The 60,948-nt window shown below is 43.9% G+C and overlaps 1 protein-coding gene across 1 annotated transcript; it reads left to right on the top strand.

The window, feature by feature from the left end:
- The first annotated feature begins 13,262 nt into the window (after positions 1-13,262).
- SPRED1 (sprouty related EVH1 domain containing 1) lies at positions 13,263-60,391 on the top strand. The gene is made up of 6 exons (XM_069949258.1): positions 13,263-13,512; positions 36,616-36,790; positions 46,907-47,075; positions 48,339-48,391; positions 55,513-55,662; positions 58,769-60,391. Exons 1-6 carry the CDS (start codon positions 13,490-13,492, stop codon positions 59,411-59,413), a joined length of 1,215 nt encoding a protein of 404 aa, XP_069805359.1. The 5' UTR covers positions 13,263-13,489; the 3' UTR covers positions 59,414-60,391.
- The last annotated feature ends 557 nt before the right edge of the window (positions 60,392-60,948 follow it).

Here is a 60,948-nt window from a genome sequence, read left to right on the forward strand (position 1 = left end):
CATGTACAGTGCAGGTCCAATGATTTGAAGCCATTTTGCTTCTCATATTTCAACCGTACATCAATAACCAGTAACCCTGTATCTACAATGAATTATTACAATGGGAAATCCAGGTTTTTGTTGGAGTGTCCCTTTATTTTAGTTGTAATTTCACAGACGACCATTGTGGAATTGCCAGATAGATTACATAGGGGTACCCTGTAGTAGGCTTGATCGAACATCGGGAAAAGCTTGGTTCAATCGAACTCGAACCTGGCCGGACCTTCCGCATTTGATTGCTAAAGCCTTCATGGTCCGTGTGGAAGGAGGAGACATCCTATTACTTAGGCTGAATCCCGGAATTCCAGGCGGTCCCCGGGATGTCTCCTCCTTCTGCACGGACCTTGAAGACATCAGCAATCAAATGGGGGAAGGTCCGACTAGGTTAGAGTCAATCCTACCCTGTAGTTCATTCCGCCTCTCTTGTGCTTCTCTCTGACCACTAGTGAAGTGCTTCTCAATTCCAGTCCTCAGGCCTCACCAACAGGTCATGATTTGAGGATTTCCTTAGTATTTCACAGGTGATATAATTATACTTAGTGCATCAGGTGTAATCACAGGTGTTCTTTGTATGGGATAGCCTCAAAACATGACCTGTTGGTGAGGCCTGAGGACTGGAATTGAGAAGCACTGCACTAGTGGTTATAATTCTCCCCAGTCCTGCATTGGAAAGCCTAATGCTGCATTTACTCATAACGATTATCGTGCGAATTTGCGCAATAACGATTGCGACGAATTCGACCGATAATCGTACGTGTAAACGCAGTGGACGATCAAATAACGAGCGAGAAATCGTTTATTTTGATCTTTGAACATGTTCTCAAATCGTCGTTAATCGTTCGCAAAAAATTCGCAGATCGTTCCGTGTGAACAGTCGTTCGCCGATTTAACCAATGTGTGAGATAGGCTTAAGTAATCGCAAAACGCATTTTCCGTACGATATATCGTACCGTCTAAACGCTGACCGTTATGAAAAAAAAATCGTTACTCCGACATCCTTAATCGTACGATCGGGCCAATTATCGTTTCGTGTAAACACAGCATAAGACCAGAAGCGTTCCATTCCCATCTCGCACACAAGCCTTGTACATTGCCTGCACATTAATCTCTGCTCTCAGTCAACCTTGTATGCTGAAATTTCCATCCTCACAGCTACAAATCTAGTCCAGCATAACAGTGAAAGCTATTTATTGCTCTATGTACAAGTGCTGGTGTAAGGGAGTGACGGAGCGCAGACTTCTAGACACACTGACACTGTATAGATGAGTTGTCATTCGTACAATAATTCATATAGTAACCTGGCTGTAAGCTTCTATTGCTATGTACATTGCTGGAATGGGTGATGCGAAGCAGAGTGACGGATTCATGTGGTGTCCATTCATGGAACAAGAGTAATAACAAAGGTGAAGTATAAAGGGATACTTGTATGAGTGTAGATGAGTCTCTTGGATATGGACTATTACTATAGGTTGCTTATGGACAGACCTGCAGCTCCCAAAATGAACACTGGTGGCAGCAGTGAGGCCTGTGTCGCCCCTTATTGCTGCCACTCAATCTAAAATTATACGTTTATATTTTATACATGTATATATTTATGTATTTTAATTAGGTTATATTACAAAAAAAAGTATAACTTTATTAAGGCAATAAATGATTTTGTTTTTAATTTTTTTAAGTAACTTTTTTAATACCAAATCAGAGAATCTTGTTTTTCACAGATTGACCGCCTTGAAAGTCAAACTGCAGGAGGCTTTCATGCGTATTTTACGGAAAAAAACATCTTTCTGTTCACTGATAAAGCCAAGATTGGTGGAGGCTGCAGTGATGTTGTCCCATCTTCCATCTGCCGAGGATCTTCGGGGGTGTCGATCGGAGCGGCGGGGGTGGCGATCGGATCGGCGGCGCTGGGGGGGGGGGCGATCAGAGCGGTGGCGGAGGGGGGGGGGGGCGATCAGAGCGGCGGCGGGGAGGGGCGATCGGAGCGGCGGGGGTGGCGATCGGAGCGGTGGGGGTGGCGATTGGAGCGGCGGAGGTGGCGATCGGGGCGGCGCAGGGGGCTGCGGTTGAGCGGGGGGGTGCAGGCGGGCCGGGCTGCGGGCGCGCAATCGCAAAACGATTTTTCCATACGATATATCGTACCGTCTAAACGCTGATCATTCTAAAAAAAAAATCGTTACTTTGAAACCGTTAATCGTACGATCGGGCCAATAATCGCCTCGTGTAAACTTAGCATCAGGGTCCATTTACACAGGAAGATTATCTGACAGATTATCTGCCAAAGATTTGAAGCCAAAACCAGAAATGGATTTGAAAAAAGGAGAAATCTCAGTCTTTCTTTTATGACCCGTTCTCTGTTTATGGTCTGTTCCTGGCTTTGGCTTCAAAAAAATCTGTCAGATAAATCTGCCTGTGTAAACGCACCATTAGAAAGGCTCTTCCTCAAATACTTAGGATCATATTACACGGGACGATGATGTTCTGATCAATATTGTAGACGAGTGCCAATCTGCTTGATCGGCAGGGCTGTATTTACCACTAGGCACCCGTGATCCGGTGCCTAAGGCAGCACCTTGCAGGGGGGCAGCACCAGGGAGCAGGGGGAAGGTAACAACTTTTTGTTTTGTTTTTATTTTTTTAGTGTCCCACTCCCAAGTTCACACTTGCCAGTAAATCTGGCGGTTTTTTGAGGGGGGGGGGGGGGGGGGGGTTAATGGCGGCATTGGTCAGGTCTGGTGTGGTGGTGTTATCCAGTCAAAGTATGGTGGTATTGTTCGGGTCTGGTATGGCGGTGTTATCCAGTCTCCAGTCACAGTATGGCGGTACTGTTCAGGTGTGTTATGGTGATCTTATCTAGTCACAGTATGGTGGTATTGGTCAGGTGTGTTATGTTGATGTTATCCAGTCACAGTATGGCGGTATTGGTCAGGTCTGGTGGTGTTATCCTGTCAAAGTATGGTAGTATTGTTTGGGTCTGGTATGGAAGTGTTATCCAGTCACAGTATGGCGGTATTGGTCAGGTGTGTTATGGCGGTGTTATCCAGTCACAGTATGGCGATATTGGTCAGGTATGTTATGGTGATGTTATCCAGTCACAGTATGGCGGTATTGGTCAGGTCTGGTGTGGCGGTGTTATCCAGTCACAGTATGGCAGTATTGGTCAGGTCTGGTATGTTGGTGTTATCCAGTCACAGTATGGCGGTATTGGTCAGGTCTGCTGTGCCAGTGTTATCCAGTCACAGTATGGCGGTATTGGTCAGCTCTGGTGTGGTGGTATTATCCAGTCACAGTATGGCGGTATTGGTCAGCTCTGGTATGGCAGTGTTATCTAGTCACAGTATGTCGGTATTGGTCAGCTCTGGTGTGCAGTGTTATCCAGTCACAGTATGGCGGTATCGGTCAGGTCTTGTATGGCAGTGTTATCCAGTCACAGTATGGCGGTATTGGTCAGGTCTGGTATGGCTGTGTAAATGTGACTCCTGGAGCTATTACCTACCAATCTACCAATCCTACAGGCCACTCTGCAGCTGTAGCCACGGGACCAGGGAGGAAGCAGAGCACAGAAATGTGGACAGGTAATGTAAACTGTTTGTTCAATCGTTGGCCGTGCATCACTATCACACACAGCGATGCACGGTCAGTGGCCGATGATTTTATCACTGTAATTGGGCCCTTAGTGTCAGCAGTCAGCTCTAGGAAGAGTCCTGGTTGTTTTAAACCTCTTACATGTAAGAATGATGGAGGCCGCTGTGCTCTTGGGAACTAAGTCTAAGTTACTATCTGTATGTGGAACAACCAAGTTATCTACCTATACTCTGAGTCATAAAAGAGGACTGTGGGCCCTTCAAATGGACATTGTTTCATTTGTGTAACCATAGGATTCAGGATGTTTTGTAGATGATAAGGACTTTTTATTGATGTAGTACAGATAAGAGTTTACTTACATTCAACCTTATTATCCTGCTTTATACCTTATGACAAAATAGTTTGACAAATATTCCAATGTCTAGAACAGGGATGGGGAAACCTTCGGCCCTCCGGCTGTTGCAAAACTACAATTCCCATCATGCCTGGACAGCCGTTGGCTGTCCAGGCATGATGGGAATTGTAGTTTTGCAACAGCTGGAGAGCCAGAGGTCCCCCATCCCTGGTCTAGAATGAGCAGCACCTTTTATATTTTACTGCTCTTGTTTTATCAATATATTTTGTAGGTGAGGTCTCCAGAACTAGACGCAGTGTTCCAGATGTGATGTCACTAGTAGACTGCTCGAATGCTCAATACTCGAGTGTTTGATTTGAATAACATGGGAATTAATATGAAAGTGACAGTCTGGCCCCTAGGGGGTTAGGTTGGTGGGGAGGTATGCTCTGTTGTTCGGGAGGGGAGTGGGGAAATTATACTTACCACTCCAGGCTTCCATCTCTCTTCACTAATGACCCTTAGCCAATCAGTGGCTGCAGTCCTGCCTCAGCCAGTAACTGGTTGAGCTGCGATAGTGAAGACTGCTCCGGTAAGTATACTTTCCCCGTTCCCCCCACCCCATGTGGTTTAAAGTATACTTGTCACAATCAGAATTTCCGGATCAGCAGAGAGATCCTCTGCTAATACTGGAAGGTCAGGTCTCCATGGACACAGAGACACAGTCAGGCGATAATACATTGGTGCAGCATGCAGTACTTGCTCTTTGTATATTACTATAATCTAATCCTCCACACTCCATGAAAACTTCTGTTTAGCCTACTATGACCTATTACATTGTAGTAAACGAACACTGATCTGCTAGATCGGCACTCGTTTACTGGGCCTATTGCATAGCCCAATAATTGGGCAGTAAGGGCTGCATGGACATCGTTAGCAATGTCCATGCAGCCCTCCCCAAACACCTGACACCTTACCTCTCCCTGCTTTCAAGGGGGAGAGGTAAGGTGTCAGGTGTTTGGGCAATTGTTAGCTGTCGGCCACGCATTGCTATTACACGTAGCGATGCGTGGTCATCGCCTATCAATTTTAGGTCCAAACCTAAACCAACAATGAGCTGATGATAGTTGTCATCAGCTGATCGTTGTCTCTATAATGCTGCGTTTACACAGAACGATTATCGTGCGAATTCACACGATAACGATTCAATTCGAACGATAATCGTTCCGTGTAAACGCAGCGAACGATCAAACGACGAACGAGCCTGGCCCCCCGCTCATCCGAAGCCCCATGCGCCGGCTCGATCACCACCCCCGCCGCCCCGAACACCACCCCCGCCGCCCCAAACGCCACCCCCGCCGCTCCGAACGCCACCCCCGTCGCCACCACCCCAATCGCCCCCCCGCCACCGCCGCTCCGATCGCCCCCGCCGCGAGCATACCTTTCCTGCTCGTTGTAGAGGGTGTTCGAAATTCCCGGATCCCCTCTTCAGTGCATTGATTGGCTAAAGAGGGGAGTCGGGAATTTCAAACAGCACCTCTTCAGCCAATCAGTGCTCCTCTTCAGTGGCGGTCGGAGCGGCGGGGGTGGCGATCGGGGCGGCGGGGGTGGCGATCGGGGCGGCGCAGGGGGCTGCAGATGAGTGGGGGGCCGGGCTGCGGGCGGGCCGGGCTGCGGGCGGACGATCTTAAAAGGATCGCTAAACAATTTTTCCGTACAATATATTGTACCGTCTAAACGCTGATCGTTATGAAAAAAAAATCGTTACTCCGGCATCGTTAATCGTACGATCGGCCGAATTATCTTTCTGTGTAAACGCAGCATTACACAGAGCGATAATTGGCTGAATTGGCCTGATTCGGACAATTTGCGTTCTGTGTAATAGAGCCCTAAGGGTGTATTCACACCAATGTATCTGTGCACGGACCCCATTTACTCCTATGGCAGACACATTGCTTTGAGTTTTCTCTCCTGGTTCTTTAATGACTTCCTTGCTTTACTCATATTCTTTATGTTTTCCTTTTATAACTTTCCTATTTTTTTTTTTCATTTGAATTACATTTTTCTCACAGCTGATTGGGAACAACCAACATCTTTTCTCACACTCTTATCTTGAAGTAGTTTTATATATCATTCTATTGTATTAATTGACAACTTTGTTGCGCAATGTTGTCAATAACTCGGCTATCGATGGAGAAATTGGGGCGTGGCTTCCACTGCGTTCAGGGGAATCTCACAGTTTGTGTAACACTGGCACAAAGTTTTAAACCATCAGGAGTAAGAATGGGATCTCAGAATCTGCGGGGGGAGAAATAGAGGACTTGGGACCTACCATTGTAGCCGCCGGGGTACCAGTGGATCCTGTGGACAGATGATAATGCATTTTGGGATAAGCCTTTTAACAGACTAAGCATTGTAGTTTTTATTTTGTCTATAGATGTATCTGCACGTGTTGCTTCCTTGTCATCCACACATATATTGATATTTAAGCAATTAAATAAAGTCAATCAGATTGAATGTTTAGGCTACAGCATATGAGGCCAATTTAAGAGGAAAGGAGAAAAAAGTTCAAGGCCAAGTAATATGATCTCAGCGAGAAGGAAGTGGTTGGTTAAATATTTCCAGAGGATACAAAAGAGCGACTATAAAAGTATAAGTAAATGGTGTTTGCTTATATTGGTAAGAATGAGCATTGCATTGTTACTACAACTCTACATATTGATTCACTGAACATACACACGTCTCATATATATATATATATATATATATATATATATATATACTGTATATATTTATATATATATATATATATATATATATATATATATATAGACACACACAAATGTATACATATATATATATATATATATATATATATATCTGATTAAAAAGTTTCAATTAGTTTGTGAGATGATAAGTCAAAGACAGTGGTTGCACTGCCAATAGCTTTACATATAAACTGGAGTGTCAGAAACGTACCTGACCCCGTGCCTGCCCTGTCCCCGTCTTCTGTGCCGCTACCATTTCCATCCATTTACTGAGCCTGGGGATGCTTTGCCTGGTTGTCAGAACAATCAGCATACAGCAACATCACATCACTCTTTTGCATACAGTGCAGTGTTGGCGACCAATCAGAAGGCAGATCAGACCAATCACTACCGGCCTCAGCGTTCTATGCCTCCTTAGCCTTAGTGTATTTAAAGTGGTACTCCGGTGAAAATCCTTTTCTTTTAAATCAACAGGTTCCAGAAAGTTATACAGATTTGTAATTTACTTCTATTGAAAAATCTCAAATCTTCCAGTACTTATCAGCTGCTATATGTACTGCATGAAGCTGTGTATTCTTTCCAGTCTGACACAGTGCTCTCTGCTGCCACCTCTGTCCATGTCAGGAACTGTGCAGAGCAATAGGAAATCCCCAGAGAAAACCTTTCCTGCTCTCCAGACTGAATACCACTTCTTGCAGGATATACAGCAGCTGATACGTACTGGAAGACTTGAGATTTTTAAATAGAAGTAAATTACAAATCTATAAAACTTTCTGAAACCAGTTGAAATGAAAGAAAAAGATTTTCACCGGAGTACCCCTCAATCAGAGCATCTTTGGCTACAAGTGCCTGTGATTGTTCCTTGAGCCTTCATTTCCTTTCCTTACCTCTTTCCTGCCATAGGTGCCTGTATTTACCTGGTCTGTCTGACCTTGCTGCTGACCATCTCCCAGTAGGAGGCCGCCATTTAGATAGCACTGATCCATATCTAACATAACAGTATGAGCCCAGTTGCTAAAGGGGTTAAAAAAATGCACCTTTGTAACAGGGAGCCCACAAGCCACATGACTGGTCACACTAGCAAGGCTGTACTGGGTCTGTAGAATAATTTACTGAGAGGGAAAGTGCAGGAGAGGCAGCTGCTATTTTGGGGAGCAGCAGGAGCTGGACTCCTAAACTCAAAGTGGTTATCCAGCGCTACAAAAACATGGCCTCTTTCTTCCAGAGACAGCCCCACTCTTGTCTCCAGTTTGGGTGCAGGTTCTGTAACTCGGTTCCATTGAAGCGTATGGAGCTTAATTGCAAACCACGTCTGAACTAAAGACAAGAGTAGTGCTGTCTCTGGGAGAAAGTGACCATGTTTTTTTTAGCACTGGATAACCCCTTTAAAGGATAGGATGAGCAGGCCTGCTTTGCCTCAATCTAGCATGGACTGTGAGGAGGATAAGCCTGATGACGTGCAGACTGTTCCATTTAATAGTATCCATATGCCCTTGCTTATAGATTCAGCAGAGTATCCCAATAATATAAGACGTAGCATGCTCCCCTCTGATTCAGTAAGGTGCCCTCATTATGATAGTATTCGTAGACAGTGGCGTAGCTATAGGGGTCGCACGGCCCCCCTTGCCACTTCCTCCTGTGCTCCCCCAATCCGGCCGCCGGACCTCTTTAAGTTCAGCGAGCTTCCGGGATGCCGGCCCTGGCCGGAAGCTCACTGATGCTGGACCGCGGCGCCCGGACTTCTCCTCGCTCCTCCTCGGCAGCTGACATGTGACGTCATCACGTCACATGTCAGCCGCCGTGCAGTAAAGAGGAGAAATCCGGGAGCCGCGGCTCTGCATCAGTGAGCTTCCGGCCAGGGCCGGCATCCCGGAAGCTCACTGAACTGAAGAGAAGCTGCCAGGCCTGAGGGAGATCAAGGATCCAGGCGAGGTGAGTTTATTTCGTTTTTTTTTTTTTTTTTTTTTCATTTTTTACATAAATGTTGCGATGTGGGGGGCTGCACAAGGGGTCTATACTGGGGGGTTGCACAAGGGGTCTATACTGGGGGGGCTGCACAAGGGGTCTATACTGGGGGGGCTGCACAAGGGGTCTATAATGAGGGGGGCTGCACAAGGGGTTTTTACTATGAGGGGGGCTGCACAAGGGGTTTTTACTATGAGGGGGGGTCTGCACAGGGGGTCTATACAATGGGGGGGTCTGCACAGGGGGTCTATACTATGAGTGGTGGGCTGCACAGGGGGTGTATACTATGAGGGGGGGCTGCACAGGGGGTGTATACTATGAGGGGGGCTGCACAGGGGGTTTATACTATGAGGGGGGCTGCACAGGGGGTCTATACTAAAAGGGGGGCTGCACAGGGGGTCTATACTATTGGAGGCGGCTACACAGGAGGTCTATACTATGAGGGGGGCTGCGCAGGGGGTCTATACTATGGGGGTACACAGGGGGTCTATACTATGAGAGGGGCTGCAAAGGGTGTCTATACTATGAGGGGGGGCTGAACAGGGGGTCTATACTATGAGGGGGGCTGCACAGGAGGTCTATACTATGAGGGGAGCTGCACAGGGGGTCTATACTATGAGGGGGGCTGCACAAGGGGTATATACTATGAGAGGGGGGCTACACAGGGAGTCTATACTATGAGAGGGTTACACAGGGGGTCTGTACTGTGGGGGATCTACACAGGGGGTCTATACTGTGGGGGGCTACACAGGGGGTCTATACTGGGGGGGGCTACACAGGGGGTCTATACTATGGGGGGGCTACACAGGGGTCTATATCTACATTATCTGTACTCAGAGATATCACTGTGTTGTCTGTGGCGTTACATAGGACTGCAGGTGACTACTACATTATCTGTACTCAGAGATATCACTGTGTTATCTGTGGTGTTACATGGGACTGCAGGTGACTACTACATTATCTGTACTCAGAGATATCACTTTGTTATCTGTGGTGTCAAACTTCATCGTGCCTGCTGATAGTTTATTATGGGAGTTTTGCAGCATGTGGCTCTTCAGGTTGCAGCACTACAACCCCCATCATATCCAACTGGCAGTTCATGATGAGAGTTGTAGTTTTTCAGCTGGAGAGTCAAAGATTGGAATACAATGATTAGACAATGACACAGTACAGTCCATTAATTATAGGGGGCAGTAGTGCAGTACATGTGGTGGAGGCAGTGACAGGGCATTAGAACATGGTGGCACATTAGAGTAATTGGATATAACGTTAGATATGACTTTGTCTGATCGGGTGAGATGGGGGGGCCCCAAGCTAAAATTTTGCACCAGGGCCCATCAGCCTTTAGCTACGCCCCTGGTCGTAGAGTTTGCTCTCACTTTACTGCCTTCTGCCTGGTTGCTAAACCATATATGCAAGAACACTGGCAGCGATTTGTATCGGCACAGTATATGGGGTAGATTTTCTCTCCAGAGTACCCCTTTAATTTAGCACTCTAGGGTAGGGGTATGAATTTAGTCTGTTTTATTAGTCTGATCTGAAGTCAGATTGATCTAGAGGTCGGTGATTTAGTCACCTTCTTCCATTGCCCCCGGTCCTGTTCTGGTGCTTGGGGGAGATTTATCAAACATGGTGTAAAGTGAAACAGGCCCAGTTGCCCCTAGCAACCAACCAGATTCCACCTTTCATTTTCCAAAGTGTCTGTGAGGAATGAAAGGTGCAATCTGATTGGTTGCTAGGGGCAACTGAGCCAGTTTCACCATGTTTGATAAATCTCCCCCTTTGTCTTTTTCCTGGAGTATATTCTGCACGCCTGATGGGTGGGGGGGGGCAAATCATGGCAGAAATCTCCAGAGAAAACATAGATTCCTGTGACGGCCATGTGGTCTCCACCAGATTTACTAAAAAGCATGCGCCTCTAAGTAAATCCGGCAAGAGGCATGGGGCCAGAGATCTATGTAAGACTGAGCTACAGGTGCATGTGTATTGTACTGGGTAAGGGCCCTTGCACACTACGGAAATCACGTGGATAACTTGCAGCAAATTTTGTGCGCACTCCCACCTGACTCTCCGCCCGTTCCATAGACTCCAGTCTATACTCGGGCGGATTCAGTCGTCCACCCCAAAAAAATGGCTTCACTTCTTTGGGCGGACGATGGAATCCGCCTGACCTTAGAATGGAGCCTATAGGTCAGGCGGAACTTCAAGTAGGAGCGTGGGGTGGGGGGGTGTTGGAGAGAGACGGAATCCGCAGCGGGTCGCATTGTTGCATTTCTTTGTTTACATAATTAGGCTAGGTTCACACTATGTAAAAAAATGGCCATATTTCATAACAACGGCTGTTGTTATGAAATACAGCTGTTGTTTTTACATATTGTGAACCAGGCCTTAGAGACTGTGGGGGAGATTCATCAACCAATCAGATTTCACCTTTCATTTTCCAAAGAGTCTGTGAGGAATGAACGGTGGAATCTGATTGGTTGCTAGGGGCAACTGAGCCAGTTTCACTTTACACCATGTTTGATAAATCTCCCCCTAAGGGTCCTATAAGATTAAGCGATTTTTCTTTCCACCGATTAATGACAACTGACTGCAAACGAGTGCTTTTGGGAACAACCTAATACACAAAACCATAGTTGTTAGTTACGATCGCAATAATGATCATTGTATACTCTAGTATACAATCATAATTACAAACTATGTGTACATACACCGAAAGATTAGCGGACGATAAACAATGATTTTATGGTGAGCTTCAAAGATGCGATCAGCGACATATGAACAAATTTTCCTTAGCCGTTGGATCGTTGCCGACATACACACAAGATTATCACTTTAAAGGGGTTGGCCACTTTATAGTAAAATAGGTCAGTATACAGTATTAGTAGGTGTACTCACTGTATATACTGACAGCAGCTCCCTGTGTACCTCATAGAGCTAAAATCAGACTCCCCTCCTCCAGGCTGAGCTGTCCTGCTCTGTGGTGAGCCTGTCTACAAGATGGTCGACATGGAGGAGCATGTGACAGGCTCAGTGGTGGACATGTCGGCCATCTTGTAGACAGGCTCACCACAGAGCAGGACAGCACAGCCTGGAGGAGGGAAGTCTGATATTAGCTCTATGAGGTACACAGGGAGCTGCTGTCAGTATATACAGTGAGTACACTTAAAGGGGTAGTGCGGCGGTAAACAATTATTGACAGAATAACACACATTACAAAGTTATACAACTTTGTAATGTATGTTATGTCTGTGAATGGCCCCCTTCCCCGTATCCCACCATCCCCACCCGTGTACCCGGAAGTGTGGTGCGCTATACATACTTGTCACGTGCCGACTCGTCTCCGATCTTCAGTCAGCGAAGTCATCTTCGGACGGCCGGGCCGAATCCCTCCGAGCGTCCTGAGTGCCGGCCGCCCTCTTCAGCGTCATCAGATACTCAGCCGCAATTGGCTGAGCACAGTTTGGCTCAGCCAATCGCGGCTGAGCAGCTGATGACGCGGCCGCGTGATGTATAGCGCACCACACTTCCGGGTACACGGGTGGGGGTGGTGGGACACGGGGAAGGGGGTCATTCACAGACATAACATACATTACAAAGTTGTATAACTTTGTAATGTGTGTTATTCTGTCAATAATTGTTTACCGCCGCACTACCCCTTTAATAATACTGTACACTGAGCAATTTTACTATAAAGTGGCCAACCCCTTTAAATTCCAGCAATAAGGACTGATAGTTGTTTTGTGTAATACGGTACTTACTGATCGCCTGGGTCTACCTTGACTGTTTAGGCTTTGCCCATGTGATCAGGATTACCAGGCTTCATCAGATTGTTTATGACAAGAAAACACAGAGATGAAGCCTGGTAAAGCTGATGACACGGCAACACACATTGGTCATTTTAGACACAAACTGCAGAGCTTACCAAACGAAAGAAACACTGGGGGAGATTTATCAAACTGGGGTAAAGTAGAACTGGCTCAGTTGCCACTAGCAACCAACCAGATTCCACTTTTCTTTCCTCACAGACTCTTTGGAAAATGATTGGTTGCTAGGGGCAACTGAGCCAGTTTCACTTTACACCATGTTTGATAAATCTCCCCCACAGTGTTAGAACGCATTCCGAATGCCGCCAAATCTACACCCCCATTTCTCCTTCCATTTCTTTACTTTAACGCACATTTTTCTCCTCAATAAACATCTAAAAATGTATGCATTAACGTCGAAAATGTGTGTGTACATATATATTTTTTTGATTATTATTTTTATTATTTTTTTTTTGCATTATGTATTTCAATGGAAAACATATAATATGCACAAAAATGTACAACCAAAGTGTGAACCCAGACTGAGACAGATAGAAAAAACGCTGCATAACATCTCTGGGATATGCACATCTTCCTCTTGTCCTGCGGTATTTGTGCATGCAGTGCGGTACCGCTCCATGTGCTCGCAGGGCACAGGGATGGCGTGTACTGCGCCGAGCACTCGGCCGGAGCTCCCACCCCCGGCGGCGGCGGCGGGCGGAAGGAGGAGAATGGAGGAGGGGGAGTGCCCGGGCGGCGCACGGAGGAGGGGGCTCTGGATGCGCACTCACACGGATGCTTGCTGCAGGATTGGCCCGGCGGCTCCGGATCGCTTCCCCGCTGTGTGCTCCGCGATACTTGGGCTGCTTCCTCGGATCATTCTTCCATCTGGATCTGGAACCGTACGCGGCTCACCATGCGGCTCTCCCGGGAGACTCCCCGCGCCCCGGCCGTGCCCAGGCAGCTTGTGATCGGTGCCCGGTGAGAGGAGGACAATGAGCAGCGAGCAGGAACCAGAGTGAGTGGAGTGCCACCTGTGTACTAGGGCTGCTGGGGGGAGATAGATATATAGTGTGTAATTAATATATATATATATATATATATATATATATATATATACACACACATTTTGTTGCTATGTGTTGATTATGTATACATCTGTTTAGTTGTCCATGATATAGGACTAAGCCACAGATCCATCATATACATTGGGACCCCCTAATAAAGTGTCACCCCCTAAGCGTAAGTCGTTGGCGGATTGTAGAATATTTGTGGCTTTGGGGCAGTTTCCCACCTGTCGTGACATCACATGGCTATAGGTGGCCTGGGACATAACAATGTCACCGCTAACATTCCCCTACTCAAAAACGTAACAATGAACTTATAAATATAAAGCCTAATGTAAACATAAAGGCATAAAATAAATAAAAATTAAAAAAAAAAGTGTCATTCCAGTTTCCTATTCACTTTGCTCTAATTGTAATGGAAACCACCCAAAAATAAATTTTTAAGGGGTATAAAGAAATAAAGTATTTTCGTTATTTGGGATTGAGCGTGGTCACATGGATCAGTGGTACGAATGAGCCGCCATATTTTTTTTTATGATTATTATTATAAACTGGATCTTGCATTCCTATAAATTGCTTAGACCCCAAAAAACTTATTTTTTTAGGCCATGTTTGTTTGTTGGTTAAAAATTCATTCCCATTTATGTATAGGTACAAGGACGGAGATATATATATATGTGTGTGTGTGTACATATATATATATATATATATATATATATATATATATGATATTGAAGTGACTGGTGGTCACGGTCCCTGACTGTGACATTGATTTTGGATGGGGCACTGTTGTCTTGGGGTTGACATTTGTGTTGAATTCTTGGGCCATATAGCTAAAACCTCAAATACAAAATAAAAATATTAACAAATCTATTTCAGCTATAGTTTTGCGTCCATAATTTTATTTTTTATTTATTTTTTTTAATCTGGTTATACACGTCAGTATTATCCATCAGTATTTAGTAGCCAAAACCAGGGCTAGAACCTGCATAGAAGAAAACTAGACTAGAAAGGTGTGTACTACTTCTGTGTTTTACACTTTAGTTTTGGCTACTATATACTGATGAAAGTTTCTATTATGGGATGAGACCCCCCCCCATCCTTCCTGTATAGGTGTCACATTGACTGTATTGTCAGGACATGGCCCGCCTGCTATCCACATGAATGTGTGTGTATATATTTATTACATATACACAACATTCCCAGCTTTACACTTGTGAATCATGTGTATCATGGTGTGTGATTCTATGTATACAGAATGTTACATATTATATAAGTGTTATTATTTACGACGTCCTCTATAATAGAGACTTGAGGCCATTAGTTTGAACAATGTATGTGTCTATGATGAAATTTCCCATGTCTGGTGTGTTCATTCATGTACACGGCTCCATACATGTTCTGGGTGGCGTGTTGCTGGGTGACTCATCCAGTCCTATTCCATTGCTTTCTCAGCCAGTAACATGCGGAGTAGTGATTGGTCCTTGCTAATGCCGGGGGCCCATCTGCTTCACGTCTGTTTCGGTGAATATTCTTTTGCCATTGAAGTGTACAGTTATTTGGCGTTCCATGTTGTATGGTATCAAGTCCTGTTATATAATCATATGAGTGATATCACGTCAGGTGTGTTGTGGGGCGCACGTCTATATATTAGTGTATATTCTCCCCAGTGGTGACTTTTCCCCCTAGATGGTGTGCTATGGCGGCTTCCTTGTGTGTATGTACACCCAGGCCCCTTCGTTCTCTATGTGCTCTCCCTTCTCAGTGCTCTGTGTATTCAGTTGTTTCAGCCGCCATGTTGTGCTACTGTTTTGTGAATTGCCCTCATTTGCATAGCAGGATCCCATTCATAAAATGCTCGGTGGCAGTGTTACCTTTGCACGCTGTGCCAGGGTGAGGGGGCGCAGTGACTGACAATTGTATGCAAAAAAAAAAAGACCTATTTAAAAGTAAAAAAAAAAAAACAGGGAAGCGTGCAAGAAAAGGGGAGGAGGGGGGCACGAGGGGGAAGTGTGAGCTGTGAATAGACGTGGGAAGGACTGGCGGACTGGACTGCTGCTTCACCATCGCACAACACGTACACTACACTCCTAGTCAATGGTGACTTCCCAGGGGTCATTCTCTATGGCTTTAAGGATTGGAGGAAAATTGCTTCATTTATTTATATATATATTTTTTTTCTCAATCACTCCTTCCCTCTCCTTGCTCCTTTCTTTTGACTTTTCTTCCCTACCTCCTCCTTCCTCTTGTCTCACCCCCTCCCTCCCTCCTTGTCTTCTCCTTTCTGGCCTCTCCCTCCGCACTCCCCTCCCTTTCTTGTTGACACAGCTATGTGGGAAATATCAGAGCAGGGAGGCTCTGGCGTCACGTGACCTCCCCCCCCCCCTCCTCCTCCTCCTCCTCCTCCATTCATAAAATACCTGTGTCCATTCACACTGCAGTAACAGTGTCACATAGGTTGTGCCATAATGAGCCACCTGCAGGGGGGGTTGTCTTCTTCCCTTTCCTGGGTGTGTAGGACTCCTTGGTGATCCCGTAGTGTATTTCTATTCACTTGTATTTGAAGGAGGCGGAGGAAGCTGTGACAAACACATGGGTTGTTCTCCATTTTCCTATTGAGGACGGAGCGTGTAAACACAGGCCGTGCACTCGGGCTGAGCAGTATTCGGTGCAGTGTATGCTAAACATATTGTAACACTTGCAACAACAAATTCTTTGGAAACTTCCTACAATTATTTTCACTTCATTGAAAAAAGAAGTATATAAGCCAGAGATAGGGAACCTGGGCTCTCCGGCTGTTGCAAAACTACAACTCCCATCATGCCTGGACAGCCAAAGCTTTAGCTTTGGCTGTCCAGGCATGATGGGAGTTGTAGTTTTGCAACAGCCGGAGAGCCCAGGTTCCCTACCCCTGTTTTAAGATTACAACAGGATATATGTAGAATAAGTCCCAGATTTAGAGCCAGAATTATTCTTTAACATTATTCACATACAATACACACTGTCATATCAATGAAGGGTGTTTACCAAGACCAGCGTATCAATCAATGTAAAAGAAGACACCAGGCTCGGAACCGATAATATCCAATGATTACAGATTCTACGCGTTTTGAGGACTAAATTGCCTTCTTCATCAGGCATAAAATTATTTCATAAAAGCATGTATTTATAATAAAAACATGCTTGATATCCCTTGATATCAGTCAATGTTAAAAGAAAAAGCCACGGGCTTGGAAAAAAATTCACATAATTTTGTATTATGTATTATTATAAATACATGCTTTTATGAAATGATTTTATGCCTGATGAAAAGGGCAGTTTAGTCCTCAAAACGCGTAGCATCTGTAGTTATTGGATATTATTATTTCCAAGCCCGGTGTCGTCTTTTACATTGACTGATACACTGGTCTTGGTAAATACCCTTGATATCCGTCAATGTGAAAGAAGACATCGGGCTTGGAACCAATAATATCCAATGTTTACAGATGCTACACGTTTCTAGGACTAAACTGCCCTCTTCATCTGGTCTCCATATAAAAAAAAAATTCACATAAGCAAGTAGTTATGCTTTTATGAAATAATTTTATGCCTGATGATGAGGGCAGTTTAGTCCTGGAAACGCGTAGAAACCTGTAATAAAAGAACCTTTAAATATTATTGTTTTGATGCCCAGGTCTTCCTCTACATTGCCTGAGTCCGGCCCAGAGGGATTTATGCCATTCATATCCACCATCTTTCTCCATGTTGGTTCCTGCATTCTGTTCTCTGCAGTATACAGTATAATATTAGGTGGTATATGTTGGCCATAATCTCCCTGTAGAAGTCAGTGGAGTTTTGCATATTTCCAGACTCAAAATTTGAGATACACTAAACCACATTCACCTCCTCTTCATACCCCATCGATTGTGGAAGGAGGGGTCCAAAATGTAGATGAGCGATTCTCGAGCACACTTGGGTCTGTTAAAATCCAAGCATGCGGCATTTGATTACCAGTGGCTGAAAAAGTTGGATGCAGCCCTAGGAAGTCCTGGAAAACATAGATACAGCTATAGGCCATGGGCTGTATCCATGTTTTTCAGGCAGCATTATGGCACTTTTACAGGGAGCCATAATTCGCACGATTAACGATTTTGAATGAACCATGTGTTTTTTTATAACGATCAGTGTTTAGACGGAACGATACATCGTACGGAAAAATCGGTTTGCGATCGCTTAAGCCTTTCTCACACATAGGTTAAATCGGTGAACGACTGTTTAGACGGAACGATCTGCGAATTTTTTGCGAATGACAATTTAAGAACATGTTGAAAGATCAAAATGAAAGATTTATCGCTCGTCGATTGATCGTTCACAGCGTTTACACGTACGATTATCGTACGAATCCGATCGTTATCGCGCAAATTCAAACGATAATCGTTCTGTCTAAAAGCACCATTAGGGTTGCATCCAACTTCTTCAGCCACCGGTAGTCAAATGCTGCACGCTCTAGTTCAGACGGACCCAAGTGTGCTCAAGTTTTCTCCATGTTTCCCGCTCCTGGTTTCGGGTAGAAGTACTGTCCAGAATACCATGGGGGAGAATTATCAAACTGGTGTAAAATAGAATTGGCCTAGTTGCCCCTAGCAACCAATCAGATTCCACCTTTCATTTTCGAAAGAATCTGTGAAGAATTAAATGTGGAATCTGATTGGTTGCTAGGGATAACCGAGCCAGTTCTATTTTACACCCCTTTAAAAAATCTCCCCCTATGTGAGAACCAAGCCTTAGGGTGCTGACAGATTTTTGAAACCAAAGCCAGGAATGGATTTGAAAAGTGGAGAAATCTCAATCTTACCTTTATCACCTGTTCTCTGTGTATAGTCTGTTCCTGGCTTTTGCTTCAAAAATCTGTCAGATAAATCTCTCTGTGTAAAGGCACCCTTAAATTCACTAGACTGAGAAGGATTGTTGATCCGTGGATTTCTTCTGACTTCTGGATTTGAAGCCAGAAAGGAATCTCTTTTTCTTTAAGGTTAGGAAATTTGCTTTCGCCTTATGGGTATGTTCACACGGCTAATGGTCTTTGATGCTGTGACCACACAGATTTGGGTGTTAAAAACCTTGCAGTGTCACCATCAAAACCCAGCTCCCATTAACTACAATGGGGGACGGAGAAATGCATGGAGAAGTGGTATGGCTCTTCTTTTCTGCTTAGTTACACTCTGAAACTTTCATTGAATTTAAAAGTTTTAGGGGTTCCCTCCTAAGGGTATGTCCACACTACGGAGTTCTTGCCGCGGATTCCGCCGCTTGTCCCCGCGTGCTCCTGCTTCACACTCCGCCCATCCCACAGACTTCATTCTATGGTCAGACGGATTCCACCATCCACCCTACCATAGAATGGAGTATGGGATTGGCGGAAATTCAGGTGGGAGCACGGTGGGGTGGCCTGTTCTGCTGCCGCCGCTCCTATTCCATGGGGTGACAGCAGCAGATCGCTGCTATCTAAGTCGCTTGTTCAACATCTTTGAAAAACAGACTACTGCATCGATCAGCCAACATGAACGATGTCGGCTGATCGTTGCCTTCTATTCCACGGGACGGTTATCGGCCGTAATAGGGCCTTAAAGGGATATGACCAGTTGACAATCCAGCCTAGGATGACTTCAGACTAATATTTAGAGGCTGGTGGCCTTCTCATTTATAGTAATTGATGGGGAGGGTTGGACTCCAGCCTGTAACTTTGGACGCAGATGCCTGGGCCGTTGATGCCAACTGGCAAGACACGTGTTCCCCGTTTTCCTAGGCCAAACATGAAATCCTTTTGTTTGACTTGTTTTAATACCACTCAGCCGCTCAAACGCGTAATTACACCTTTTATGAGGAAGAGTCATTCAACTTTTAAGAGCAATGAACTCCCAAGCTATGACAGAGACACTGGCTGGAGGCGCTGGTTCTGTCGCCAGGATCAGATCCCTGTAACTAGTAACCTAATCTCCTTGTGTCCCAGGCATCAAAAACGTAAAAATTGTCTTGAACACATGGGAAATGGAGCTTGAAAAATTCCAGGAACTGAGGAGAGGGGGGCCGTCCAAATCCTAACCTTTAAAATTACAAAGTGGCTTTTGAATTTGTTTGACTGACTCCTAACTGGAACATAATTGTTTCCACCCTGTTGTAAAAATGGCCGCCTCTAATCACCAGTGACCCCGTAATGAGGAGGGGTGAGGCAGCTGTCTGAAGCCGTGTGATCTGGAGGACAAGCGAAACATTTCCCCCACCAGAGTCTTGGGCTTTGTTCACACTCATTTGTGTCAGGGTTTTTACCAGTACCAGAAGGATGGCTATCTTCATCAGGGATATCTATCTACAGTAGGAACGCAGTACTACAAATCCAATCATGTTTGGAAAGCCAGGGGGTATCCAGGCGTTAAAGGAGTTGTAGTTTTGCAATGGCTGGAGGGCCGCAGGTTGTGCAGTCCTGATCTATAGGATATGTGGTGTTCGTGGGAAAACCCAATAGTTGATGAGATCACACATGTATTTCTTACAAGTTTGGCTATCTTAAAGAATTAAAGGGGTTATCCAGCACTACAAAAACATGGCCACTTTCTTCTAGCGACAGCACCACTCTTGTCTCCAGTTTGGGTGCAGTTTTTGTAACTCAATTCTAGTGTCTGTAGCCTAATTGCAAACCACACCTGACCTGGAGACAAGAGCGGTGCTGTCTCTGGGAGAAAGGGACCATATTTTTGTAGCGCTGGACAACCCCTTTAACTTTTGACATGTTAGAAGCTTAGATCAGGTTGGGACCCAAACTGGACGCCCGATCTGACAGGCTGTGTAGATTTACAATAGAGATCACCCCCTGTAATCCGTTGGACTAAGTGGCGAACTGGAGGGAAAAGCAAAAGGTTGAGTGCTTTAAACAGGTATGGATTGAGACCCAATTGATCCGGTCTTTATTTAAAGGGGATATCCAGTGAGACAGCACCACTCTTGTCTCCAGTTTCGGTGCAGGTTCTGTAACTCTAAGGGTAGCTTCACACACACCGTATTGCAGCGGATTTTCTGCTGTGGATCCACAGCAGATCCGCAGCTGACTTGATCTAAATAACTGAACACAGCATCAAATCTGCACCATCAAATTTGCTGCAGATCGGGTGTGTGTGAAGGCACCCTAATGGTACTTTAACACGGAGCGATCGATTAATGATTTTGAATGAACAATGTTTTTTTTATAACGATCAGCGTTTAGACGGAACGATACATCGTACGGAAAAATCGTTTTGCGATCGCTCAAGCCTATCTCACACATTGGTGAAATCGTTGAATGACTGTTTACACTGAACGATCTGCAAAGTTTTTGCGAACGATCAACAATGATTTGAGAACATGTTGAAAGATCAAAATGAACGATTTCTCGCGCGTCGCTTGATCGTTCGCTGTGTTTACACGGAACGATTATCGCTGAAATGCGATCGTTATTGCGCAAATTCGAGCGATAATCGTTCCGTGTAAAAGGACCATAAGAGCTTAAGTACAAACCACACCTGAACTAGAGACAAGAGTGCTGCTGTCTCTGGAAGAAAGTGACCATGTTGTAGTGCTGGATTACCCCTTTAAATGACACAAATGCTCTAGCTCAGCCATGCATACCTGTTTTTCACTGGAGTAAGAAGAATGAGCAGCTGTCACCTCCACCCATGGATAATCTCTCATGAGATCAGGCATTTTAAGATACATGTCCAATCCTTTTCTCCCCTTTACATTAGTACCAGTTAAGAGGCCTCCGTAATAGAGATGGACGAACTTCGAGCGCGCTCAGCTCTGTCTGAATCTGAACACTCTGCATTTGATTACCGGTGGCTGAAGAAGTTGGATGCAGTCCTAGGGAGTCCTGGAAAACATGGATACAGCCTATGGGTGTAGCCGTGTTATCCAGGCTGCATTTAATTTTTCAGCCATCAAAATGAAATGCAGAGCGCTTAGATTCGGACATACCTGTGCGTGCTCGAAGTTCGCTCAACTCTACTCCGTACACAGCAAGAAGTACATTGATGCCGTCATGTGGACTTGGCTATATGGTTGCCCACGACTGCCTGGCAATAGCCAATACCTAATAACCAGTATGCAGCAGTGACTATAGATCTATAATAGGGTCATGTGCATGGTATCTAGACTATGTATAGTTCTATGTATATTAGTCCCAGACCGCTGCTTATTGTTCTTTACCATCCACAGTGCTTTAATCATAAGTAACTCTCCTTTTCGTCTCGCTCTTGTTTGCGAACCAGACTGGTTTCCCAAAACCCTAGGGAAATGGAGTATGCTTTTTAGCATTGTTTAGCAGGAAATAAGTTTGTCTCCATATTTGGTGATCATTTCAGCTTTGGTTTGAACGTCTTACACATCGTGGCTTGTAGACCCCGCTGACGTTATCCCTCAGAGGAACGTTCCTGTCACCTAGTCACAGTCCCTGCATCCGTTGTGTCGGACGGACTTGTACAAGACGCTGGTTCTTAGCGCTCTGTATATCATTCTCGTAGATCAAAGGTGTCAAACTCAGGCCCTCCAGCTGTTGCAAAACTACAATTCCCATCATGCCTGGACAGCCAAAGCTAAAGCTTTGGCTGTCCAGGCATGATGAGTATTGTAGTTTTGCAACAGCTGGGAGGCCTAGGTTTGACACCCCCGTCGTAGATGAATATGCAGCAGTATACAGACCATTCTGAAGCCTGGGAAAGCTGATTGCTACCACAATGGAGGCCAATGGTTAATGATTGGATAATATGTTTACTAAAACTAGTAACATGGCGTCATATTATGGCCCTTTTCGAGTGTATGGGGCACTTTCTTAAAGGGGTTATCCAGTGATACAAAAACATGGCCACTTTCTTCCAGAGACAGCATGACTCTTGTCTCCAGTTCAGGTGCGGTTTGCAATTAAGCTCCATTCACTTCAATGGAAATGAGTTACAAAACCCCACCCAAACTGGAGACAAGAGGGGGGCTGTCTCTGGAAGAAAATGGCAATTTTTGTGTAGCGCTGGATAACCTCTTTAAAACAGAGGTGACTGAAAGGGCCCCTTTCTTCCCAGCTCATGGACCCCGCATGTCTCTGGGCATACACCCCAGTATTCAACAACTTTAATGCTGATTATCCAGGCTCGGTGGAGAAGCCCTTTTAGTGTGTAGGTTGAACCCATTGTGAGAATTTAGGCCTAGGCTGAAGTCGAAAGAGATCTCACTTCCTGTTTTCTTTCCCGTGGGTTTGCTGGTTACATGAATTCCAGCTTTGGGAAGTGCTGAGGGCTGGCTGAATGATGGAGACTCGATGATGGCAGAAAGAGGAGGCAGTGAGCGCTGTGAGTCAGTCTTCTTAGCCTGTGATACATACAGTTCCTGAAAACATAGCAGCTGCTGTGAGCGCTGAGCACGGCATGGCTGCACGTGTGGGTGGATGTTCTCCCCATCTCATTACTGCTTCATATGTTTCTGCTTGTGGGTCAGTCTTGATTCATCTCTCTGTGCTCGGTTAACTCTGCCGTTTCCGGATTGCTGTTTCTATTGCGGAGCCTTACAGCAATAGTGATACACTTGAGCCAATGGCGAGTGGTCCTGTTCCCCATTGTTGTGCACATTTGGCTCGGCATGACGTATGTATTGGAATATTTCAATATAGATGGTGTCTCTGATGCGATTTATCTCTAGCAGATTTAAAGGGGAAGTCCAGAGATTTGTTTTTGTTTTTAAACCTGGCAGGAGGGGGTGGGGATGAAAAGGAACAACTACTTACCTCTCCCCGTGCCTGCCTATTGCCATGCCAGAAGGTCCGGGGCCCCCGCCGGAAGTCATTTCCTCCCAAGATGTGATGGCGTCATGGCTCAGGGGAGCTCTCAATTGCTTTCACCCTTCTCATAGAGTTTTCGTCTGTATGAAACCAGCCACAATATTCTTGTGCTTGGTGCAGGAAACACCCAATAAAAATGTGTGAATTTTCAGTGGCGTGTGAATATACCCTAACAAGAATCCTAGCCACCTTGGCATTTTCTTTGAAATTTTTTTTGTGCGTACCTCATATGCAGGATTGTATTTGCTGTCTTTGATGGTAATTTAAGTGATCTCTAACTCCTCTCCCACAGGCTGTAAGACCTGGGGAATAGATCTCCCTTAGGGACCTGACTAAAACGTCACTTTTTTACCAAAAATACTAAAAACATACTCCAGTGCTCATGCGCAGGTCCATGCTTCTTGAAGATGCTGCCTTTTGCAGTGAAACATGTTGGGGCTATGTTTTTTCCTTTAAATTGCTACCCTTGGTGCTTTAGATGTATTATATACATAATTAGTGATGAGAATAACTGATATAACATTTTGATGCACCATGTGTTTTTAATATTTTTGGCAAAATTTCTTAGCAAACTTTTTAAGTAATTGAAGAAAAGTGAAGTTTTAGTCAGGTCCCTAAGGGGTTGTATTCCCCCTGAGCCTCACAACCTATGGGACAGGTCTTAATGGTCATATTGGACCCCCGACCTCCGACTTGAAGGACTTGTGATTGTCGCACTTATATAATCTCGCAAAAGAAAAATGAATTTGCTACTGGAATGGCATTAATGTAAAGCATCAAGCTGTATTGGATATAGCATTTATATACGTAGATATTGACTATTTTGTTGTACTTTTATTATAAAATATATATATATTTTTGTCAGTGCCACAGATTTGTAATGTAGTACTTATATTAAAAAATGTCCAGTCTTCCAGTACTTATCAGTTACTGTATGTTGCTTAGGCTAGGTTCACACTGCGTTTTCAGCATCCGTTTAACGGATCCGTTTTTTTTAACGTCCAGAAAAATAGGGTCAGCAACGTTTTTTGGTCCGTTTTGGGTCCGCCAAAAAAAACGGATCCGTTTTTTTTATAATGGAAGTCAATAGAAAAACGGATGCACACAAATGAATCCGTTTTTTGCAATCCGTTTTTCATGCGTTTTTGCAAAAAACGGATGCGTTAAACGGATGCTGAAAACGCAGTGTGAACCTAGCCTTATCAGTTTCTGCAGGAAGTGGTGTATTCTTTCCATTCTGGAGAGCAGGAGAGGTTTTCTAAGAGGATTTTTTTTACTGCGCTGGACAGTTCCCGACACAATGGTGGCAGCAGAGAGCACTGTGTCAGACTGGAAAGAATACACCACTTCCTGCAGTACATACTGCAGCTGATAAGTACTGGAAGACTGGAAATTGTTTAATAGAAGTAAATTGCAAATCTCGTATTATAGTGCTGCCCTTATATAAACCATATACATCTTGGGGGAGATTTATCAAACATGGTGTAAAGTGAAACTGGCTCAGTTGCCCCTAGCAACCAATCAGATTCCACCTTTCATTTTCCAAAGAGTCTGTGAGGAATGAAAGGTGGAATCTGATTGGTTGCTAGGGGCAACTGAACCAGTTTCACTGTACACCATGTTTGATAAATCTCCTTATTCGTTTCGTGTAAAAGGGCCTTTAGGCTTCAAGAAGTAGCCAAGGCCCTCTCTGTGTACTTTAGTATGGCAATTTATTTTGTACCTACGCTTTGCAGGTACAAAATAAATCGCCCACCACTTTTGATGTGATTTGTACCGCTAGCACGCTGATCCCCCTCGGTAATAGCGCCGTGCACATGAGCCCTTCCTGCCGTCCATTATTTGTATGTAATAAACTGCACACATGGAGTCCTGACAGATTACATAGGAAGCAAATCGGATTAGATTTCCATATGGGCAGCATACTATACCACGGGTCATTTATAGGCGGCATACATAGTGTGTTTTTGTTGCAGTGCCATCTAATATAAGACGTGTAGGTGACACAAGACATATCAGGATGGCACGTCTACATAATGGTTTTATTCCTCCTCCTCCTCTTTGTCTCTCTCTCTTGTAAACCCCGTCCTATCTGATGTGAATATTCCGGCAGAGTCTTTAGCGAGGATTTACCGTTTATTGTTTTGACCACGTTGATACAGTGAAAAGGATTTGCTGACACCGGTCTACAGGATTTCATGATCTGGTTAGTGCTCAGTCCAGCTGCCCCCACGCAGTTCGGCTCACAGTCTGCTTCCTAACTTGGCAGGGCATTTGCAAATGTTATCTGCTTGATAAATTTCTGCAAGAAAGGATGAATGATTAACCATTGGACGGAGGGAGCGGCCTGGACAGGAAATGACTGATAAGCGGTTCATTGAGTGCTGCTGCTGCTGTCGATTAACTCCTTCATGGCCACGCTTCACGTTAGTTCTTCTTGATTGTCAATGTGTGATCGTGAAAACAAGAACGATCGCATTATAAAAATAGGGCGCACTGAAGAGGATTGTCTATAGGATTATGCCCGCTATTGTCTAAGCTGTTTCAAGACTACAACTCCCATTATGCCTGGACAGCCAAGGCTTTAGCTTTGATAAAGAACCCAGTACGGTTTCGAAACGCGTTGTGTTTTAATGCTTTTTTTATTTATTTTTTTTTTATTTGTATAGCGCACACAGATTCCGCAGCACTTTACATAGTTTTTGCCAATTATTGCTCCCTGTCCCTTATAGGGTGCACAATCTAAATTCTCCTTTCTGTATGTTTTGGGTGTGGGAGGAAACCGGAGTACCCAGAGGAAACCCACGCAAACTCGGAGAGAACATACAAACTCTTTGCAGTTGTAGTGTTTTTTACATTTGAAACCTGATGTGACCTGCGTCCGACTTTACCTAGGTTTTGGAGTGCAGTAAAGTGCAACAATCAGGGTCTGAGGGACTGGGGTCAATGTCGTCCATCCCTGGAGTGGATTATAAATGTGGATTCTTTGATCCCAATCAATTTTTTTCTTACGCGGTGTTATATATCATTGCTGTATATTACATAAAGTATGTTTCTGTATCCCCATTATGCCGGACTTTCTGAGGGTATTCTCTGTAATGTTGTTGTGGATGTCTATGTTTGTACCAGTGTTCTCTTCAACAATATAAATGGAGGACATGTATTGAGGAAAATTAGGGTGCGTTTACACGTACAGGATCCTCAGCAGATCTGCTGCAGATTTGATGGTGCAGATTTGATGCTGTGTTTAGTTATTTAGATCAAATCTGCTATGGATCTGCACCATCAAATCTGCTGGGAAACGGTATGTGTGAAACTACCCTTAAAGTCCTTCCCATACCTAAAGGGGTTATCCAGCATTTAGCATTTTTTTATATGTTGCTGTTAGGCTGGGTTCATACTACGTTTTTGCTATCCATTTTTTTTCCATCCGTTTTTTTTTTTTTTTTTTTGTTTTTTTTTTATTTAAAAAAAACGAATGCATGTGTGTGCATCCGTTTTGATGCGTTTTTCCATTGAATTCCATTATAAAGAAATAACGCATCAAAACGGATCCGTTTTTTTTTTTTTTTAACGAACACAAAAATTAGGTCAACTATGTTTTTGTGTACGTTAAAAAAATGGATCTATTTTGATCTTTTTTTTATAATGGAATTTAATGGAAAAATGGATCTAAACTGATGCACACACACATCCGTTTTTTTCCAGCTGTTTTTTTGCAAAAAAAAAAAAGCAATGAAAAAACCGATTGCTTACCTCTCAATGCTCCCAACCTCCTCCCCCAGTGTCCCAATGCTGCCTCTCCAGTGTCCCCCACTGACAGCAGCTCCGCTACTTCCGAGACGGACTCGTCTTGGGAGTGACAGCCTGCTTAGCCAATCACTGGCCACGGGGCTGTCTTGTCTCGGCCAGTGATTGGCTGAGCAGACTGTCACTCCTGAGACAAGTTCGTCTCGGAAGTAGGAGAGCTTCAGTCAGCGAGGGGGACCGGGGGAGCGCGGAGAAGTAAGCATAACAATGTTTATTATGTTTACCAACAGGGCAGCAATAAATAAATAAAATTTTGAACGCTCGATAACCCCTTTAAGGGCCACTTCCATTGAGGAGTATGGAGCCCATATAAATAAACTGGTTTACTGCAATAGAAAAGTAGATGCCCTGATTTGGGTATTAGCCAATCAAGTCAATGGAAATGAATAGACATCTCAGCCAGACTTGTATTGTGTTTCAGATTTGTCCTATCAGTGCAACGTGTACGGAGATGAGAAGTGAGTTGCTGGTCTTTGGTTTGGATCATTGGAATTACAACATATATTTGCTCAGCTGCTAAAGACTGTCCAGTACCAGTACCAGTACCTGCTGGTTGTTACTTTCGATCAATTTCAAGAGCCATGGAGCCAATGGCAGTTTCTTTTTTTTTTTTCTTCTTTCTTTCTTTCTTTATTTTTTTTTGTCGTGGGGGGGGGGCTGTATTCCTTTTTTCCAAGCAAGACTCCAGCTGGCTCCACCTTCCCCATGAAATAGGAAGAACGCGGGATTCAGTTGCCAATGGTTCAGGTTCTTATGAACCCAAACCTCGGCCTGGTTCGCTCATCTCTAGTGGTAGATGATACAGCATGGCACGTAGACAATTGTTTGACCGTTTATACAATACATTTTTATGTCACTTGTATTATACACATTATTTGCATTTTGCTGTTTCCGCATACTGACTATACATGGAGCAATACTATCACTCGCCCCATATATAAGTGGCTGAGTTGGACGTCCTCCAGCTGAACGACAGCTTGCAGGCCCAGTGGAGGCCAACTGCCGGTACTACCTGGAGATTACAGATGCACTGAGTTGGCCTGGCCCACCTTAGTAGGTCGTAAGCAGGTTATTTAAACAATGCAGGCACATGGAGGATTGGTAAGTCTATATCTCCCAAAACAGGACATTTTCAGAAATGCTTGTACATTGGAAATATGTTTAATTTCACATAATGCATCAGTATTACAATTAAAGGTTTGCCAGTCAAACATTGCAAACAAAAGATTTTAGCAAGGCCCCTGCTGCTTTTTTTCTGAGGCTATTCCTTTGCCTAGGTGTCCATGATGTAAATCAGGCCTGGGGAACCTTCTGCCCTCCAGTTGTTGCAAAACTACAATTCCCATCATGCCTGGACAGCCTTTGGGTGCCCAGGCATGATGGGAATTGTAGTTTTGCAACTGCTGGAGGGCCGAAGGTTCCCCATCCCTGAAGTAAATGAAAATGGGTTTATATAACCGGTCCCTTCTTTCATTGTCATCCAATTATGATACTCACATGCCTTTTGTACATGCACACAGTCTTGGACAGGGGTCAACATTGGCACTGACCAACCACTTGCTGTGTAACCCATTGTTACAAAGGACTGTGTTATTCACCTCCCCTAATTTTTACCTTACATCTGATGGGGGGGGGGGGTGTTCCAATGAGACATCACAAGCCCTTTGTCTCGGCAATTGGTGGAAAGGAGTCCAAAGACCATAACTGCTATAAGTATAAGCAGTCAGCAGTAGCGATGAGCGAACTTACAGAATGTTCGGATTCATCCCGGGGCCTGGAAGTTGGATGCAGCCCTATGGAGTTCTCAAAAACAAGACTCGAGAATTGGCTCTTGTTATATTGGTACATGGACACAGGGGATTCTCTCAACTCTTGCAGACATGGCTTTTCCATAGCAGTCAATGCTACATCTACCACACCAATGACTGCTATATGGACAATTTATGGTCAGATGCAGACCCCCCCAATGATAACAACTGTAGCTATTCCAAGGTATACCTACCTACAGCCTATAACCAGACCATAATGTGAATACCACCTTACTAATGGTAAGTATAGAATGGAATCCCTGGTTCTGCAGTTCGGCAGCAGATGTGATTCAGACGACACAGTGTGTAATAGAAGACGATTACAAGAATATTTTGGAAGAAGTTAGTTGCTGTTTGTTCTTCCCGGATGTGTCTCCCGCATGTTACACATTGCTTAGCGCTCATAGTTAACATATTTTTGACGTGTTAAGGCTTCCCAGTGGATTTGCTTTATCATCGCTCCTCGATGTTCCCCCTCTTCTTTCTTCTTCCACCGCTCTCGCCCTCTCTCTGTTTTCTACACCATCCGGTTTGCACTCTCCACCCCCCACCCCGGCTCTTTACGCTCCTTTGCCATGAAAGAAATCCCTGGTGTTGATAGAAAGCTGGTGGTAGGCGGGAGCTGGTTATGAAGAAATAGGTTAACCATTTGCCTGAGGGGTTTGAAAACAGACTGAAGAAAGTAAATGGGAGGAAAAAAAAACTTCCTGTTGTTTTATGTAATAGAAGAGAGACATGCAACTCTGCAAAAAACAGTATTAACCCCTGTGTTGCTAGACGTCTAGGCAGAAGTGGTTTATGCTTTGTCAGACCAATATCATCTTCTACTTGTTTTATACCTATAAATGGGACATTTTTTTTTTCTTTTTTTTTTTTTTTTTGCAACTTATAAGTAACACTGTTTCATGTTAGCACGTGGGATATCTGTAAGCCCAAACATGGGGCCTAGATAGAAGCCACCTCCAAAAGTTAGGGTCTTGCAATGCCGCCCAATGTGGCCAGGTCTATACTGCAGCTTCATTTTTGCAGATCTAGCTTTGTTATTGTAAATCCATGGTATTGTTTGCTACTCTATATAGCTTCCTGAACCAGTCTGTAATATAATATGAGGGCCACTTGGTGTTGTCTCCGGCCCCTCAGGAGCGGCCTGTCTCCGGCCCCTCAGGAGCGGCCTGTCTCCGGCCCCTCAGGAGCGGCCTGTCTCCGGCCCCTCAGGAGCGGCCTGTCTCCGGCCCCTCAGGAGCGGCCTGTCTCCGGCCCCTCAGGAGCGGCCTCTGACTGCTTCAGTAGGAAGAGATGGAGCATGATGTCGACCACATTTAGCAATGAATGAAAGGACCTAGCATCAAATGCAGAAATAACATTTCCAGTCACACTGGATATTTGGTTTTCACTCTTGCTTTACTTCTGTTATACGTATCCTGCAAGTACTGCAGATTTTACATAATAGTAGATTATTATATATATTTTTTAAACAATATTTTATTGGCACATTCCAGATCGGTCAAAATACAGAAGTGATGTGGTATTAGTGGAATGGACGGCACTCCAAGTAGGTGGTGGTGCATGTGGTGGAGAAGGTCAAGCACTAGGTAGATAGAAAAGCCAGGCACTCACTAGATACATTATGCTTTTTTATTCAAGTGCAGCACGCATCATAGGTACAGTAAGGACGCGTTTCGGCCAAGCATGGCTTTCATTGTGTTGTCGTGACAAGCTAATGAAGGCCTTGCTTGGCCGAAACACGTCCTTACTGTACCTGTGATGCATGCTACACTTGAACAAATAAGCAAAATACATCTGGTGAGTGCCGAGTTCTTCTATCTACCCAGTACAGAAGTGATGGGCACACAATTTAACAAAGAATATCCGTCTCCGGAGAAATATGATCTGTTTAGTCCTTCTGCTGTACAACCAGTATGGGTGCCCTTATTGGTATAAGATCACATATGAATTAGAAAAACATACCATAACCATTTTAACAAAAAACAGAATGCCAAGGTGAACGCTCCACTAACCCATCTCTGTCAAGTGATTTTTAATACACCCAACGTAGTAGTAGATATCACAGACTTTGCATTTGATATCACCGCTTTGTCCATACTCCTACCTATAAGCTCAATAGAGGGATGGCCAATGTCTGTAGGAATCTATTGGAGTTCCTTCTTAGGACAGAGTCGTGTATATATGGAGGATAAACGTATGAGATGGTTCGTTTGTTGTCTCCTGATGACAAATCCACTCTTATTTGCCTGTACCTTGTCACTATTTGAAGTGTACAGGTAACTCCTCGGGTACAATGGCATCTAGTATAGTCAGTGAAGCCGAACATCTCAGACCTTCAACTGGCACCACCAACGCCCGCTCCAAGGGATCGATCATATGGACATTTCCCAGAAGTAGTCTACAGTACTCCATATCTAGTCTGAGATCGGGCTACAAAAAAAAAAACACACTGAACCCCGAATTACTAAAATTGTCTAATTCTTAGACAGTGTAAGCTTAGACTAGACAGTCTGAGAATGCGCCAGATTTATCACAGTGTATTATGGTGGTTGATAAATCTGTCGCCGTCTTCAGCTGTCTAGTCTAAGTTTAAACTGAATTTTGCACCAGCATTCGGGTGCATTTCTGGTGTCTCAACTTAAAGGTTACTCTCAAATAAATGAACTATTAACATGTCTGCTGATTCGCTGCGATCTCAATATATAGCTGGCGGAATCGTGCGAAACCTGGGCTTCACACCTGAAGCTGTATGTGTTCTGCTTCCTGTCATCATAGTCTCCAGCATGTACCACCAGAAATTATTGGTGGCGATGGTTGTACTATGAGTGGTCTAGGTCCTGCAGCGACTGCAAGAAAGTCACCATCTTGGTTATTTTGCGTATGTAAAGATGTCCCGATTGCCCTTTATGGCAGTGTACTAGATAGCTTTTCTTTCCTAGGAGCATTATGAAAATTACTTTCAAATGTGGCGTCTGATGGAACGTGGCACAGTTTGTTTTTGTTGCTTTTTGTTTGAAAATGGGGACATATGTGGTTCCATACACTAAAGGCGGCCTTACACCTTTAAGAACTGCCGACCAAACAATCGTTCAGCCTGCTCTCCCATCCTCTCCATACACATGAAGATACGGTATGGCCAACTCTGGCTCTGGTTTATCTCTTCAAGAACAAAGTGGTCGGGCAGTGATTTCCATCCCATCCTAACCATATCTCCACCCACATCTGTTGAGGGAGTCTCCAGAGAACCCTATACACAGTATACTGACTGGGAACCTTAAGGCTGTTACATTGAAGATGCACCAGTATTTACCGCAATTACCGCCATGTCATAAATAAGCTGCAGGCCCATGCAGCTCATTGCTGGAAGATTTGACTACAATTAGTGTTGAGCGAACTTGCTGAACTGTAAATTTGACTCTCATTTGACACTCGGCGGCTGGCGAAATTGGATGCCAGCCCTAGGGAGTCCTGGAAAACATGGATACAGCCATAGACTATATCCATGTCTTCCTGGCAGCCCTAGGGCAGCATCCAACTTCTCCAGCCCCCGAGAGTCAAAAGCCGAGAGTTCAGGTTAGGAGAATGTTGGAATAGTCGTGTATGTGCAGCCTTGCTATAGTCGTGTATGTGCAGCCTTGGCCGGGCCTTATTAAGGCTCTGTTCGACTTTTGTTCCATGGAGGTATAATCTGAATCAGTACGTGAAGCCGAATTGTCCTATTTTTGTTCTCTCTTGCTTTGTCGCCAGAAACTGGAACCGGATTTTCTCATTTAGAAACATTTCCCTGTTTCCTCTTCTAGAATCTGTTCCTCTTCTCGTTGGAGAATTTTAGTGCTTAGTAAGAACCTGGGCCAAGTAAGCCCTAAATGTTACATGTAATGCTCCCAGTGTATATATAATATTCATGCTCCGTACTTGTCTCTGCTCGTGCTCAGCTAAGCACATGTTACGCGGCGGTATTGTGGCCCTTTAAGTGTGCATCTGACACAGTTATGTAACCATTTCCTAGCTCCGGGCTGTGAATGAATGAGACAAGGATGCACAGAGCTTGCCATTCAGCCGTCCTGCGAGAAAAGTGCACACAGCAAAATTGAAGGAAATAGACTGTCAAACACTGGCACTTTTCAAAATATTGATATTAAGCCATGGGCACAAACAAAACCTAGGATATGAGACATCCCCGCTGCTGTGTGCCAAGCGACAACCGCTGCACCATGCTCTGCATGCTTCACATGCATGTGCACATACTCGGATTATTATTCTGTGCATCCAGTTATAGAGCCGTTACTAGTCCATTTTCCTTGGTGCTGGACTCTACCTCACCTGGATTTACCTTGATGGCGGGAAAAAAAAATCTATGAAATCTTAAAGGGATACTGGCCCCTGAGAAAATATCAAAAAAACTTCTGGAAAAAGATGGAAAAAACAGGAAAAACTTTTTTTTATAATTTTTTTTTTTCCATCTTGCGCGACATGCAACATTAGTGTCCGAGGAAAGTCTTAGGTCTTATTCAAACACCCGTAGTGCAGCCCGCGACCCGCACTACGAATGTGCATCAATAGTGCTCCGTGAAGCACTACTTCATTACCCTAGTGATCAGTGCCGCAAAAAACGGTCCGCATTCCAACATATCCAGATTTTTTGCGGCACGGATCGCGGCCCATATACACGTACGGACGTGTGAACGCGGCCACTGAATAACATTGGTTTTATGTTCTGTCCGCATTTGCGGACAGAACAACGGACGTGTGAATTAGGCCTTACAGATCTACAGAAAGCCTTACAGAGACTGGCTCTTGCCATAGTTTAGCACTAAACTGCCTTATGGGCAATAATGGAAATATCCAAGGGTTGGATGGAAAAACAAGTCCAATACATGGAGACCATACCATAAAACTTCCAGGACTTAAAGGGGTTATCCAATGCTACCAAAAACATGGCCACTTTCTTCCAGAGACAGCACCACTCTTGTCTCCAGTTTGGGTGCAGGTTCTGTGACTGTGTTCCAGCTTAAAGGGAATATCCAGTGCTACAAAAACATGGCCACTTTTCCCCCTACTGTTGTCTCCAGTTCAGGTGCGGTTTGCAATTAAGCTCCATTTACTTCAATGGAACGGAGTTCCGAAACCCCACCCAAATTGGAGACAACAGTAGGGGGAAAGTGGCCATGTTTTTGTAGCGCTGGATAACCCCTTTAATTGCAAACCACACCTGAACTGGAGATGAGAGGTTTTGTCCCTGGGAAAAAAAAAAAATTTGCCACGTTTTTGTAGTACTGGATAGCCCCTTTAATGAGATCTTTAGGGACTTTACTATTGATTACTAGTGTTGCGCGGACTTGCCGAATTGTTCAGGTTTGGCAACGTTCTCCAAACCAGAATGCTTGGTATTTGACTCCAGACTACTACTTTACAAACCAGCGGGAGTCAGATGCCGAGCATTTACCGCTTTGGTTTTAGTGTCATGGCTGGTCAGTGTAGGCATTTGTTATGTGTATTACATTTGCTTCCTTTTTGGACTATTTTAGCCGTGAACTTTGACAGCTACTTAAGTTATGAATGGTGTCATGGAGGTTGTGAAGTCCATAAAGTGCTTTATTGTTCACATAAATGGTGTTCTGGGTAGCAGCAAATCTCTTTTATTGGAGGTCACTAATTTCATTTGGACGAGTTTATGTATTTCTAGGAACTATTGTGAATGACTATAGATTAGAATACATGTGTATGGGGGGTGGGGAGGCTTAGTAAAATGATATTGCTATTCATGTGGACTGTTACCGCTGTGTGGTTGTGACGTGACTCCTCCCATATTTGTATTCTCATATTTCTGTGGTTTATATGGCTTCATAGGTGATTATGCTGCACACTTCAGTAAAGTCTATTGGTTACAGATCTTAAATAGCCATTTATGACAATTCAAATCAGCTGGCTTTCAAAAGTTATACAAATTTGTAAATTACTTCTATTTAGAAATCTCAAGTCTTTCGGTACTTATCAGCTACTGTATGCCCAGCAGGAAGTGGTGTATTCTTTCCAGTCTGACACAGTGCTCTCTTTTGCCACCCCTGTCTATGTCAGGAACTGTCCAGAGCAGGAGAGGTTTTCTATGGGGATTTGCTACTGCTCTGGACAGTTCCTGTAATTGCCAGAGGAGGCAGCAGAGAGCACTGTGTCAGTCTGAAAAGAATACACCACTTCCTGCAGGGCATACAGCAGCTGATAACTACTGGAAGACTTGAGATTTTGAAATAGAAGTGATTTACAAATCTGTATAACTTTCTGATGCCAGGTGATTTGAATTTTCTTTTCTCCGGAGTACACCTTTAAGTTTCCACCATATACTATAGATTCCTTGAGATAAATGTACGGTATTTAAGTTTTATGTTTCATAAATAATTGAGCAGTGTCTGCAAAAGTTTTCAGGTTTACATGCTACAAATATATGTGCATGTTGTCAGCCATAGTCCATATGCCCTTGTCCTTCCTCTATATACCACAGCAGACACGGGCTGTTCATGTATTACATAGATGGCCATTCATCTGAACGTGATATTAAGAAAACTTGGCCATGGATTCCCTAGGAGGCTCCCACATTAAAGAGTCAGCCATGAGACACCCCCAGTATGTAATATAACGCTGCCAGGGAAATTCATATATCATTGTGGATTCCCCGCCAACATCCAGAAGGCTATGGGCTGATTTATAGATACCTATAAACCCATTGCCATTGCTGGCTTCAGAGGTACACCAAATATTTTTATTTGTTTTTATCAGATTTGTGATTTATTTCTATTTAAAAATTTCAAGTCTTCCCATACTTATCAGCTGCTGTATGTCCTGCAAAAAGTGGTGTATTCTTTCCAGTGTATATTTACTGCCGCTGCACATTTCTACACTTAAAGTGATATTGTTACCCCCTTTCCATATCAGAGTTCTCAGCACCATTCTGGACATTTCATATCTTACCGTGTAAAGGATTTCTTTGTGGTCTATCCCCTCAAAAATGCATGTTGTTGTTGGTGGACAGTGCCGTATGGGCGGGGCTTCACGGCCATCGTGCCCCATATGCCCGCCTATATCAGTGCTGTAGGCCCCCACCCTTCAGTGATGTTGTCAGCGATGAGGCACCACCCCCTCAGTGGCGTCATTGGATTGGGCAGACCTAGAGGCACAGGCCCTGGCCCTATGCGATGCCCGGATCAGAGGGGGCAGGGCCTAGGCCTCTAGGTTGGGTCATTCCCATGACGTTGCGCTGATGTGGGCGGGGATATGGGGCACTAGAGCTGTACAGCCTCACCCATACGGCACTGTCCATCAACAATACCTTGCATTTTGAGGGGAGAGATCACCAAGAAATCCTTTATACTATAAGATAAGAAATGTCTATTATGGGGTTTACTCTGAAACCTGATCCCCCAATGTATTTAACGAAACCCCTCGACAGTTGCGATTTGAATGGTGCCCCAGCTATAAGCAATTGTCTCTCATGTGATGGTGTATGGCCATGTGCTTCCTATTGACCAGTTTCTCTCCATTGCAGGTTGCTCTTGTACACCAGCTCTAATCTTTTTCTTTATGTGTTTTTGTGTCTCTTGCAGTGATAGTTATGCACGCGTGCGAGCTGTGGTGATGACACGGGATGACTCAAGTGGCGGGTGGTTGCCGCTTGCTGGAGGGGGACTCAGCTGTGTCACCGTGTACAAATCTTCCCACCCTGAGGATAACGGTAGTGCAGACTTCCTTGTCCATGGAGAGAGACTCCGAGATAAAACGGTGAGATGGGAAGAGCAAGGTGCCATGACGCTTCTGCCCTTCACTATTACTTATCACTTATGCTACTATACAATGCGATTCTAGTGTTGAAAATTGTGGTTCCTTGGTATCGATAGATAGATAGATAGATAAATAGATAGATAGATACTGGGGGAGATTTATCAAACATGGTGTAAAGCAAAACTGGCTCAGTTGCCCCTAGCAACCAATCAGATTCCACTTTTCATTCCTCACAGACTCTTTGGAAAATGAAAGGTGGTTTTTATTTTAGAAAATTTATTGTTTCACATCAATATAAAAACATCCCGAAAAAATACATCTACAGTGGTACCTCGGTTCTCGAACTTAATTGGTTCCGGAAGGCAGTTTGAGAACCGAGCAGTTTGAAAACTGAGCAGTGTCTTCCCATAGGAAATAATGTAAATGTGATTAATTGGTTCCAGCAGCCACCAATAATTCCCTACAATCCTCATTTATTACACTGATAAGTGCTCAGTATAATCACTACAGTACAGTACAGAACAGCATTATACTGTACAGGACATTAAACCAGCAATTATAGTACAGTAGTCACCAACTCCTCACCCATCCTTTACTGTATAGCGTCCCCCCCCATCCAAGCACTGTAATGTATGGGAGATGGTGGTGCACTGCCTGTACTACTACTGCTGCACTGTATATGCACTCCAGCAGTCTTATACAGCGCTGTACTGTATGTGAAGCCTCACCACTGCTTAACTCGCCAGGTACAACCCACCATCCACGCTCGCAAAAACGTTAGAAAAACGTTCGAAAACCGAGCAAAGTTCGAATTCCAAACACTACTTCTGGGTAAATTTTTGTTCGAATACCAAGCAGTTCGAGTTCCAAAGCATTCGAAAACCGAGGTATTACTGTATACATTTTACCCTATTCCCACCTCCCTGAAATAGACGGAAGCAACCTAACACCCAACTTTATCAAATCTTTACGACATTTCAATTCTCATTATTTTTCCATCTCATGGTTATTTTCACTTTTTAGCTGCTGCTGATATAAGGGCTTGTTCACACTACAGATTTGGTGCAAAGATTCCACCAGGAACCTCTGCCGCAGACTCCACGCAGAATCCCTCATGTTATGTCTTTGAATGGGAGGGCTCGCGCGAGCCCTCCCATTCAAAGGCAAAGCAGGAGGGGTTTGGCGTTCGCGGACAGAGGTTCACGGCGGAATTCTTTGTGCCGAATACGTAGTGTGAACGAGCCCTTAAGTAGACTAGAGATCTGCTTTGTTGTGCACTATAGATACAAAACTTAGTGATTCTAGAAGTTGAATAGAAAGGATGTGCCCCGACCTGTTGCCTTTCTTCCACCCTGAGCGGGTGATGTGAACTCTACCCTTGGCATCTAAAAAAAAACATGCCAGCAAAGTCTGTAGTCACAGTTTGACTCAATCATATTGACTTCGTAAAAAGGCCATAAAAAAATGTCAAGGAGGCGGGGCCTTTGATTCCCTGGGGCCTAGCACTGCTACACCTCACTGCGCTGTATGCCCGCTACTTAATACAATTAGTGAAGCACACTGTGCATATAGGTCAGTAAGGCACAGAGGTGCTAGGGCCAAGGAAAGGATAAGCTCCCGCCTCCTTGATACTGTTCATGATTGAATAAAGTGTTTTTTTTATTAAAATTAAAAAACATAGAGCCTGCCAGCAATTGTATGTACTGAATGCTTTTATTGATCACTCGTCAGCATTGCCGCCAACCCAGTAGGCAGACAGGGTGAAAGTTTCACTTAAAGGGGCAGCAAGGCACAAAAGAATATCTTAGTGAGAAGGAAGTGATTTCTATTAACCATGCAGGCATGCAATACATCTAAATTGACAAAAAACAAAACAAAAAGTGCAACAGCAACCCACAGGTGCAAGGGCTTACCGTATATACTCCTCCCAGGTAAGCTCTTGCACCTGCGGGTTGCTGTTGCACCTTCTGTTGAGTCATAGATGTGCTTCCAATTCTTTTCTTTTTTTCTCATACACGTAAATTGAAACAGATCTGTAAATATATGTAAAAATATTAAATATACAACAGAGAGATGCACGGATCACAGCTTCACCCTGACCTTAGTGGTGGTGCTTAGCGGGCCACATATACACAGCATATAGTAGAAAGAAAAAGTATGTGGCACTCACCAGGTAAATTTACAACAAGCGTTTATTCCATAGAAGACCGGGACAAGGCACGTTTTTTTGTTTCACACATTTCAGTAGGATTCAAATGCCAATCGTGCGGGTTTCCGTGGACTTAAAATTTCAGGAAATTTTCTCTTCTCTATATATGAAATAAACGCTTGCTGTGGTTTACCTGGTGAGTGCCACAGCTCTTTTGTTTCCACTCCATGCAATGTATTCTCTGCAGTTAGGTTGCAGTTATTGCCACCAGTTATTACTATAGGATGGTTAATCTTTTGCGTGGATTTATACGTGTTGGATAACTGGAGGGCCCTGAGTGAATGGAGTAGCGTACTTTGGTGGCACTTTATCACTGAATCTGAATGATTGGATTTGCGGTCCCATTGGTTAGAGAGTGTGACTTTTCATCTGGTAATAATTGAGTTGAATTGGGTACAGTAAGTACGTGGCTTCTGGTGTCATGCATCTCACTTCAGCTCGAAGAAAACACGTGCTCGTGGTCCTTGGTCACCATGCCTGTTGCTGAGTGCTTGTCTCCATGGCGACGGTGCAGTGTCTCCGGCGAAGGATAATAAGTCTGTAGGAGACAGACTGGTAGTGCATGAAAGCTACAAGATCCTGCATGAATCGGCTCACTCCAGGCATGTCTGATCCAGTGTGCTGTGAAATCTAGGCACACAGCCAAAGGGCTTTGTTAGTCACATTTAGGATATGAAGCAAAATTTTGCAAGGATGAAAACCCTTGAACAGTAGGGTTCCAGGACGATGCCATCACCTGCTGGCGGCGGTATTAACCATCTTGCACAGGGTTGTCAAAAAATATAGTTTGCACAGAAATTATCCAGATTTTAAACAGTTGTGCCCGATGTGCGCAGGTCCCCATAGTCCCCAGCACCCATCCGCGCCTAAATGGGCACTGTCACTTACAATAACTTTTGATATGTCATCTGCTGGCGGGGATTGCATCGCATTTCTGCGCTCTCTCCTCAGCTATATTTTCTGATTAGCACTGAGACCCACTTTGTTGTCAAAAGTAATTTTTAGTGCCAGGTAAGATTTAAAGGAGAACTCTGGGTAAAAAACATGGAGGGCAAAGGGTAGGGGAACATAATAATAATGAAGCTATACTTACCCATCCCGGTGCCACTCACAGCTGCAGCGCCATAAACTCACAGTCAGCCTCTTGTCTTCTGAATTTCTTGGGTTCCTGTATCCTCACAACCCGACAAAAACTACCTGCTCAGCCAGTCACTGACTGCAGAAGTCTCCTGCAGTCTCTTTTACGACGTTGTGCTAAATTTCCAGTTAATGAATCTCCGGTCAATGCCAAAGAGGGATTTCAGTGTTCATCTCCGGAAATCACGGATAATCTGTAATTATACTTCACTAATATTACATGTTTTTTTTTATATATATATATTGGATTTCCCCCTTCACTACTTTGCTGCCAATTGGATGCCACCATATTAGACGAATTGTTGTTTACAGAATTGCAGAATTGGTGGTTCAGTTTCACTGTAAAAATAACTAAAAACTAAGAAAAAAATAAAAATGTACTACAGCAACCAATCACAGCTCATCTTTTAGGGTATGTTCACACTGAGCATATCAGCTGGAATCCCGCCTGTCTCAGTGTTTCATAGCCTGTCTATGGGAGAGCGCACCCTCCCCCGCTGCCGTGGCTCTCTGCTCAACGACATGTCACTTCTTTCTGCGGAGGAGCGTGCGCTCTCCCATAGACGGGCTATGAAACACTGAGACAGGCGGGATTCTGCAGCAAAACTTTCCGCTAGTTTTACTAAGTGTGAACATACCCTCAATGTCCAAACAAAATCTGTTAAAACATCTTCTGTAGAGATGAGCGAACCTGGAGCATGCTTAAGTCCATCCGAACCCAAACTTTCGGCATTTGATTAGCGGTGGCTGCTGAAGTTGGATAAAGCGCTAAGGCTATGTGGAAATCATGGATATAGTCATTGGCTGTATCCATGTTTTCCAGACAACCTTAGAGCTTTATCCAAGTTCAGCAGCCGCCGCTAATCAAATGCTGAAAGTTTGGGTTCGGATGCACTCGAGCATGCTCGAGGTTCGCTCATCTCTAATCTTCTGCTTATGTGGCTCCCAAAGGAGAAGTCCCACGAAGACTAAAATGAGCAGGGTGAGGGTGAAAATAATAAACGTAAACTCATCCCTCCTGGTGCCTCTGTTGTGCCACTCCAGGGTCCCAGTGCCGGATGACATCTGCAGCAGGAAACCAGATACGTCATACCCATCCATGCTGCCTCTCTCCCTGTCAGTCACTCTTGTGGTTAAGTACATTAAGTACTTACCCATCCCAATGGCTGGCAGCCAGTGCCCTGTGCGACCACACTGGTTGCACATAGCTAAGGCCGGTCCTTACTAGCCTTGTGGCTTAGCATATGGTACATGCAGAAGAGAGACGGTCTGGGTTGTGTACCTGCAAACTGAGTATTTCTGTCTTCCGAAGATGATCTTTACTGTTCTGGAAAGGTAAATCAAGACTTCCCTCTCATCTCTCACCACCCAGAAAGATATGGGCAGGGCACAGAAGTTTGGCCGTTTGACCGGAACGCTTTAAGGAGGTTGTCTCATTACTACCTGCCCTATTGATAAAAGTTTCCTGCTTGTGGCCCTTCTTCAGAGTCAGAGCAGAGGGTCACTACTGTAAATGGCAGCTCTTGCTTTGGTGGACCTGTATCTACTTATTGCATGGGTGCTCACTTAGTAAGGGCATATTTCTTGAAAATGCCACCACTTTCCAATTGGTGAGCTTCTGGCACGTTGTTTCTTGGAGTAAGGCATCTGTCTCACACCTGTTCCTTGCAAGGTGGTACTGCAGTCCCAAGTTAAAGGGGTTATCCAGTGCTACAAAAACATGGCTCCTTTTCCCCCACTCTTGTCTCCAGATTGGGCTGGGTTTTAAACTCCGTTCCATTGAAGTAAATGGAGCTTAATTGCAAACTACACCCGAACTGGAGACAAGAGAGGGAGAAAAGTGGCCATGTTTTTGTAGCACTGGATAACCCCTTTAAGTAGAGACCATTCTAAAGTGGTGTAACCTCTTCATTCCCAGGATCGATGTGGGTCCCACTGGTCGGTAGATCCCCCAAATTGTCGGAATCTGCCATATACATGTCTGCTATGCAGCTGGCTTGACCTGAAAATTGCTTGACCTCCATTTCCACAGTTGAAGATACAAGTTTCCAGTTAATTTCCCAATAAAATCAGCACCATTCCTCTCTCGCTCGGTGAGGCCATTGGCTTCGTACACGCCTTCAGTCCACGGAGAGCTGGAGCCGATGGGCCGTTTTATTGCATATTTTGAGTAGGTTACAAGAATACCGAGAGACGTCTGCCCTGTTGAGCACAGTTCTGCTCTTTGCAGATTTACAGTGGACATATTGATTATCAGCATAGTCTGTGGGAGAGCTGGGTTTTATGAGCCTGGCTGGGGAGGCGGCTTTTACCAGCTGGGTCCCGCTGTGGATTTCCCATCAGTAAATGCACTGATCTGGTTAATCCAAGAAGCAGGTTTCACTTACTTTGGCCTCTTCTCGAAGTCTGTCCCCAACCCCCCATGCTCCCCAGACACCCCTCAGAGTCCACGTGGGCTGAATAAATCCCTCAAATTTCCAGCCTTTTCCTGTCATCCGTCTCATCGGATATAGTAATGCTCTTATAGTTTTGTAGTAATAATTGATTGGAGCCCGTCAGATCAGATGCTGATAAATCACCACTGTTTAGGTAATTCCTTGTACAGAGAACATTAAGAAAATTAAAGTTAATAAAAAAAAATAGAGAGACCTTGAGTAGTCTTATTCTGTATTGACTTATCTTGATTGTTATTTTTTTTCTAGATTTGTGTGACAACCAACATGGCTTCTAATGTCACTGATTATGCAGGAAAATCAGAATTTAAAGGGATATATCGCCCATTTTATTTTTGAGTTTTAAAGAGAAAAAAAAATGTTTTCAAATAAACTGATGTCCTAAAGTTATACAGATTTGTAAGTTATATAAAGAAAATGTCTTTCAAGTCTTCCAGTACTTATCAGCTGCTGTATGTTCTGCAGGAAGTGGTGTATTCTTTTCAGTCTGACACAGTAGCAAATCCCAAAGAAAACCTCTCTTGCTCTGGACAGTTCCTGACACGGCCAGAGGTGGCAGCTGAGAGCACGGTGTCAGACTGAAAAGAATACACCACTTCCTACAGGACATACAGCAGCTGATAAGTACTGGAAGTAGTGTATTCTTTTCTGTCTGACACAGTGCTCTCTGCTGCCACCTCTGTCCATGTCAGGAACTGTCCAGAGCAGGAGAGAGTTTCTTTGGGATTTGATACTGTGTCAGACTGGATTTGCACTGTTTCAGACTGGAAAGAATACACCATTTCCAGCAGGAGATACAGCAGGCTGGAAGGCTTGGGATTTTTAAATAGAAGCAATTTACAAATCTTTATATCTTTCTGATGCCAGTTTACAAAATAAATAATATAAAAAAAATAAAAAATAAATAAATATATATATATATATATCTATCTATATATATATATATATATATATATATATATATATATATATATATATATATAATTTCTCCAGAATACTCCTTTATGGTGCGTTCACACCTACAGGATCTGCAGCTGATTTTCTGCAGCAGATTTCAGTTAAATAACTGAACACAGCATCAGATTTGATGCTGTGTTCAGTTATTTAACTGAAATCTGCTGCAGAAAATCAGCTGCAGATCCTGTAGGTGTGAACGCACCCTTAAGCCCAGATATTGATGCTGATAAATTTTTGTGTGTGTTTCATACTGAGCTACCTTTAACCACATTTAGAAATATGATTTATAGAAGTCACATTAGTCATAGGAAACAGTAGTCTGGAGCTGACTATTAACTTCTATGGAAGAATATTCAGCTATTGCAGAAACAAAACAGGAAGTATCAGCTTATTATTAGGTTTAGTGGCCAGACTGAATACTGCAAAAGTTCGGGATTTTTTTTTTTTTTTTAAATATGGAAAATCAACCCTACTTTCTTTAAACAAAAAAACAATAAGGAATTTGATTTACACAATAGGTAATTATTCTGATGGCACATTAAGTTGGTTGTACACATAAGATTAGTCCCTACCTTTAGAGGGAATGGGATATGGGCCATGCTGCCAAACCCTTTGTTCCTTCTAGGCCAAAGGGGTCAGGAAATTGCTTATCTTCTCACCATTAAAAATGAAACTCGTATGCTTGATCAAAGTGACTATGGAATGGAGTCGAAATAAAGAACGAGAGATTGGATTGTGAGGCCCATCGTGGACTTACGGCAGTAAAAGGGAATGATAAACATGTAAAAGCGTATACGGGACGAAGAGCTGATAAACTAATGGGATAGATGGAGGATCGGAGAGGTAATGCTGAGAGACAGCATCCTGATTGTATTCTGTTCTCCAGCAATACAGAAGCGTTAAGGAGAGGAATGTGACCTCCAGAGGCGGCGGGTATCGATTTTTTTTTTTCTCTCTTCTTTTTGAGAGCCTTAAGGAGGTCTCCTCTTGGGACCAGCTGCAGCCTCATGTATGCAGGAGGCCAGCGAGAGTCAGGTCAGGCCTCATGTTGCTTCCACACATCCTGCATTATTACGGTCACCTTCCTGCTCTGGGCTCCAGCCAGTCTACAGGAAGCCATAGCAATGCCTCCATCTGATCTCTGTATCACCCAGGAATAAATCCACATGGCATCCTGCTGATGCAGCTCCCAGCTTACAAACATCCACTGACTACCTATTAGCGTGACTTATACTTCTGTCTGGTGGAATCATTTTGTTGCGGTATGTTACTGTCTGATTCTCTATTTAGATCAGTCTTTTCCCATACATCCTGCACTTAATGACCCCCCTCCCCCTCGTTTTTTTTTTTTTTTTCTCTTTTTTTCTTTTTTCTAGAAGTCTTATTTTTTTCCCAAACATGGATAGACTTATAGGAACAAAAGAAAAAGATATGTGAGGCTTCCGCTCGAGGCTGACAGTGGGATTAGTGGCATCATAATTATCATTTTACAAGACTAAAGGCCCTATAACACAAAGCGATTATCGGCTGTATTTGTCATTACGGCTGATAATCGCTTTGTGTAATAGAAGGCAACGATCAAGCGACATGAACGATGTTGGCTGATCGAAGTCCTTCGCTGTCTTTCAACATGTTAATAGACAAACGACTAAGGGCCCTATTCCACTGGACGATTATCGTTCAGATTATCGTTAAATCGTTCGAATCTAAACGGTAATCGTTCGGTTAAAATGCAGTTAACGATTAACGACCGAACGAGAAATCGTTGATCGCTTTATAAGACCTGGACCTATTTTTATCGTTGCTCGTTCGCAAAACGTTCGCATTGAATAAGACATCGTTCGGTCGTTCACAATAGATACAAACGCAATAGCGAATAAATAGCGAAGAAGAAACGATCGCAAGTACGATCATAAGTAACGATTATCGTTCCATGGAAATGAGTGAACGTTTTCAGGTCTTTCGCAATAGCGGTCGTTTGAGATCGTTAATTGTTAACAATTATGCAAACGATAATCGTCTGGTGAAATAGGGCCCTTAGGCTGGGTTCACACTACGTTTTTGCAATCCGTTTTTTTTTTTTTTAAATGTACACAAATTGTTGACCTAATTTTTGTGTCCGTTAAAAAAAGATCCGTTTTGATCAGGTTTTTTTTCTAATAATGGAATTCAAAGGAAAAACGCATCAAAACAGATGAACACACGTGCATCCGTTGTTTGCATCCGTTTTTTGCAACAACAAAAAAAACCGATGGAAAAAAAATTGCAAAAACTTGTGTGTGAACGCAGCCTAACATAGCAGTCTTCTATGGGCTGCCCGGACGATCTGCCGATCACCCAGGCAGCTCCCCGCGCCGGTTTCCCCCTGTCGTGTAAGAGCGCCGGCAGCGAGGGAGGAGCAAGCGCTGACCTGATCGGTCGGCGCTCGCTTGCTCCAGGAGATCACCCCATGTAATAGGGGCCCTACTTATATTATACCTTTAATAAAAGAAATTAAAAATATAGAGCTTGGGCTTCATTCACACCTATATATGTTACGTATCATGTACGTATACTAGATGCACACTCGGATTGGCTGATCATCCATGTGTATTCTAATTGCTGGGTGGTGGTATCTTCGGTATGTGGAAATCAACACTCTTTATGCTTCCTTTAGACACTGCGGAACTGGCCAATGCCCCCATACAAAATAGATCTTCACCCAAATTACAATGCTCAGCCAACTTGTGTGCCGTGCAGTGAGCGGAGTGGCTGAGCGGACCTGAGACGTCACGTCTCGGGCCCGCATCAGACACCCGGAAGCGGCCCGGGGACCGGAGCGCCGCGATGCGGGAGCCGCTGCTGGAACCGGGGAGGCGAGTGGACGTCTTTTCTTTCAGCCACCTCCTCCCCGGCCAGAGCTAAAAATAGCCCCCACGCTGGGGTACCCCTTTAATATAGGTGTGAAGCCGTGGACTTAGTAACTACCCCTTCCCCTTTCAGCTGGAGATCCTGAAGTCACCTCTGGGAAACTATGTGTTATATTATCATCTTGTATACTAAGCTACAGAAGGTCCTCTCTCGGGAAGGAAGCAAGTAGATTGGCCAAAAGATCCAATATACCCGGTTAATTTTCCCTTTTAACTTTCCCATCTGTCATCAGCAAATCCCACTCTTTATCACATAGTAATGGAAAACCATTGTCATACTTTTCTATGGACTAATGCATATAAATGTTTTTAGTTTTTTTTTTTATATGTTATGTTTTCAACAAAGTTTGGTGGTTTTAAGCATGGGATGACACTAACTTTGATAATAGGTGTGATTTTACTTTTCTGTTACCTGTTTTGTAATCTCTAGTTACTCGTTGGCTTTCTCTAGGTGGTCCTGGAGTGTGTTCTGAAGAGGGAACTGGTCTATAATAAAGTCACCCCTACGTTCCACCACTGGAGGATTGGAGACAAGAAATTTGGCCTCACATTCCAGAGTCCAGCAGACGCTAGAGCTTTTGATAGGGGAATACGTCGTGCCATTGAAGACCTCACTCAAGGTATCCTTATTTTACTCAAGTCTTATTGATTTTGTGTTATTGTGTATTATTGGTATTGTGTATTGTGTGTTATTGGTATGTGTTATGTACTTCCTACATTTTGTTCAGTGATGTCCATTATAACTGTTGAGATATAGGCTCGAAATGGGCCCAGTTACCTGTTTGCCCAATACCACACCCATGGAATGAGTGGGGGAACCTTTTCTATGATGTCCATTTGTTAACCTTCTAATGTGTATGGCGGCCACCGAATTCTCCCTCTATTTTTCACCAGTTGTATTCAGGAACAAAAGCTTCAGCCAGAGGAGGCCCCCCACTATTGGTTAGGTTAGGTATATCGAGGCCAGCCTTCTTAAAGCTGAAGTCATACAAAATTGAAACTTTTTCAGCAAACGGGGGGGGGACATAATAAACAAGCACTAATTGCCTCTCCCTGTGTCCCCAAAGCGCCTCGTCACAGGCGCTTGGCACGCACGCTGGAACGCATTTTCCCCAAGTTCACGGGAAAAACATTCGACCCAGTTGATGGATTGCCCGCTAAGCCAATCTGTGAGTGCAGCGGTGTCCCGTACCAGTCACTGACTGGGTGAGAGGGTAGTCATCAGCAGAGTCGTGATGCCGCTAAAGAAGGAGGTCCAAGAGCGGGTTGGGAGGCCTTAAGCGGGAAGGCAGCACTGTGGAGGCACGGGGAACGTGTAGGTAACGCTTGTTCATTATGTTCCACCCTGCACCTGCCTGCTGGAAAAGTTTCAATTTTGCCAAACTTTTCCAGGAGAATTTCATAAAAATTTTATAGATGACTTTTACTAGTTTGAAGATTGTAGATGAAAATTCTGGATGCCAAGTTAAAGGTATTTTACAGTATTGTAACTTAATGTCCATGGGCAGTGGTGCTTTTACCTGTTATATTTCATTCTTGGAATTACACTTTTAGGGTGGGTTCAAACTACGGAATCCGCGCGGATAAGTTTTGGCGGATTCTGTCGCTCGTACCCGCTCGCGGTGGCGGGTGTCTCCGCCCGTGCCATAGACTCCATTCTTTGGCCAGGCCATGTCCACCGAAAGAATTGACATGTCGGTTCTTTTGACAGAAGGCAGAATGCCCAGCCATAGAATGGTGTCTGTGGCACGTGCGGAGACGTGCGCTGCTGTGAGCGGATATGAGCGAACTTATCCGCGCAGATTTCGTAGTGTGAACCCACCCTAAAGATATATATTTCCACCTCTTACATTTTGTACATTTTTGTTTTCTGGTATCTGCAGGTTTTCCCACATCCCACGTGGAATCAGATGTTGGATCAGAAGAAGGATCTCAGGTATGTAATATATCTAATTGTTGCCGCCAGAACTAAAAGTGGGGACTTCTGGCTCTAATCCCTGAGAGATAAACGGGCAATTAACATCGTTGTTTGAAGTTTGGGCTCAGCCTTGTCTGGAGTCTGGATGAGGGATCGGACTTCATTTATTGCAATTATCTAAATGCTTAGTGAACTTTAAGAATCCTAGAATTTTTTTGCCGCTGTTTAGAGGCAAACGGACACTTGACATGTGTCTTGCATTAAAAAAAAATATATATTTTTTTTTTTCTTTTTTTTTTTTTGTAAATGCTAAGATGCCTTTGGAACAATACAGCACTATGAATGACAGACACAACAAGTCATTTCAAAGAGATTCCAGGCTAATATTTGGTGCCTGGGATGTAATTTGTGTCTTGTGATGGAGTCGCTAATGTTTCTGGCATGACAAAGTGATGGCTTTAGAAAGTGAGTGACTGGTGTATGAAAAAGAAGCCGGCGGAGTTTCATCTCCATATTCTTTTCAGATTTTTGCAAAGAAAAATAAAAAAAAATTAAAAATTCCTTTCAACATTCTTGAATTTCAATTTGTAGATTTCACCATTTGTATTATTTACGTCTTTCTTGCAATGCCGCCTCCTGTTTCCTCTCCACCTTCCCGAGCTGTTTTCCCGTTCTCCTTCCAGCTCATGGATTCCCTTGTCCCTGGGCCAGTATTTTGTGATTGAGTTTTAAAGTCTCAGCAATACACTATAATCTCCCAATCTCCCACTTCCTGCTGGCCCCGGCACAGTCATAGTAAATTTAGCTTCCTCTCTGCCTGTAGGATGTTCAAGGATGACAGGAGAAAAGTTGTGTGTGTGCTGTGAGTGGGTGGAGGGGGGAGGGAAAGCTTCTATATCCTTCCCTCCCCCCACTCCAGCTTTCTTGCTCATCTGGCTGCCATTTCTGCAGCTGGAGACACTTTTATAGCTTCTCCACAGACTTGCCTGCCCCTGCACACAACTGCAGCTTTAGAAGGGGCTGGGGAGAATCAAACAAATCTCATGGCAACCACAGTACCATAATTGTTCTACCAGCAGCTGGAAGAAAACAGATTTCCAAAGTGCAGTAAAAGCTAGCGGTGAGCAAGGTGCGGACTCTTCCCGCAACTTCTACGCCAAGCCATGTTTGCAGCTCTTGGGGGGTAGAAATGGCTGAGCAAATTAGCAATTTTTACTACAAATCGGATTCAGCCATAGGGCCCTATTCCACCAGACGATTATAGTTCAGATTATCGTAAAATCATTCGAATCTAAACGATAATCGTTCGGTTGAAATGCAGTTAACGATTAACGACCGAACGAGAAATCGTTGATCGCTTTATAAGACCTGGACCTATTTTTATCGTTGCTCATTCGCAAAACGTTCGCATTGAATAAGACATCGTTCGGTCGTTCGCAATAGATACGAACGCAATAGCGAATAAATAGCGAAGAAAAAACTATCGCAATTACGATCATAAGTAACGATTATCGTTCCATGGAAATGAGTGAACGTTTTCAGGTCTTTCAAAATAGCGGTCGTTTGAGATCGTTAACGATTATGCAAACGATAATCGTCCGGTGGAATAGGGCCCATAGTCTCTATGCTGTTCTGTGGAGTTAAGAAGTTGATGACATATCTGCGATAGTTAAATTAGGAAATAAGCACTCCTGACTGATAAAAAGTTTTGATATGTCTCTATGACATCAAGAGTTTTTTTTGGGGTGGTGACTGTGCCCATTACAGTGCCCATCTGTTGGCATCAGTGTAAAAAACTTCTACAAAAGTGTCAGAGTACTCAATGTATGGGATGAGTAGTTTACTAGTAACCACATCCATTTGGGGGTCAGAGTGGCCATAGACATAAGCATAGCTCGGATAAAGTTTTGCAGCTTTATCTTGATGGGGACGAATCCCGTTCTTGGTGATAGATAGATATTTATTTATTTCTGTGCAGATCCTTTTACTTTTAGATTATTTCCTGTTACGGGTGGCACTTCACTATGTTCAAGTCAGTCAACACTTAAAAGTGTAGGCCATGATTAAGTGCACCTGTGTGAAACCCGTTGGTCCGACATTTTACTGTGGCTTTTAACTTACACGAGATTAAAAGTTGAGTTTTAATGTTAAAAAACTCGCCTAGCAGGCACCACAAATCCAAAAAGTGATAATTGAGTGCTAGCACCTAAGCCCAAATAATTGATACTAGAAAAAACACAAAAAGGAGCTAAGAGAAAGTGCAGTCTATTAGCTACTTTTTTTTTTTTTTTCCTCGAGTTTTAATATTAGACGTTTTTTTAGCGTGTATTGCACTTATGTACAAGTCAATCAACAATTTGTTGGGAGTGAAGAATCGAGTGAGTGATTCTTCAGTTCATTTTGTCGTTCACTTTAATGATTGTTGGTAACATAATTCCCTATTTAGGCCGGGTTTACATATACCGCATCCGCAGCAGATTTTACGCTGCAGGTTCGCAGCCAAATGCGCGGTGGCTGCCTGCCCATTTACTTCAATGGGATGACATACTCGCAGCGGGATTGTGAGTATGTCAAAGTCAATGCCCTTTACCCCCGCGGCCGGGTACTTGCTTTAGCGGGTCCCTGCTCCAGCTTGCTTCAGGGGCTCCCTGCAGCGCACTTATTAGCTGAGTGCCGGGAGATGATGGGAGCCCCCCGAATCAGGCCAGAGTGGGGACCCGGTAAAGCATGTACTCGGGCCGCAGGGGTTAAGGGCGCTGACTTTGACATGCTCGCAGTGGCATGACAATCCCGCTGCAAGTATGTCATCCCATTGAAGTGAATGGACAGGTATTCGCAGCGGATTTCGTACGATCCGCTGTAGATACGGTACGCGTGAACGTACTCTTACACAAAAAATATGATCAAGACCTGAGTTTGACCGTTCGTCGACTTGCCAAACTGTTTGCGTTCGGCAACGTTCTCCAACCCCGAACACCTCTGCATTTGACTCCCAGCGTCTGGAGACGTGTGGTGCCGCCCTAGGACTACCAGGAAAACATATTGTATCTATGTTTACAGGACGCCCTAGAGCGGCATCAACTTTCTCCAGACGCTGTTAATCAAATGCTGAGCTTTTGGGGTCAGAGAGCAAGTTCAGCAAGTCCGAATTGCAAGGTCTTTTACATGGGGGATTAGACGGGAATGATAGATCCTATGTTTTGGGTATGGCTTATTATCGCCCTGTGGAAAAGGGCTTTTACAGTGAGATTGGTGCTCCAAGATCCCCCTCTTATTTCCTTCTCTCTCAAGATGGATGATTAGCATAGAGCGAGCGCATTGGCAACACTGACTAAGATGAGTCATCTGTGTAGATGTAACAGAATACCAGGATTAGGATTCTGAGTTATTTGTGAAATGTGAGACCTTTTCAGAAGTCTGATATCTCTCCATTTTTCTATGTCTTTGTAACACCATCCAGTCAACTCAGGCAAAGCTTGTTTAAATGTCACCTTACAAAATATAAAGCTGCTGTTCTCCCCAATGAGATTATCTCACTAAGACAACCCCCTTTAAATTATATAAAAAAAAAATTCTTAATCTGGCCCGGTGATCGGCTGTGACCGCTTGGTGGGGGGTTACGACTAGGTAGCCCTAGAGGGGAGGAGATGAGCAGTTTTGTGTGGGTAAAGTTCCAGGATGGCTTGTCATTTTATTCAGGTAAATCTTTGACCTTTCTGGGATAAGTAGTCAAGTGGGCGGTCCTACTAAGTGATTGACAGCCATCTGTGTGGAAGTGAGCATATAGAGCAGGGATGGGGAACCTTTGGCCCTCCAGCTGTTGCTAAGCTACAATTCCCATCATGCCTGGACAGCCGAAGCTAAAGCTTCGGCTGTCAAGGCATGATGGGAAATGTAGTTTTGCAACAGCTGGAGGGCCAAAGGTTCCCCATCCCTGACATAGAGCTGTCAATCACTGAGTAGGACCGCCCACATGACTACTAAGCCCAGAATAAGCAGAGGTTTATGTGAATAAAAAAAAAAGTTATCCTGAAACTTTCCTACAAAATAAAAACATAAATAAAAAAACAAACATATACATGTAGACAGGTTCCCTTTAAGGGACATGACTACCATAGACTCATCTGAAAAAGCAGAACGTTTCTCGACATTCTAGCCTTGTCCCAGGCCGTAGCTTAGTGGAAACAGTTGAACCATTTTCTGTCTCATTCTTTCTCCTGTGTTTTTTTTTTTCTTCTCTCTTTTTCTTGCCTTTTGCTGTGTCGCCATGGAGTGTTTCCATGGTAACGTCGCCTTGTTTATAAAGTGGGTCTTCATTGGCATGCTGCTGCCCACTCACTCGCAGCTCCATACTTTGCCTGTGACTACATAGAACCGTATCCTAGTCCAGTTCCTGACAGTTCGGGACTGAACGTATTAACGTCCGCCTTCTGTCCTTGTCTTCTGCAGAGAAAGGATCGGCTTTGTAGAAATTGATAGATCTAAGAAAATAACTTCCAAGGACCATTTCCTATCATAGCGGAGGCTCTTAAAGAGACGTTACCATATTTATTATAGAATATATGCAGTAATAGAAATAGTCACTTGTTAAAGGGGTTCTCCAGGCTTAGAAAACATAGTCGCTTTCTTCCAGAAACAGCACCGCTCTTGTCCTCAGTGCACCTCAGTTCCATTGAAGTGAATGGAGCTGAATTGTACTACCACATACAACCTTAGGCCAGGGTGGTGCTGTTTTTGCATGAATGTGGCTATGCTTCTTCTAATCTTGGATAACCCCTTTAACGTTGGAGGCACAAGCAGCCATTACCCACAGCCCCATGTGATCCTACAGCATCAGGCCGCCGTTTATGGCAGTCAAATCACAGTGACCTATAGAGCTCAGTCTACTTCTCAGTGGTCTCCTCCTATATGAGGCAGAATTGCAGTGAAAGTAGATAGATAAGATTGCTTCAGGCCATTCACAATAAGTGATGGTCAGAGCTCAGCCTCCCCCTCCCTGAAGCCACAGGTCACTCAATGAGCATGCCTAGAAGCCTCGCCTATAGAAGTGAATAGGGTCTCCCCAATCTATTGTCTCTATGTCCAAAGGCTTTTCAGTAAAGCATATCTTTAAAAGCACCAACCAGGAAATATGGCGGCCCCCATAATAATGTGCTAATTTATTTATTTATTTATTTTTTGATCAGATAATTTTTATTAGGTTAGAAAAGAGGAACAAGTTTCAGTATCTTCCTCTAATCTGTAAGGAAAAAATCTTGGTGATAAATTGAACATGTTCAACCAAAAAAAAAAAACATAATCTAAAAGATGGAATCGTCTCAATTCTTTGGGCGGACGGCAGAATTTGCCTGCGAATATCATTCAGTCTATGGGACGGGCGGAACTTCAAGTGGAGACCATGCGGCAGAATCCCCTTAAAGTCTCGGCGGTTATTCCATAGTGTGCACGTCTTCTAATGTTCTGGATACTTGCAGCCACCACTAGAGGAAGGTCTCTTAGCATACTGTTTTATGCTATTAAGAGTGTGTACTAAATGGCAGCCCAAACATTAGAGGGGTTGTCCAGGGAATACATTTTACATTGAAATGTATTTAGGATTTTGTAAAAACAGTAATAATGAATTATTACAAAAATATTAAAAAAAAGTACTCATCTGCCCTGATCCCCCTGCCACCACTATTCTGACATAGGATGGTCTTTACTTTTAAAAAAATATATATATGTATGCAAGTTCTTTGTGAGATGAACTAGAAATCCTACAGCTACTATCACAGCAGTAAGACTACCCCCTTTCAAAACATTTGACATGTCTCCGTTAGTGTCTAAAGTTCTTTTTATTATTATTATGACAGGCACTCTTTAAGGAATCAATCAGCACTGAACTTTAAAGCGAATATACCAGCGGTACATCACTTTTCTGTTTTCACCATGAATAGACTGGCGTCAACACAGGGATACCGGTTCTGCAGTACCTTTATTTATTTATTTATTTTTGACTGTGGCCCGGTTCCCACGCTCGGTGTCGGCCTAGCTTCGGGCCGGGCCAGTGCTCTGTAGAAGTATGTACCCACTGCGGAACCCGGGTGGTTCACACGCCGCGGACTCTGCGACTCGCGGCTGTGCACATCTCCACCTGTGCCATAGACTCCATTCTATGGTCAGGCAGATTTCGCCGTCCACCCGAAGAATGAACCATTCATTGAGCGGGCTGCGCAATCTGCCTGACCATAGAATGAAGTCTATGGGACCGGCGGAGATGCAAGCGGGGGCGAGCTGCGAAAATCCGTCAGGATTCCGTAGTGTGCACATTTCCTAATAGAGCAGGAACCGGGCCACGGCTCAAAAAAAGGACCACAGCATCGGCATTCCCGTGCCAGCGTCAGCCTGTTCATGGTAAAAAAAGAAAAGTGATGTACCGCTGGTACATTCGCTTTAACCTCTTTAGGGCCCTATTCCACCGGACGATTATCGTTCAGATTATCGTTAAATCGTTCGAATCTAAACGATAATCGTTCGGTTGCAAGGCAGTTAACGATTAACGACCGAGGGAGAAATCGTTGATCGCTTTATAAGATCTGGACCTATTTTTATCGTTGCTCGTTCGCAAAACGTTCGCATTGAATAAAAGACGTCGTTCGGTCGTCCACAGTAGATACGAACGCAATAGCGAAAAAAAACGATCGCAAATACGATCATAAGTAACGATTATCGTTTCATGGAAATGCGAACAATAATCGTCCGGTGGAATAGGGCCCTTACAGTAACTAATAAAAATGGTTTTGAAGGATATTTACTCCATTAACAAGAGTCCAATCTTTCAGTTTTCTGTTCTAGTGTTGTCACTGACATGCGCGGTTATTTAGCATAGTACCCAATAGACCTGTTCTAATAAGCGTTAATATCTGGATAAGGTAGTGGAATCCTCTTGCTGTGTTTCCACTGTAATGGCTTTCCAGCATGCAGTCATGGGCGCGTATCACAGTAGACTGGCTCTGACCATGCATGGCATATGAATGCATGCGGTATCGGCTATTGCTTATCTTGGAATATAGAGATTTTTTTGCAGTTTTTCTGTCTGGGGTGCTTCATTTTTATTATTTATTTATTATTATTTATTTTCTTGTCTGTCCTCTCTTTAGATGAACAAAGAAGATCATTGCAGCACTCAGAACAATGACTCCTTTTTCCATCGTGACTCAATTCCAACGGAGGAACTCTATCGCAGCTCTGCCATCAGGCCTTCTCCTTTTGAGAACCTTAATCCCAGAAGAGCCTATATGCACACCCAGGTGAGACCGCTAGCTGTGTGTGTAAATGAGTGTGGAGAACATGAAGCAAGTTCTGTCTGGGACCTCAGGGGTTATTAAAATCTTTTTATTTCAGATCAACTGGTTTCAGGAAGTTATATAGATTTGTAACTTACTTCTATTAAAAAATCTCAAGTCTTCCAGTACTTATCAGCTGCTGTATGTCCTGCAGAAAGTGGTGTATTCTTTCCAGTCTGACACAGTGCTCTCTGCTGCCACCTCTGTCCGTGTCAGGAACTGTCTAGAGCAGGAGAGGTTGTCTATGGGGGTTTGCTATTTCTCTGGGCAGTTCCTGACATAGACAGAGATGGCAGCAGAAAGCACTGTGTCAGACTGGAAAGAATACACCACTTCCTGCAGGACATACAGCAGCTGATAGGTACTGTAAGACTTGAGATTTTTTAATAGAAGCAAATTACAAATCTGCATAACTTTCTGAAACCAGTTGATTTAAAAGAAAAAGATTTTCGCCAGAATACCCCTTTAGGTTCACATTTCTGGTGTACTTGCTACAAAGGCTGTCCATAGTGGTCAGAAATCTAGTCCATTTTTTTGCTCCACAGTATGCACGAAGAGCAGTGAAGACAATTCTCAAGTTATAGAAACTGTTTTATTTGTAAACTTGTTGGAACTGGAGTTAACTCATTGACCTCCATCAAACAGATTAATTTTGGGCATGCCCTGTGACCTGTGTGGGGAGGGGAGCCATAACCTGCACCTATTGTGAATGGTGGATCCTGTGCTATCTATACATAAGTGTTACATTTTATTGTAATCCCACCTGTGATTTCTACAGAATAGGAAGTGTCTGTCTATTGTGAGGAGTTTTAAAAAAAGAAATTTATATAGATTATGGGGAAGATTTATCAAACATGGTGTAAAGTGAAACTGGCTCAGTTGCCCCTAGCAACCAATCAGATTCCACCTTTCATTCCTCACAGACTCTTTGGAAAATGAAAGGTGGAATCTGATTGGTTGCTAGGGGCAACTGAGCCAGTTTCACTTTACACCATGTTTGATAAATCTCCCCCAAATAGATATATCTAAAAATATATTATTGGCCTATTCTCATCCCTGCTGCTAAGCTATTTTAAAGGGCCAGTACACTTCGGCCTTTTCATTGTTTAGATGCCTCCGCATGCCATACATTTAGTAGCAGCTGTGCATGGTATTGCAGTCGTCTTCCATTTGTTTTGATGGCCTATCCTGAAAGCAGGCTTAATGTTTGCATATGTAAAGTGTTTAACATTAGCTACTTAGCTGGTGAAGGTCACTGGTCAGGACTTCCTCTGAGGAATAGAGAGTGGTTACAAAGAGGATCCCGGAGGACCTAAGGGTCCTTTTGATATGGAGCTGTAGAAGGATACAAGCAAGCGTTGACCAGCAAGATCAGCATACATTTGCAGTGCATTACAGAGGGCACGATGAATTAAGCAGCTGGGCCACACGAACAATCACTGTATCATTTGTGCGGCCATTCAAATGTATTCCTATCAGCCACGTATTACTTGTTTACAAAGGTAGATGTGTGGCCGATAGCAATATATTTTGCCACATTACAAAAGATTCGATCAGCCGATCTGACTTTTTTTTTTTCAACTCCTTGGCTGATTGCTGTTACTTTTACACGGCCGATTATCGGCCAAAGGAGCATTTCTAGTAACGCTCTTTTCCGATAAACTGTCTGTGTAAAAGGCCAGTAAAGAGTAGTTCAAATCAATTGGTGCCAGAGATTTGTTTCTGTTAAAAAATATCAACTGCTGTATGTCCTGCAGGAAGTGGTGTATTCTTTCCAGTCTGACACAGTGCTCTCTACTGCCACCTCTGTGCGTTTCCGGAACTGTCCAGAGCAGTAGCAAATCCCCATAGTAAACCTCTCCTCTCCAGACTGGAAAGAATACACCACTTCCTGCAGGACATACAGCAGCTGATAAGTACTGGAAGACTGGATATTTTTTTTTTTTTTATAGAAGATGAAGATGAATTAAACTGATTCTCTTGCACTTTCTGACACCAGTTGATTTGAAAGAAACATTTTTTGGGGGTGAACAGCCCCTTAAATGCATCCTTTGCATGGACAGCCCATTGATTTCAGTGTGCCATGTAATTCCTTGTTTCTCCTGCTGTGGAGCTGTAGTTGAACGCTTGCTGCCAGGTCCACCCACAGGTTGCCGTTGATCACTATGGTTTCTAGCTTGGGGGGACATTGACTAACAAGTTTGTCTGGTATAACAGTGGTCTCGCCCTTAGATACTATTTGTAATGCAAAATTTTTAGAAATAGCCGAATGGACGTTAGTATGCCAAAGGAAATTGGAGTATAGTAAAGTGCCCTAAGACAGAAGCTTCTAGTAAGACTTTCAGATTTTAAAGGGGTTATCCAATGCCACAAAAACATGGCCACTTTCTTTCAGAGACAACACGACTCTTGTCTCCAGTTCAGGTGCGGTTTGCAATTAAGCTCCATTCACTTCAATGGAACTGAGCAGCAAAACCCTGCCCAAGCTGGAGACAAGAGCGGTGCTGTCTCTGGAAGAGAGTGGCCATGTTTTGGTAGCGCTGGATAACCCCTTTAGGGGCTGTTCACACGTACAGACTCGCAGCTGAAATCTCGCTGTGAGATCAGCTACGAGTCAAGGTCCTGGCAGGTCCCAGTACTACATAGTATGTAATGCAGCCACCCCCTTAACCCCTTCTGCTCCCGCTCCGCTGTCTGTATATATATTACCTCTCCTTGCTGCACGGGGTCCCGGCGTCCTGCTCTCCCGCCCAGCCAATCAGTGTGTTGCCCAGCCGCAGCCGCGTTGTGCGGGAGAGCAGGACTCCGGGATCCCGTGCAGGAGAGAGGTAATGTATATACAGACAGTGGAGTGGGATCAGAAGGGGTTAAGGGGGCGGCTGCATTACATACTATGTAGTACTGGGACCTGCCAGGACCTTGACTTGTAGCTGATCTCGCTGCAAAACTCGCAGCGAGATTTCAGCTGCGAGTCTGTACGTGTGAACAGACCCTTAAGGGAAACTCTGAATGTGATGTTTTAAGCTGTTCACATCACATGATCACTTACCCCCACCTCCATCTCTTCCAGGTCCCTCTTAAGCCCCTCCGCCACGTCAGCTTCCAGGACGAAGACGAGATTGTGCGCATCAACCCCCGGGACATCATCATACGGCGCTACGCGGACTATCGCCATCCCGATATATGGAGGAACGACACCGAGCGCGAGGAACACGAGATAAGCGCTCCTTTCACCAAGGTGGACAATAAAAAGAACAGTTACCTTTACTCTCCGGCCAACGGCAGAGACTCGCTCAAGGAGCAAAAAACATCAGGAGTTTTTAAGACTCAGCCCACGTCCTCTCTAAAAAAGCGAAGGAAAGAGGACGGCGAGCGCTCGCGGTGCGTGTACTGCCAGGAGCGCTTTAACCACGAAGAGAACGGGAGGGGGAAATGTCAGGATGCTCCAGATCCTATCCGGAGGTGCATCTACCAGGTCAGCTGCATGCTGTGTGCCGAGAGTATGCTCTACCACTGCATGTCAGATTCCGAGGGAGACTTCTCCGACCCCTGTTCCTGCGACGCCTCCGATGAAAACTTGTGCCTGCGTTGGCTGGCTCTAGTTACTCTATCCTTCATTGCCCCCTGTATGTGCTGCTACCTCCCTCTACGAGCCTGTCACCACTGTGGGGAGATGTGCGGCTGCTGCGGGGGTAAGCACAAAGCGGCTGGATGACACACTGACTCTGCGAACCCCCGGAAGAATTTCTTAATTTGCCAGGTGGCTGCTGGAACCGACGCGGGCAGTTATCGGTGATGCCGATTTAAAAAAAACGGATCACGCGAGGTGGACTGTACCGGAGCTATCTGCGTTCAGATAGGACCAGCGAGAATATGTAACAGTGCCAGTCTTGCATTAGATATATATAAATATATAAATATATATATAAATATTATTTTATTTTTTTTCTCCTTTTTTTTTTGTAATTAATATTATTTTATTTTTTATTTGCCATTCCGGTATGAATGCAGACTCTTCAATCAATCTTGTAACTATATGAACTCCGAAAAAACATCCCGGATGTTGGTTGAATGGATTGGAATTGAATGTTTTTATTGGTTGAGGGAGGAGTCGAGGGAATTATAGATCAAATATATAGAAATATATATATGTATGTATGTATGTATACATTTTCCATCTTCTCTCCTCACAGTTTAATAATATTAATAATCCTGGTCCCCTCCAGAGATGAACTAACATTGTATAGAAATCCGAGCGATTGGTGGAACCTACAAATACACAGAGATCTGAATGAATTTTTAGTGGAACGAAATAATTTCTAGTTTTATTCAAGTGATTTTATGTATAAATAACAAATGTCTATATTTAACTAAATGTACGGTACAAGAAAATTTTATGACTTTTGGGAGAACGTTTTCTTACAGTGCGCCCCTTACCCAGCTTCCCTTGTTTTCCCCGTTGAAATTTGGGACATTCCGGTGTAGGGCCTGAGTCCTGCTGCTGTGTAAGGGCGACCGCTGTGCGTCCGGCAGCTGAATGGTTAAAACGAAGCTGTTTTATCAATGTATTGTTTTATTTCTTTTCTGATGGTTTACTGTTTATTCAGCTTTTATCTGTTTCTCCAATCTACCTGTGTTATGTCACATTATTTATACACTCTGGTACATAGAATATAACACAAGTGTCAGATCATTGTTTGTGCCTCTTTATTCTTGGGTGACGATGACCAGAACTGCTACTCTAGCACAAGTAGGTCATATTCACACAGGGCGATCAGATTTTACATTGGGGTGAATGCGATTTTATGATACTCATATCTTTGGAGAGTCCATAGTGCTTTTCTCCATTAATGTAGGGATGAAGAACCTTTGTCCCTCTAGCTGTTGCAGAACTGCTGTTTCTATCATGCCTGGACTGCTGCCGGGGGAGAAATAAAATTCGCTTTAGAGTGAGTGTACCATTAGATGATTAATATTTTTTATTTTATTTTTTTTTAGTAGCAGATTGGCACCGCAATCCTGGTGGCACTCTTTTTTTTTTTTTTTTTTTTTTTTTTTTTTTTTTTTTTATATATATATATATATATATATATATATATATATATATATATATATATATATATATAAACGCCACCCAGTTCCTGTGCTTCACGCTATTCTTTGGCCATGCACTAGCCTGGCTTCACTAGAATCAATGGAGCCACGTCACAGAGGGGGAGGGTTGATGGTCCCACTAGGGGCGGCAGGCCC

This window comes from Dendropsophus ebraccatus, chromosome 13 (genome assembly GCF_027789765.1).
Source record: "Dendropsophus ebraccatus isolate aDenEbr1 chromosome 13, aDenEbr1.pat, whole genome shotgun sequence".
Lineage (NCBI taxonomy): Eukaryota > Metazoa > Chordata > Amphibia > Anura > Hylidae > Dendropsophus > Dendropsophus ebraccatus.

Bases quoted from the DNA above. Each gene is read 5' to 3' on its own strand.
- SPRED1 (XM_069949258.1), top strand. From the start codon at position 13,490: ATGAGCAGCGAGCAGGAACCAGA. The intron at 47,076-48,338 runs GTATCCTTATTT...TGGTATCTGCAG, and splicing joins CATTGAAGACCTCACTCAAG to GTTTTCCCACATCCCACGTG. The intron at 48,392-55,512 runs GTATGTAATATA...TCCTCTCTTTAG, and splicing joins GATCAGAAGAAGGATCTCAG to ATGAACAAAGAAGATCATTG.